The sequence below is a fragment of the Desmodus rotundus genome, chromosome 6 (genome assembly GCF_022682495.2).
Source record: "Desmodus rotundus isolate HL8 chromosome 6, HLdesRot8A.1, whole genome shotgun sequence".
Lineage (NCBI taxonomy): Eukaryota > Metazoa > Chordata > Mammalia > Chiroptera > Phyllostomidae > Desmodus > Desmodus rotundus.
In genome coordinates this window covers 86,281,692-86,352,880 of record NC_071392.1, presented here as the reverse complement: position 1 = coordinate 86,352,880, position 71,189 = coordinate 86,281,692, and the positions used below count along the sequence as shown (strand labels likewise).

Here is a 71,189-nt window from a genome sequence, read left to right as displayed (position 1 = left end):
CCCCAGTTACCCTGCTGACCGCCTTCAGCTGTTCCGATGGATTCTGAGCACCGACAGGGAACCGCTGGAGCATCATGCGGTTGGTTCTTTCTAAGGAGCCCTCCTGGCAGGTGCCTGGGTCTGTCCAGGAGCCGAGGAAGAAAGGGTCACAAAAGGACTGGAGAGCATCATCACGCCGAGGAACCACGTGACCTGGTGCTGTCCCTCTACACTTTTTTCATATGTTTTCAAGAAACAGCCTGAACTATCTTTAATTTTAAATTTCAAGGCTGAAGTTTCACATCCAGAAGAATATGTAAAAATAACTCCAATGCTTTCTTTAAGAAAAAATTTAGATCCTTAGATTCATATTTTAAAATTGAGATTATCCTATACAGACTATTTTTAACTACCATTTTAACTTAAAATAGTGAGCAATTTTTATGTATTAAAATAATATCTTACGGATGTTATTAACCATTAGTACAATATTCTATAATCACAAGTTATTTAATTTCTTGATGGAAGTTTTTTATTTCTCTTATGTTTAATAACATTGAGATTAACGTTCTTCCAAATCGAAGCTTTGTCTATACTCATGGTTATTTCCTTAGGACGTATTCCAAAAGTAAACCTGCAGATGCCAGAGATGCAGGCGCTCCAGAGCGTCTGGTGCCTGCTGCAGCTTCCCGGCAGGAGAGCTGCACCGCTTTCTCCCTCTGACCGCGTGGTGGCGCCGCCTCCTTCCCGCGCGGTTGTCAGCACTAAGTATTATCAGTTACAACCTCGGCGAATTTGATATGAAGTAATTTTACACAGTTTAAATTTACATTTCAATAATTCCTTGACAGTATTCCTCGAGTGAATCACCTGTTCCAACCTCTGTTCTCAGCTCCGGAGGGACAGCAGTGGGTAAAGTCGACATAGTCTGAAGGGGTGACAGGCAGTGAAGGGGTAAAGAGGTGGATCTGTCATCAGTGCCTCTCCGTTTGCGGGGAAACGTCCCTGCCCCGGAATGGAAACACCTTGGGGAATACCTGCCCTTGTTGGTCCTCTAATTTATGTGATTCATGAAACAGGGAAAAGGAGGTGGGATGCGCCTTTTCTGCCCTCGTTTTTGGTCCTGTACATTTCTGCTCCCTTGGGGTAAAGTCTACAGAACACGTTTTGTCCTGCAGGAGGGTGGGAATGAGCCGAAGGTTGCAATCTGAAGAGAAATTTTGTCAAGGACACAAACCATGTTTTTTCCCTAGTAAGCCTCACTATGACCTAATTTTCATTTCTACCTGATTCCTTGTATCTATTTCTGACTTTATTTCCTCAGACTTGGAACAAGGAGAGGGGTTAATTACCACCCCCCAAAACACCAGGAGTAAACAAATCAATAAAACACTTGTTGAGAGTAGAAAGCACTATGAAGGGAATAAACAGGCCGAAATGATAGAAAGTGACTTGCTTCAAGGGGGCTTCTGCAGGCGGGATTGACAGAAAAGGTCTCCCCAAAGAGGAGACGCATGGGCGGAATCTGAAGGACACAGGGGAGCCCACCCGACCCCAGCCCCAGGTGGGACATGCTCTGCCCACCGAGCAGCAGAGGCGGAGCAGCCCCCAGGCAGGGAGGACTTGGGGAGCCTGGAAACAGGAAGAAATCCAGTGGACCCGAACCATAGTGACCGAGGTTTACATATTTGTTGAAATGGATGTAAGAGTTTGTAAGTTGGAGATGTATTAAAATATTTGGCTACCATGCAGCCATTGAAAAGAACAAGAAGGATAATATAAGACTCCTTATACAGTGAGATAAAAAAATTTCCACAGAAAGTCAAAGCATGGGTGTACGATATGATCTGGCTTATATTCTATAATATGAACATATTTACCCCATGTCTTGTGTGCCTATTTACATACATCTGGGAAAATTTTATAAATTAAACATGAAACTGTTTATGCTGATTATCTCTAGAAAGAAGGATCATGTGGGGATTTACCTTTTATATAAATTATTTGCCTATTTGTTACTTTTTAATAAACCCTACGCATTAGCAGAGGAAAAACAAGACACTTACATTTGGGAAGAGCCCGCGATGTGACCTAGAACCGAAGCTGCACCTTACTGCTGCACATTTTGACAGTGACCCTCAATGGGCCGGCCCAGGAATGTCAGAATGGGGGCAGGTCTTCTCAGAGCTTCAGGTGGGAGAACTAAGTCACTGCATCATGAGACACGGTTAGCCTCTGACGGGAAAGGGGACACTCAATACCCAACCTTGTTGTTCTCTATAGAATTTCCCCCTGAACTGTACTGATAGAGAAGAAGATCAAATTCTTGTGTTGACTGAAATAGGTAAAGGAGGATCGCCCCGACCAGTGTGGCTCCGAGGACTGGGCGTTGTTTCACAAAGTGAAAGGTCAGCAGTTTGATTCCCAGTCAGGGCACATGCCTGGGTTGCTGGTTTGGTCTCCAGTTGGGGTCCCAGGTCAGGGCATGTAGGAGAGGCAGCCGATCAATGTTTCTCTCTCACATCGATGTTTCTCTCCCTCTCTTTCTCCCTCTCTTCCCCTCTCTCTAAAAATAAATAAATAAATTCTTGTAAAAAAGGATCTAAAGTCAGGTGGAAAATTACGGTCATACCCACCCAGACGTAAAAGAGAGCCCAAGTAAAGCTAAGTTCTGATGTTACACAGATCAGAGAAAGTGAGCTGTCACCCAGAGAAGCACATTTCCATGCATTTTGATTTTCTCACTGGGAACGCAGTTTCTGGGGATTTCAGTCGAAAACCAAAAGCATGACGAAATAAAGAAAACCAGTGCCTGTCAATGCAGAATCAGAAGTGACAGGACACTGAGTGGTCATCTAGTCCAGGACTCTTTCCGTCAGTTTCTTAGAAAAAGCCCCTTACAATCAGCCTGCCTGCCAGGGTATACTGTGTCTCCCAAGCGCATGACAGCTGCCGCTCACCCTTGACACTGCTTGGTCGACTCTGCTCTGTCCCAGACTCTGCTCTGTGATTCCTGTACTTACATCCCTGTGGTCGACCCACGTGCTTGCCAGGAGACACGTCTGATCGGAGTGCCTCGAAATTGCAAGTTTGAGAGACGTGCGCGCTCTCTCCTGTGGACTTCTGTGTCTATGCCTGCATGCACTTGGTGTTTCTCTTAAAAGGAAGTGGCCCTCTTAGGCTAACTTCCGGTGACACTTCACTGGAGCTCCCAGGGAATAGCGGCCAATATGGTCAGTAAAATGTCTTCCAACGTCGCTCAAATATTACTGAATTGATTCTATTGGAGCTGACAGATAGACTTTTGACTTCTTATAAATTGATTTATTTTTAAATTCATGCAAGCAGAGCACAGTTAAAGGATATATATTGAAATCCAATCAGCAGACATGTAAGATGGGAAACAGACTAATTTTCTGGACAACATAAAATTAATCGGGGGATGGAGCATGGCCCTTCATGGACACGCCAAGCACTGTGCTCAGGGGTGCCCCCGGATGAAGCTGAATCGGGCGCTCAGGGAGTTCATACTCCCCGAGACTTCCAGGAGCATGGACATGTTGTAAATTTTTAAGTCTCTTCTTGAATAAGCATGTCATCGGAGAAAGTAAGGAACAAAAGTATGGTAAAAAAAAAATTAGATAACGCCGTCAGAAAAAGTCCTGTCTGTGTGTCTTTAGAGCTAATAAGGACCCAGGAAGCTGAAAAGACTGACTCTCTTTCCAAGGATGGTGCTTGAATGAGTCACAGGAGACCTCCAGGGGATGAAGCGAGGGCAAGAGCTTGAAGGGGATGGGCAGGCCGGCTGAGACCAGGGCCTGGGATGGCCCCCTGGAGTGCAGCAAAGGCCAAGCCCGTGGGCTCCTCTGCGTTCCCACTGCACCCGGGCCAGCGACCTAGGCTAGCACATGGGTGCTTCAGCCATCAAATATGCAAGTCATTAGGTTCCTCTTCCCAAATGATTAGAATTGACTAATCAAAGTTCATAATTAAAACAATGTGGAATCATAGAGTTTTGCATATATTTTGGTAAGATATTTTTGAAAGACACAACCAATAACTTAGGAAAAAACTAGTTGTAAATGGCAGGAATAAATAAGGAGGCAAACAGAATTCTTAGTGAAACGACTCGGTTCGTCCGAGGTGAACCAAGGACAAACCACAGGTTCTGGGGCGGGGCCAAGTGCACTGTGTTACAGTTTTGTAGGAAGGTCAGAGGGAACACCTCTGTCGCAACGGCTACTGACACACCCAAGTTGTCCATCAGCTCCTCTGTGAGCACAAGGGAAGTAGAAAAAGACAGAATAAGGTGAAAGCAATTCGTTTTCCTTTTAAACACTGGCATGACTTTGCATCTTAAATTTCCCAGTTCGAGAAGCCAGGTGGAGTTTGTTTGTTTGTTTGTTTGTTTTATTGCTTTTGTTTTTTTATCTAAGAAAAAGCCTGGAGCAGATACAATAGACAGACAGGTACCTGAAATGAAGATATAAGTGACCACTGCAGCTACACATTGAGAAAGATCGACAGTGTACAGAATAAGGGGGAAAGTTTCATGAATCTATGTTTCTGTTCTTCCTTCGTGTGAAAATTAGCAGGGACTGCAAAGAGCAAGGTCCTTGAGTAAGGCTGACAGCAGCCTGCTTAACAGTGTCTGTCAGCCCAGCATTCAGATCGCGATCCTGCAAGGGGGATGCCAAGAGTGGGAGTCAGTCTAAGCCTCATTGTTTTCATCTCTAAAATAGTGACAACAGGCATCCAAAGGGCTGATATGAAGAACAAATACCATTCAACTGGTAGATATTAGATGTTAAATATTAGCTGTTATTAATAGTATCAAAGAGACCACAAAATTCAAGGGGGGGGGATCCAAGTCACTGGGATTAGAGAGCCAACGAAATCATGGTAAATTCTTTCAGATTTATCTTGCTTTTCTTTTTGGTTAATTTTTAGTTTAAGTAAAAAAGCACACCATTATAATTTCATTTCTATTAATGTTTTTATATGCTAATTTTTTAAATTAAGTTTTCAAAGGAATTTAAAGAAATGTAGGAATCTTTTAAAGAAACTTCACTCTTGGACTGGAGAAGAAAATAAAGGATTTAAAACTCAAAAGGCAGTAGGGCTACACAAACTATCCCAGTGGGAGAGAGAGACAGAGAGAGAGGAGAGGGAGAGGAACTACTGAATGAAAAGGGTGGGGCAGATTTGGGATACGCAACACTGACCCAAACAACAAGTTTCTCACTCAGAGTGAGCGCCCCGGGCCGTCATGTTGGGCGGTGCGGATCGGTCAAATTTTCACACTGAGAAATTATTTACCATCTCCAATAGCTACTTTGATGCTCAGCTTGACCCTAACAAGTACCATAGTTTAAAAACCAAACATGGAATCTGAGCACCAAAGCCTGGATTCAAATCCCAACTTCGCTACATACTACTCTCTGGGCCTCTCTGCTCCTCCCTTTCTCCACCTGCAAAAACGGGGTGAACAGCAGATCATACCTCGTAAGAGAGTAGAGAGAATAAAATGAGTTCACTGACTTAAGATGCTTAATAAGTGCTTAGAGATACGTTATTAGGGATTTTAAAAACCAACATTGGAGAGAAACTCCTGGATCCAATAACCATAAGGACACGAGTTACATGCTTAATATTCCTCCCCTAAAATAAAGACCAGCAAAGAATCTTAATGCCAACAGACAGTGGGTTTGACCTGTAAGAGAACGCCACCTCACTCCTGGACAAGTGAGAAGTGGGCCCTGCTTGGCGAGACAGGGTTCCCGTGAATCTGCAGGGACAAGCAGGAAACAGGGTGAGTGAGGGAGGGAAGATCGGCCTCAGGGCAAGCGAACCACCTCTCCGTGACTGCAGGGCTTTTTCATTATAGGACGGGGCACCTGGGCCACGTGGCCCCGAAGGCCTTTGTAGCCTGGTAGCCCGATCACATTCTGTGTGGGTGGCTGGCTGATTCCACCTCTCTGACACTGTCATAACCTAGTCAAGAGCTGCCACATAAGGACGACGAGGAGGGTCCTAGAGGGTCAGAGGCATCAGGGCCACACCACGGGCAGAGGGAGCAGTCCCTAGTGATCTCCTCAGGTCCCTAGTTACAGAGATAGGCTTAGGACCACACATGCCAAGCGCTTATCACCAATACTTAAAGCCGGTCATTTCATTCACCCCCCTTTCCCATTTCCCGCCTGCAAACCCCTCCTCAGGGCTAATGAGCGTTCATTACTTACAGTGGCATAATCTGTGTTCTGTTCTCCAAACATGGCCTTGGACTTATAGGAAACCTCACGGAGGGGGAAAAAAAAGGGATAGAGTCTCCTCTCTGAAGGGGACTCCTCGGGAGTGAAGCCCAGACGCACCTCTCATCAGAGAACCTTAGCATAGACTTGTTTTTGCCAGCGAAGGCCTTTTCTACCTTCACTTGAACCCATCTGCCTCCCCACAGACACAGAGTGTGAGTCAGACACAGACCCTGGGGAATCACAGCCACTCACGCGCTTGCCGGAGAGATTGAAAGGCTTGGCTACCCTCCTGTGGTGGCGAACCAGTGAATGCATTTCCCACGTTCGTGCATTTTGCTCTCTCAGTACCCCAGGGGAATTTGTGTGTGTTTATTCGGGAGTTGTGAGTGTGTATGTGTGCATGTTTGCGACTGGATGAGGCCAGGATGTCTCTGAGTATGCAAGCCCTGGCATAGAAAATAAAAATTCAGTCATAAATTATTTTTTCTCAATACTTATTTTATCAGTCTTCAAATTGCTCTATTCTGATTCCTCCTGTTTAATTGTGGAGGAGAGTGTGTGATTTCTTGATCTCTCGTGGTAGGGGCCCCAGGGGTCCTGTTAAGATGCTATCTTGGAGAAATTGTTACCTCTCGAAAGAGAAAACGTGACTGCCAAATAACCACTGTGCATTGCTCACACGCATTTTTGACCTGGGAGTTTAGGTGAACCTCTCCCTCAAGTTTCTATAGTTTGCCCTCCATTTCAAACATCTCCAGCTTTCTGAGCCACATTTTTCTTCCTTCATCTCGGGTTAAAGCCCACGGCCAAAATGAAAAATTAATCTCTTTCTCTCTCACTGATAATGTTTGGTGATTGCAAAGTCCTTCCCGTTCTAACTTCCTCAGTGTATCTTAATTGAGTTCTCCAGAGAATCTTAGTTCTGAAACTGTGGCGGAAGGAGCTCTACACAATAAGAGCGATAAGTTTCATCCACCGGAGAGCAGAAAACATACTGTGCTATGTAAGAGGAGGCAAACTGGGGTTTTTCCCCCTTAAAATAATCTGCGTCCAACGGAGCCTCATGCCACTCACCTCCCTATTCTCCAGCACACACTCGCTACCCCTGTCAAGTCCTCCTCCCCAGTACTGCCACACTTGAAATTCCCGTTCCTTCTGACAAGTCTGTCTCATCCCTTTATCGCCAACTTGAGTTCAGACGTAATCCCTGCCGGCCCGAGTGCTCGCGGAGCCTCCCTCAGTCGTCTCAGCTGCAGCCCGGCTCCTTTCGCCGGCAGACTGAATGCCCTTGTAACGCCCTTCACGGTTGTGCTGAAGTCACTTTTTTTTTTACGTTTAATATTCTTATATTGTTCATCTTTCCTATATTTTACAAGCAAAGCAAGATTATTATAGAAAAATAAATTTCACTCCTCAATACCCAGATAGTGCTAAGGGTAATGATTTGGTGCATGTTCATTCAGGTATGCGTAATTACCATTTTTAATTTCTTTAAAAAAATTTTTTTAAGTCCTCACCTGAGGATATGTTCATTGATTTTTGAGAGAGGAAGGGGGAGAGAGAGAAACATCCATCAGCTGCCTCACATACTCACACTGGCTGGGGATCGAACCCACAACCTTTTGGTGTCCAGGACGATGCTCTAACCCACGGAGCCGCCCAGCCAGGGCACCACGTTCATTGCTTGTGATGAGGACAATGTGAGGGCCTTTAACACAGCCTACGGTGGATACCAAGAGGGGCCATGGTTCATCATCTTTTTTTTTTTTAATTTTTGCTGCTAATCTTTGAAACACTAGAGCAAAAATATTTATTCTCAAAAATCTTAGATTTCTTGTGTGTTATTAATATTTATATTGATTAATATTTTATATTTCAGTAAGAATAAATATTACAAAGCATTAATGGCACCATCATTAGTGATGGACCTTTACTAAATGAAAGTCAATTTAGGAATAAAAATGTTTGCAGATCACAATTACACGCAAACCCACAGCTATACCTAAATATCGTTTTAATATTATTTCTGCCAAGACAGAAATTCCTCCTTTGTAGGGCTTCAGTCCTGTCTTAGGTTTTTCAAGATCACTTAGCACAGAGAATTTCAATGGGATAGCTAAAAAAAATAAAATAATATACGCATGATGAGAAATTAGAAGTGTTCATGATTGTTCCCACCATAACTTGCCATGGTACACCTTTTTAACTGTACAATGCTATTGTAGGATGTACTCCACCAAAACAAGGGAGTAAACCAAAAAAATGAAGACATGACATTAATGAACTAAGGAGTTTAACACAGGATAAAGGCAGATGGAATTGGTAGGAAGTAACCAGTCCAAATAAAGGAGAAAGAAAATCTCCTGGGAAATAGATAACTTATCCGGGATGACCAAGAGGGACTGAAAGGTACAGGAAACCTTAGTGATAGGCACAAAGAATCCAACCCAGAAAAAAGCCAGGCGATTAGTCAACATTACCTAATTTATTACTTGCAGCTATAAGCACTAAATCCTACACACTTCTAGCTTAAAATATCAGGTGAGAGAAAATATTGGCCTGTTAAAGAGTTTCCTTGTGAAATTTGCTGCCACTGCTGATCACAGTACTCTGCTATTACCGCTGTGATCAACGGCACAATATCCCAGAGATTTATGAATGAACACACACACACACACACACACACACAAGACTAATAGGACAGAAGGATGGATGATTTAATAAAAATGTAATCACGTGATAATTTAGGAAAGCATTCCGACATTTACTTTTTGTGCCAAAGCAATATTTTCCCAATATGAAAATAAGCAATTCAGAAAAATACAAGTATGTGACCCATACATTTGGTTTGTGGAATCCCTCATATCTCTGCTTACTTACGGAAAGATAATGAGAAAAGTATAAACAGATGATAAATATTTTATATGAATTGGTTCACACCCCTCATACTATTTTTATTTTATTTTATTTTTTTACATCGATTTAGTCAGACACCCGATCGACATGGTGCACTAGAGCCCAGAACTCCTGGGCTCAGGCGACCCTCCTGCCTCAGCCTCCTGGGTAGCTGGGATGACAGGCTCACACCACCGCACCTAGCTCCTCGTGCTATTTTTAAATATGTGTGTGTGTGTGTGTGTGTGTGTATATATATTTAATGTAGCAACAGGAAAAGTACCTACTATGTGACTAAAGTACTTATTCTACTTCTGAGTCCTTTTTTTTCACTGTATAAGATGAGGTTCTTAACACGATCCCCTGGCTAAAAGAATAACTTTTCATTATTTTAGAGGTGGTGGCCATTAGGTTTTTAAACATTATGCCTTGTCTTCAGAGAGAGTCCGCTGGATCCCTAACACTTAGGGAAGAGAAGATGAGCACACCTCAACGTCCAACTTCTCGGGGGTTCAGAAGGCTCGCTGCAGACCTTGCCCCGTTCAGCAGAGTCTGCCCGGGGCCGACGTGGCCTCTCCAGCTGACTGAGCATCGCTGAGTTTCTTCGGGGACAGGCAGGAAAACCATGGGAGGAAGGGGGCCTCGCTCCAAGCCACAGGGGGTTAAACCACGACTGATCTAAGCCACCTCTCCCTGTCGTCCTCTTTGTCGGGGACTGGTTTAGAGACGGTCGTAGGGCCGGATTTCGGCTAACAGAACAGAAGGGAAAATCTGCTGAGAGGGAGTGCATGTGGAAAAGACCGTCCTTCCTGACGAAAAGGAGGAGATGCACAAAAGAATGTCTCTTTGCTTCTTTTTAAAATCAGTTTTAAATATTTGTTATGTCAGAACATTTTCCCACAGAACATCTGAAAATGGCTCATCCATCTCATGGTTAGAAAGAAAAATCTCTATTCTGCTTTCATGCTTAAGTTTGTTTATTTTGTAGAGTGACTTGGGTAAAAATGTGAACTGGAGGGATGTGGTAGGAAGTCACTTAGTAAAGACAAATGGAGCTCGGGAATGCGCTGGTGTCTGAGGAGGGAATACGTGAGAGCTAACGAGTTGCAGGTCTGGTAGAAGAGGATTCTACGTCTTGTCTTTTCACCCTTTTTATCTTCTTTATTGAATAACAGGCCTTCTTAATTTCAATTTATTCAAGTTTACCAGTTTTTTCTTTTGTGACTAGTAATTCTGTACATTATTTTAAAAATCTTTCCCCTTCATATCTTCTGAAAGCTTTATAGTTTTGCCTCTGACACCTAGGTCTTGAAGACACCAGGAACTGGGTTTTCTGTGCGTGCGGGTCCATGCAGTTACTCGGTTGTGCCAGCACCATTTATGGCAAAGCCCCTCCTTTTCCCAGTGACCTGCCACAACACAGCTCTCGTCCAGCAGGTGCTCATCAGGGCGTGAGTCTGCTCTGTGTTTGACATTCTGTTCAGTGTGTTTGTTGGCCAGTCCCTGGATGAATACCACAACATTTTCTTTATTGACACCTTACAGTCCATTTTGTTATCTGGAGAGTCAAATTCTCCCACTTTGGATTTTACGAGGATGGACCAAAAAAAAAAAACCCCCCAAAAACCAACAACAACCTGGAATTATCTTCTGGAGGGCGGGCCCCTTGTAGAACAGGCTTCCCGCACTGGGCGAGTGTTCTAGGAGCCCATCTGTATCAGTGTGTATCAGCTGGCATTGTTGTGAGAGGCTGCGTTCGGGTTCACTGAATTTTTTTGGAGACTCTTTCAACACGTTTGCCCATTTTATGATGGGTGATTTACGAGCGTACCTGCCCACACTGCGCTGAGTGGTCAGCCGTTTCTGACCAGAAACAGCATGACCCCCGTGCCCCACCCTCCCTACTCACCTGATCTCACCTCGAGCGACTTTTCTTTTTGGTTTCCCCAGATGAATAAAGACCTCACAGGGAAACGTTTTACCAATGTGGAAGAGGTAAAACAAAAAAACGGCAGAAGCACTAAAAGGCATCAAAATCAACGAGTTCAAAAACTGTTTTGAGCGGTGGAAAAAACGTCTCGATAGGTGTGTCGCATCAAATGGAGACTACTTGGAAGGTGACTGAAGTTTAACCATGTAAGAATAAATAACAATTTAAAAAAAATTCCGTAGCTTTTTTGGGGGTCCCACCCTTGTATCTTTTTTAATAGTGTTTGGGCTAGACTTGCCCTTTGCATTTCAGAATCGGCATATCAAATTCTGCACATATCCATACAATCTGCAGGGATATTGTAGGATATTGATTAGGTTTACACTGAATATATTTATCAACTTGAAGAGATTCAATCTTTGTGATATTATGATTCCCAGTTCAAGAGTCTAACATCTCACACTTAGTACCTGTGTTATAATTACCATAGTGCCTCATAAATGTTTCTAATTGTCTCTTTATAGTTTTTTATATATCCTTTGTTAGATTTACTCATAAGTATTTAAAAATTAGGTCTTGCTGTTTATGGCTGCATTTTATAAAATTTTATTTGAATTTGTTAGTTACATAAAATACAATCAATACTCACATTGATTTTGTATTAAGCTACCTTGTTAAACTTTCTTATGTTACATTAATATATCAAAAGATTGCTTGGGATTTCCAACATATATAAGCATGTCCTTTGCATATAATCACAATTTGTTTCTTCCTTTGCAAATGTGTGTGTGTGTGTGTTTGTCTAACTGTACTAGTTACGATCTCTAGTAAAAAGCTGAGAACAAGGCCATGGTATACATCTTTATCTCATTCTTTACTTACAGGGGAAGATGTTAGCACCTCATCCTTAAGTACCATGTTTTCTGGGTGGGTTTTCTTTTCTTTTTCTCCATAAGTCCTCCTTAGAAATGTTTATTCTTTGTTCTTACAAGCATGTAAAGAATTTAATCATGAATTAATGTTAAATTTTGTCAAACACTTTACTAGATCTACTGACATGTATCTTTAATTTGTTAATGCAGCAAATTATTTTATTTGTTTTAACGTTAAACTATCCTAGCATTTGTGGAATAAAAACATTATCAAAATGTAAAATTATTTTATTTTATGGACTTGTTCTACTAATATTTTCTTTAAGACATTTGCATCTCTTTCATGAATAGGATTAGACTGATTTTCGGTTTCAAACTTTATCTCAGGTTTGGTATCAATGGCATAAATAGTAAGAGTATTTATTTTCTCATTTTACAACAAGTCCAAAGACAAACCGTCCTGGGTTGGTTAAAGTAAAAGATTCAGAAGGGCATTCAAGCTCCCAGTGTGACACACTCAAAATACTCCCAACCATCCCTCCCAGGGACCTCCTCTTCCCCAGAAACCTCCTCAGGGCACCCTTGACCTCTGCGTTCCTCAGGCTGTAGATCAATGGGTTCAGCATGGGGCTGAAAAGGCTGTAAAACAATGACAGGATCTTCCTCTGTTCTTGAAAGTGGAGGGATTTGGGGGTCACGTACATGACAATGGCGCAGCCAAAGCAGAGCCCGACTGCGCAGTCGTGGGAGGAGCAGGTGGAGAAGGCCTTCCGGCAGCCCTCCCGGACTGGATCCTCAGCACCGCAAAGAGGATGCTCGTGTATGAGACCAGCACCAAGCACAGGGGCCCCACTACAACAAACACAAAACAAAAGCAACAAAGGTGACAAGCTGGCTGAGCCCAGGGTCAGCGCAGGCCAGCCTGAAGACCTACGGATCTCACAGGAGAAGGGGTCAACTTCAGGAGGCCCGCAGAAGGGCAGCCTAAGGACAACCACCACGAGGGCAAGAGCGGGAGGAAGCTGAACACCCAGGACGTTTAGTAGCCAATCTCATTTTATTTGTCTCATATTTAAGTTATAGTCCTTGTTCTTTAAAAATGATAAGTGTATGTAGAGTATCATATTAATAATTACAATTTTGAGCTCTTACTATAATTCATGGATTCTGCTAGGCATTTTGCACATACTGTTTCCTCTCATTAACCTTAGTGAATTTATTTCACATATAATAAATCCAAACTTCAAAGAATTCAAGCATGCTGGGTAACAAAGAAATCCATACATTTCCCTCTTTGAAAACTTCCACACACACATAAAACATAATTTTAAAAGTAAATATTTCCCTTTGATGCAGATTAAGTACTCAGGTTTAATTTAGCTTATAATTTGAGGGAAGTTTTGAAAAAGTCTCTATATACCTATTCCCACTACTTCTTAACTGTGTTCTATCACTTCATAATTGTGTTGGAGTTTAATGTTTGGCTAAGTGGTTCTTTAACTCACCTCATATCTCTTAAAGAGCAACTTATTACTGATAATTTATAGCCCTCGTATCATTGGTCAAATAGTCATCACAACAATTATATAGTCTGTTCTTATTTGCAAGAATGTTCTAAGTTTTGGTCATTTCCCATAGGAGACAAGTGACTGAAACAATGACAGAAAATGTGTAATCTTCCCAGGACTCTCACCCACGTCCACTCTGCCTTCTCCTCTCATCTCCACCATCCCGGATCCCCACCTATGCTGCAAAGGCAGAGAGAGAAACACAGCGGCAGGGAAAACTCCCATGCATCTGTGTGTTTTAGCATGATGTCCTTCATTCCAGGGTTCTCTGCTTGTTGTCAGTTCTAGCAGAGTTACCCCTGAATCCCCTTCCCTTGAAGTCCTGGCGCATGCTCTTCCTAACTTATGTTGCTGATGCCTCAGGAAACATCACTGTCATAGACATACGCAGAAAAATAACCAAATATTTTAAATGTAGACCCAGTTTCTGAAGATGACAGTTGCTAAATTTAAAATATTTCAATAATTACTATGTATAGGTCTCAACTCTGGTATTTTAAATATTCTGCCAATACCTTGGTTTATTTAATAAAATTTTGTCTGCAAGTCCTGATTATGGAATATATGAATTTATTTTGTCTTATTCAGAATATCCTTCATGACCATATTACAAGTGTGTGCACCATGCAGAGACTGGAAGACAGGTTCATTTTCTTGTGCAGCATCCTCAGAGGGAGAGACCAGAATGGGCTTTCTCAGGAGGTAGTCACAGGAGAAGTTCAAGAACATGCAAAGGATGCCCTGGGACAAGAGCATGTCTATGTATCCCATGTACATATCAGGTGAGGTGACTCCTCGGGTCCCTGTAAGCTCGGTTACTTTTTCTCTGTGAGGCTCTCATGAAGGTCTCTCCTTTCCCAGCCTCCTTCTCAGAGCAGCGCTCACTTCTCTGTTCCTCAGACTATAGATCAGGGGATTCAGCATGGGATTGAAAAGGCTGTGAAACAGGAGGAGGTATTTCTTCTGCTCCTGGGGGTCCCCATGTTGGGGTCCAACATACATGATAATGGCTGTGCCATAAAAGAGCCCCACCACGCAGAGGTGGGCGGAGCAGGTGGAGAAAGCTTTCCGGCGCCCCTCCACAGACTGGATCTTCAGGACGGCACGTAGAATGTGACCATAGGAGACCACAATTGCAGACAGTGGTCCCACCAGACCCAATGCTGCTACAGACACTACCACAACCTCATTAAGGTGCGTATCTGCACAGGCAAGTTTGAGAATGGCAAGAATCTCACAGAAAAAGTGGTTCACTTTCTGGGGCCCACAGAAGGGCAACGGCAAGAGTAACACCATTTGTACTAGGGTCAGGAGGACCCCTGAAGTCCAGGAAGTCACTGCCAGGGTGACACAGACTCTCCAGTTCATGATGGTAGAATACCGAAGGGGGAAGCAGATGGCCACGTACCGATCAAAGGACATCACCACCAGGAGAAGACATTCAGTGAGAGCAAAAGTCAAGAAGAGAAAGGTCTGTGTCATGCAGCCAGCAAAGGAGATGGGCTGGGCTGGGCTCAGGAGGTTGACCAGCATCTGGGGCACAGTGTTGCAGGCATAGGCTATGTCCACAGTGGCCAGGTGGGAGAGGAAGAAGTACATGGGGCTGTGCAGCCGGGAGTCCAGGGAGATGAGCCCCAGGATGACCCCATTGCCCAGCAGGGTGAAGGTGTACAACAGGGAGAAGAGCCCAAACAGGAGCACCTTCATCCATGGGCTGAGCGGGAATCCCAGGAGGAAGAACTCTGTGATGGAAGTCTGGTTGCCCCCCATCTTCCTGGGAACGAGACAAGGGAGATAGCTCACCGCGTCTGAGGGCCGAGGGACGCATTTACCATGGTAGACCTGTGTGTGTCCCTGTTTCTGCCCTCAGAACACATCTTCAGTGACACGTCTGTCCTGGTAGTCAGCTACTAACTGAACACCATGCATGGCAATTGACACAGAAGGAATTTTTTCATCCTGATAAATTAAACGCCAGTGTTCTATTACAGTGTTCAGTAAATCTCAGCTTTATTTCCAAACTTCCACCACAGTTCAAAACACGTTAACACGCCTACTGCACCATAACAGTGGACACACCCCTCAGTCAGCACAACTGCTTCAGAGCCTCGCCTGGGAGGGGTCCGGACCCCAGGTCACACACAGCCACTATGGGGAGGGGCTGTGGGCCTGTGTCTGCACCCACTCGGGAGGGTGGGAAGGAGGACCAGGAGCCTCTGGGACATCCTCCTATCTGGGATCTCACAGATTTCTGCCTTCATTAGGTGACTTAATTGCTAGTCTTGTAATTTTTACTGGCTGCATCTTGAATTAAGTTGAGAGAATGGCAGGCAGACGGCCACTACTTTAGCTGGAGTTAAGGGAGAGAACTTTGTCTTTTGACTTTGTACCCACAGAAGTTCTTCTCTGATTGTGCTGTTTCACGACCGGATACTGCCCCTCACACACTGATCCCTGTATGAATATTCATACTCTATGTTTCTAAGTGCGGATAAAGTATATGGTATGTATATAGTTACACACACACACATGTATGCACACGCATGCACTTGTATCCTTATTACGTGGAAGACTAGTTGCTATTTTCTATATTATTTTCTACTCTATCTCACTAGTAAAATGCTGGTTGAGTGATTTCCTGATGGGTCAAGGCCTGGGATTTAAAATTAGTGATCAATATCCAAGGCTAGAGCTAACGCTCTAACTACATACTCATATCCTTAGAACCTTTAACACAGTTTGTTAACTCTAAGATGAAAATATTATTCATCCTGAATCTTTACTTTCTGTGGTTCATCACTCTTTAGGAAAGCACTTCTACCAGGGTGGGCATTCCGAGGTTGACTTGTAATTATTAAACCATTGCTTCTGTTTCCTTGTCTGTCTGTCTCGATACCCTTCTTGTGTCCAGCATCCATCTGAATTTCACTAAAATAAGAATGTCACAGAAATTCTTAATTGTGTTCCTATATCAAATGTCCATTGAAATTTCCTATAAGTTAATATTTGCAACTGGTTAAAAGCAAAAGTGTGAAGGTTTTAACCTGTTTCAAAGGAAGAATCATAGAATTCACAGCAGAAACACTGGGAGATGATGTTATCTCAGTCCAAGAAATAACGCCATTACACTTGCAATCACCCCGTGAAGAAAGCTGGTAGTTTCAGTAGGACCGAGCTTTCCTTCACTGAATGCTTTAACTTGGAGATTTGGATTCCCAGGCTATGGGAGAGGTCGAGCAAGAAAAGTGCTCAGGTCTCTTCCAGTTATGGGATTCATTGGCCCTAAATGTATACAAAGGTGTTAGTCACTTTCATTTCAGCTTTGTTGCCACATTTGGGGTGAAAGAGGACAGCAGTGCTATTTCTAAACTGTCCTATGATGAAGGACACAATAAACTAAACTAGAAGGACCAGTGAGTGTCACCTCATCTTCCTCCTATGTGCGGCTAGTAGCTAAGACACAAAACAAAAAATCCACAGACAGTTACTAAACACATTCGATGTTCAGCCACATGTCTTGGCTGAGGACATACGAGACAAATCCTATGTGCTGGTGTACGTAACCTACTTGGGGTGACAAGTCTGTTAAAAAACTCAAAATATGATAATACTCATATAACTCACCAAATGGAAGTTCAATTTCACAAATAAAACCTTCAGGACACTCTTCTGTAACAAAATCCTTTTTGGTCCATTTGTGAAAACATGACTTAAGTTCATGGGACAATGGACAGACTTTCAGGCAAATCTCTCAAACGGCTAATGTATCTTATCATTTAAACAAGTATTTTCCACTAAATATATCAATGTAAATGATCCACATTAGGTGTATCTGAACCAGAGGGTGACTAAATGACCCTATCAGCTCAGTCTATAATTAGTGACCCCTGGCACTGACAGACAATCACAATTCCACTCTGCACTGGGATTTCTCAGCACAGCCTGTCTGAAACTGAAGAGTGAACAAACACTGGACTACATAAGAAACTTACCACAGCCTCACAGCTAAAAACGAGAAGACCAGCGGAATGTGACTTGGGTCCAGCAAAAACACACTAATGAAGAGAACAGTATCTGTGACTTAGTGTGGAAACGGCCGTCTCATAGGGATCTCTCAGGAGAACAGGTGTCCGACCAAAAAGAGATGACTTATTCTCTGCTCAACTCCACCACCTCTCAGTATACTTGTGAGTGTTTGCTGTAGGGAGGGATAAAGTCCCGCCAGGCACAGTGCCATCAGCTCCCTTCCAGTGGAAAGGGGCTCTCCAGGGACTAATCTCTGGTGTTCTCCACAGGGACGCTTGTGACAAGACCGTGGTGTTGGGGATTCCCTCACTCCCTGCGGGGTGCATGTTCATCCATTTAGAAGTTCTAGAATGATTTATGGGACTCCTCCAACATGGCAATGACCCCACCTAGCATGCACTATGGTTCAAGAACTCAATTTCCCCACGGACTAACCCTCCAAATAAAGTAAGGGGTACACAGGGCAGCTGGGGACCATAGTGTTTTCCCGTCCTCTAGTCTAGGCTGAGTTTTATCTCACACTGGCTGGAACATGAATCCTCTGTATTCTTCTCTTTGAATCAGATGGGAACCAACAGGGAACAGAAGTGGTGCTGGTGTTGTATGTGAATAGAGAGACCTATACAACACAATGGTTACAAGGGTACTGGGGAAACACAACAGTAAACACACAGCTCTTGGATGAACACGCAGAACCAAATGAAGCTGCCATCCCTAAGGTTCAAGGGCACAGAGCAGTGGCTGGATGATTAGAATCCAGAAGGTCAGAGGAGTCGGGGTTCAGACTTAACCCTGTGAGGAGAAGGGGCTCCCCATGGCACCGTGGCCCCAGGGGGAGTGACGAGGCTGACTCTGGGACACTGAGTACCTAAGGCTGGACCAGGAACTTCTGCTGCCAGTGCCAAGGGCTGTTGGGGCAAGGCTGACAAGACCAGCAGGCAGACAGGAAGGGGCAAAATCCTCTTCCCCTGTTCCAGGCTCTCCATCTGCTTTAGAGCCCCCTACCTACACTACATAAGGAATTGGAAGCCACTGAAATCAATAGTCCCCCCTGACTGGTGTGGTTCAGTAGGTTGCAGTGTCGTCCTATAAATTGAAAGTTTAGGGGTTTGATTCCTGGTCAGGGCCCATATATACTTAGCTTGAGGGTTTGGTCCCACTCGGAACGCATACAGGAGGAAATCAATGTATGTTTCTCACATTTATGTTTCTCTGCCTCTCTCCCCCCGGTCCCCTCTCTGTAAAAATTCAATAGGCATGCCCTTGGGTGAGGATAAAAAAGAAAAATAAAGAGTCCAAATGTCCCAATTTGGTTAAAAAAAATGGAAGCTGGATACCAGATGCTGGGGTCTCAAGTTCATCAATAAAGCACAACCTCCACATCACTCATACTGAGAGTTCAGTAAGGGACACACACGGGAATTACTTTAAAAACACTAACTGGAAGAAGAGGTTAGATGTGATGCGCAAAGAGGTGTGCTGATGCCCTACCTGGCAGTGAACGTGCTCGCCAGTCACAGACAGCACTGTGAACCACAGGAAGCCCTCTAGCTCCAGTCCAGGTCACACTGCCAGCTCACAGAGAGGCGAGGGGAACTTGTGCTCCTTGCTAATGGCTGATGACCAGAGGCAATGAGGGCCTGACAGTGACAGCGACTCAGTAAAAGCAAACATTGACTACTTTCTGGTGTGAACACGCATAAAGCAGACTGACAATGGCACCTTCTCATGGTCTGGGTAAGACAACTGAGTGAGACGTCAGTGTTTAGTGCTGTCGATGTGTGTGCACAGCACTGGGTAAGGGGTCAACAAGCACATCAGCTGTTATTAGGAAAGCCCATCTGACCTGCATGTTCAGTGAGCTCTGCTGCCCACAGGAGGTAAGCAGGACTGGGTGGCTTTTAAAAGGATCTTTTATGCCATAGTATTTAAAATAAAGACTGAGATGAAATTCAAGAGTTTTTCTTACATCTTACAAACTTTAGTAGCTAAATTTATTTCCATTTTTTAGATTTCCATATATACATAAATTGCGGCATAGTTGGTGTAGAAGCTCGTACTGGTCAGATCATTTCAGGTGTAAACACAGTGAGCTGACATCTCCAGACCTCACTACAGCATGAAAGACAATTTTCAGAAGTTACAATCAGTCATCATGCTACCACCCTACCAGCAATACTATGGCATTGTATGTCGTAGACTTCTCTATTTAGTGCATATATGTGTCCATAATTGCAGCTACATAGCATTTGCCAATATTGGTTCACATTTTCCCTTTAAATGTTATAATAACTCTTTCCTATGTATCTGTAAAATCTATGCAATCATCATTTTAATGACTGTATAAACAGCTCATTGAGTTAATGTGGAATGATTTTATCAAGTTATCCTTTGTTAAAATTTTGTTTACAACTTTCTTATTAAAGATAATTTTAGTGGAAAAAGAGAGTTGCACTGTGTAATCAGTATTCCCCAAGTGAAGGGCCCACACTTACCCTTCTGATCAAGTCTCCTGGTCACTCTCAGTGTCAGACCCAGAAAGATTCTGGAAGCAAGTGGCCAGGCTCACCTCAAAGCGGGCTAGAAGGCACAGTTTATGGTAACATCCTCAGAGGCCACCTAAAGTCTGTGGGTCGCATCCTTGACCACTGTGTTTGCAAAGTAGAAGGAATCGGTAAAAGTCAACCTGCCACCAAGGCAGAAGAGCCAGTTACACTCTCCAGTCCCTTACAGCGTCTGGTAAAAGGTCCCGTGTCGGGATAAGACACTCTCAGGGGGGAAATGACTCAGATATGGACCCACCAGGATGACCGTGCTGGTGGAAAGACACTGGAGAACATGTCAACAGTCTTTACGTCCACAAAATTCACAGGTCAACACTCAACAGTTCCCCGGGCCCATGCACAGCCCGAGTTGTTTCTCTGAGACCCAATGCCCAGCTCTGCCCTTTGTTAGCTACTGGCCCAGCAGTTTGCCCCCAAGGTTGTAAACAGTGAGCTCGCCTCCCACAGTGTCTTCAGGTTTCTCCTCTCCCCTTCCCCCTACACACCCTGTATTAATTTTGTTCCTTCACTCAGCCTTCTCATTCACTCCCCAATTGGAGTCTCTAATTTTCATAGGAAATATCTCTACATCATGCAGCTAGAGCTCCCTGAGATGGTCTTTAATGGCAAGTACAATCTGGAAGAACAGACAAGCGGCCCTGGGGTTTGCAGGACCAGTTCCTTCCACTGCAGCTTTTTCTTTCTTCCCAAATCCTATGACATATGCAGGTACTGAGTTTACACAGTGAGGGTGCAGATGGAGAAAGACTGTATTCAACCTTTGAGACCCAGAACTGGAATCAATATAATTTTTTAGTATACGGATATTCAATACAATGAGAAATAAAAGAAAAAATTATATATGATTTTAAAAAATCAATGAGTGTAACCTATGGAAAGCTTCCTTCAGAGGACGAGGGAAGGCCCAATCTTGCATCATGAAGAATCACGGCAGAAGGCAGCAGTGAGCTTCTCTGGATTCAGGTGGTAGCTGAGCCCTCAGGCTGGTGATTCAAATGTCACTGCAATTAGAAATGACTCCCGTCTCACAGTGCTCTCTGCAGGGCACCCTTGACCTCTGCGTTCCTCAGGCTGTAGATCAGTGGGTTCAGCATGGGTTTGAAAAGGTGGTCCTTGGAGGAGTGATTTGGGGGCCGTGGACATGACGATGGCGCTGCCAAAGCAGATCCTCACAACACAGAGGTGGGAGGAGCAGGTGGAGAAGGCCTTCCTGGGGCCCTCCCCAGACTGGATCCTCAGGATGGCACAGGGGGTGCACATGGAGGACACCAGCTCCAGGCACAGGGCCCCAGAAGAATAAGCACAGGAAACTGGTCAATTCGCCCTAGGATTCTAGTCACCTGGATGTCTTCAGTCTAGCTGGGTGGCCGCAGTTACCAGTAACCAGAGCCCTGGTCAGGAAGGCCTCTGTTGAGATCCAGGAACACCAGTAAAAAAAAAAAAGGACTTCACATGACTGTAATTCATGTCAAAAAGGGAAACAAAGCTAAAAAGAATGAAAAATAAAAGTATAAGAATTACAAAGGAACAAGTATTCATTCTGAAACAGCAACACATAGTGACTTCAATAGAGAAAACATCCAATACAACAGACGGCCACGCCCAGCACAGAGCAGCACCAGTGAACTCAAGTGAAAATTAATAGAAAGGTATCAAATAAGGCATGAAATGAAAAGTTGGAGTTGAGTCAGAGAGACATCTTTCAAAGTGCTAAAAACTGTTCTAACATATACTCAAGAAGAAAGAAAAAGTAAATGGGGAAAAAGCAACTTTGGAAGATGTTATTTCTGAGAATTTCCCAACTGTGATGAAGGGTAAGCTCCCAGGAGCACAGAAATCTCAGCAAATCACAAGTAGGACACATTTACATAAAACACCACGATCCTGCAACATCATAGTGACATTTCTCAAAGCCAACAATAAACTAAAGATTCTCAAAACTCAGAAAACATATTTATTTATGACCCATTACCAACAGGAATCATTGCTTTAGCTGGAAAAGGATACATCCTTTAGTGTCTTTTGCATGCGGCTCTGCTGGCAATGAAGACTTGGGTTCGGTTCCATGGGTTTATTTCCTTGCTTTATTGTTGACTTCTGTTTCTGTTTGAAAACATGTTCATTTCATCTTAATTTTGCAAGCGTGTTTTCCTCCATATAAACTTTTGGATTGACACTTGTTTTTTCAACCCTTCGCAGGTACTGCTCATTGACCTCTGACCATTATAGTTCCCACTGAGCAGTCAGAAATTGTTATTACTGCCGTATCCCTCATGGTGCCCACAGGGAGGACCCAGTTCCAGGAAGGCACCTGCACTCTAATTCCCAGCCTTGCATAAGGGACGGCCTGGTCTCATAGGACATTGCCATCATTTCAACCTGGGACCTCATGGCCTCAAAGTCACTTTAAGCCAGGTGCTGGCTTCAGATCTCCCCATTCCGTTGCTGATTCTATCTCCTTGTCATTTCAGAGTTTTATGTACATTCTTTAAAGCTTAGTTATACATTTAAGAGTTATGTTTTTTAAAATATTCTATCCAGTAGGTTTTGGTGCTTAGTACTAACATGGTTTCCAGGACGGCTACTCTGCAGTATTGCTATTGTTTCTATCCTAGAAATCCCAGAAGTAACCTACCTGGGGAGGGAGTCAAATAAGGGCTTTTTCCCTTCACAAATAAGTACCGTGTTTTTCGGATATAGACACACTGGACAATGAGATGTACCTAGGTTTTACAGGAGGAAAATACGGAAAAACATCACGAGCCACCACTGTCCCCCCCCCCCCTCCGCCACCTAATGTGCAGGTAAGGTACATTCGAACTATATAACACTCACTCCCATATTCCTCCCAAATTTGGGGAAAAGAAGTGCATCTTATGGTCCGAAAATATGGTACTTGATGCAACGGAGCTGTGCTGTAGGGATGCAAGCTCACTTCTCAGTACCTGCCCCCCAAAGCGGGTTATTCCCTGACACGTGTTCCTCACCCTTGCCCCTACCTCCCGGTCCAGTTTTCGGCTCCTGTTAGTTCATGGGATGCTTATCACCTCCCTTTTGCAAACGTCTCGTGCTCATCCTTAATGCATATCTTGATTCCTATTTTCTCGTATTCTCCGTTATTACAGCCCATAGTCCTTTCTTGTCTGTACAAGCTCAGATTTATAAACCTCTACCTGTTTCACAGATTTTCCACTTGTAAAACTATGTTAAAAAATTTATATTTATTATATGACAATACATTATATATGTGCATTTGTTACATAGACAATTCATCGTAGCTGGATTGAACATTCAGATACGCACATAGAAGAAAAGCCTTTTCCTTATCGTCACTGTGAGTTTTCTCTCAACAATCACATGTTATACACATGGCGTCAGTAACCCTCCTGTTCTCACTTAATGTGAATTGTAAATACATTGCAAGCCAATGAACACACAACAAAACCTGACTCTGAAGAAGATACTGTTTAATATGCATGTTCCATGTAAAGGTGTATTTTACCTGTCTCCCCATATTGGAAATCTTGGATGCTTTCAATCTTAAACTACTACAAACAAACACTAGAAACAGGAATCTTTGCTCATATAATTATTTCCTTGGATAAATTATTTAAATGGGAATTACTGGATCAAAACCTACTGCTATCATGTACCAAATTGTCCTGGGCAAGATAAGCACTATGTGGTATTGCCTACTTTCTCAAAACTTTACATAAAGTAGAAACAAGACTCGTAGATAGAGACCAGACTGACAGGTGTCAGGGGAGAGGGGTTTGTGGTCTGGGTGAAAAAGTTGAAGGGATTAAGCAAAAATAAATAAATAGATCAAAGCCATAGACACAGACAACAGTATGGTGATTACCAGAGGGAGAGGGGAGTGGGGGAAGGTAGAGGAGGGTAAAGGGGGAATAAATGGTGATGGAAGGAGACTTGACCTGGTGTGGCGAACATACTGTACAATATGCAGATGACGTATTATAGAATTGTACACCTATATAATTTTATTTATTTATTTATAGATTTTATTTATTTATTTTTAGACAGAGGGAAGGGAGTGAGAAAGGGAGAAACATCAATGTGTTGTTCCCTCTCGTGTGTCCCCTACTGAGGACCTAACCTGCAACCCAAGCATGTGCCCTATCTGGGAATTGAACCTGTGATCCTTGGGTTCCCAGGCCAGCACTCAATCCACTTAGCCACATCCGCCAGGGCTGCAACCTTTATTATTTTATTAACCAATTGTACCTTCTTTTTATTCTAATATTTACTATTATATTTGTCCTGATAGTTTGGGGAATTATTTTTTAAATGTTCTGAGAATGCTTACAAAGAGACTTAAATTTTGTGTTCTGATCAACCTTGCTCTTTTTTTTTCTTTCAACTCTTCAAACACTTTGGGAAAGAAACTAAGTTGTTAAAGTACTTCACTCAGAGGAAACATCCTCCAGTTAGAAACTGGAGGCTTCATAAAGAATCCAGAAAGGGGACGGGGATAGCAGTCTTCTTCTGAGAAAGGTCTCTTCTCTGTCCACCCCTGTGCATACATCACCAGGGGGTCTTACAGAGCTGATTTGCTGCTGGGGCTGGTGCTGGCGGTCTCTGCGATTTTAAGGCACAACTACCTACAGTAACATGGAACAATAAGTGAAGTGCACCATTAAGTGAACGCCCTTGGTTGCATGACTATGAATACTGTGGCCCCCAAATCGCTGTGTTTACACCTTTCAGTGACCCCCTTCTCATGACTAGAGAACTGATTTGCAACTGATTTCAAAAATGACTATGAGTTCCTCTAAACATTTTTTAACACTTTTTTTATTGTTGTGCAAGTACAGTTTTCTACCTTTTCTCCCAACCCCTCCCCACAACCCCAGCCCTCCCCACCTCCTTCCTCTGTTTCTACCTGTCCTTGTTATTGTCCATGTGTCCTTTATAATTGTTCTTGTAAACCCTTCACCCTTTTCCCCCATTATCCCTCCCCTCTCCCCTCTGATCATTGTCAGCCTGTTCTCAATTTCAATGTTTCTGATTGTATTTTGCTTGCTTGTTCATTTTGTTGACTAGGTTCCAGTTAAAGGTGATTTCATATGGTATTTGTCCCTCACTGCCTGGCTTATCTCACTTAGCATAATGCACTCCAGTTCCATCCGTGCTGTCATGGATGGTAGGAGCTCCTTCTTTCTCTCTGCTGCGGAGAATTCCATTGTGTAGATGTACCACACTTTTTGATCCATTCATTTACTGATGGGCACTTGGGTTGCTTCCAGTACTGGGCTATTCTAAATTGTGCTGGAATCACTCAACAAAGTTCATATGGTGTCATTTTAATTTCGTATCTAAATATTAAAGCAGGTTCTATTAAAAACACTGCTTGCAACAAAATATAACCAAAGACATTGAAATTAAGAACATTGTAACAATAGCCACAGGGGAGTGGGGAGGGGATAGTGGGGAGAGGGGTCTATAGGAGTTACGATAAAGGACACAAGGACAAAATCAAGGGGGAGGGTAGAGGTGGGGGAGGGAGGTGGGACTGGCTGGGGTGGGGTGGAGGGAAGGGGAGAAAATGCAGATAATTGTAACTGAATAAAAATAAATAAATAAATTTTTTAAAAAAGAAGTAAAAAAAAAAAAAAAACACTGCTTGCAGCACACTCCCTCCATCACTCTATGTCTACTTCTCTCAACTAATGTGGAGTTTTTCGGGCCACACTGATACACAAGTAGCAACATCGAGGCTTTGTCTACAGAAAGATCTCTACATTCCTCATGTTTCGTGAAGGTATCGAGACCTATCTCTCTGGGCTTAACCCTTAGACCAGACACCATAAATGAATTTATTTTACATATAGTAAATGTAAATCCAAACAACTTAAGCATAATGTATAACTTTCCTGATCTAGCAACTAGCAGAACTTGGTAAAAATCCCAGCTTTACCTTAGTTCAAAATCATTGGTTTTAACCTTTTTTTTTTTTTAGGTAGTAATATTTATCTACATAGCAGACATCCTTACAAAACAGATGCTTTGTAATAAAGAAATCCATATTTTTTCTTCTTTAAACACTCTTCACAACCACACACAAAAACATTATTTTAAAAGTAAATATTTCCCTTTGATACAGCTTAATTATTCACATTTAATCTCAAATATAATTTGAGGAAAGTTTTGAAAAAGTCTCTTTATACATCCCTTCCCACTACCTCTAAAACTGTGCTCTATCACTTCCTAATAGTGTTGGAGTCCATGCTTCACTTATAGGGTTATTTAACTCACCTCATATCTCCTGCTTTAAAAAGCAAATTATTACTGACAATTTATAGCTCTCGTATCACTGGTCAAACAGTCATCACAGCAATTACACAGTCTGGTCTTATTAGCAAGAATGTGCTAAGTTTTGGTCATTTCCCATAGGAGACAATGGAACAAACCGATGACAGAAAATGTGTAATTCTTCCCAGGACTCTCACCCATGTCCATTCTGCCTTCCTCCTCTCGTCTGCACCATCCCGGATCCCCACCTACGCTGCAAAGGCAGAGAGAGACACACAGCGGCAGAGAAGCTCCAACGCCTCTGTGTGATTCACCACGGCGTCTTTCAGGGTCTCTTGTTAGTTCCAGCAGAGTTACCCCCTTAATCCCCTTTCCCTTGAAGTCCTGGCGCATGCTCTTCCTAATTTATGTTGCTGATGCCTCAAGAAACGTCACTGTCATAGACATACGCAGGAAAATAACCAAATATATTAAATGTAGATAGTTATTGAAGATGACAGTAGCCAAATTTAAAATATTTCAATAATTACTATGTATAGGTCTCAACTCCTATATTTTGAATATTCTGCCAATACATTGGCTTATTCAATAAAATTTTGTCGACAAATCCTGATTATGGAATATATAAATTTATTTCCTTTATTCAGAATATCCCTCATGACCATATCACAGAATTGTGCACCAAGCAGATACTGAAAGACGGGGACATTTTATTGTGCAGCATCCTTGGAAAGAGGGACCAGAATGGGCTTTCTCTGGAGGCAGTCACAGAAGTTGTTCAAGAACATGGGAAGGATGCCCTGGGACAAGAGCATGTCTTGTATGCCGTGTACATATCAGGTGAGGTGACCCCTCGGGTCCATCTACGCTCACTTACTTTTTCTCTGTGAGGCTCTCATGAAGGTCTCTCCTTTCCCAGCCTCCTTCTCAGAGCAGCGCTCACTTCTCTGTTCCTCAGACTATAGATCAGGGGATTCAGCATGGGATTGAAAAGGCTGTGAAACAGGAGGAGGTATTTCTTCTGCTCCTGGGGGTCTCCATGTTGGGGTCCAACATACATGATAATGGCTGTGCCATAAAAAAGCCCCACCACACAGAGGTGGGAGGAGCAGGTAGAGAAAGCTTTCCGGCGCCCCTCCATGGACTGGATCTTCAGGATGGCACGTAGAATGTGACCGTAGGAGACCACAATTGCGGACAGTGGTCCCACCAGCCCTAATGCTGCCTCACCCAAAACCACAACCTCGTTGAGATGCATATCTGCACAGGTGAGTTTGAGAAGGGCTAGAATCTCACAGAAAAAGTGATTCACTTTCTGGGGCCCACAGAAGGGCAACAGCAAGAGCAACACCATATCTACTAGGGCCAGGATGACCCCTGAAGTCCAGGTAGTCACTGCCAGAGTGATGCAGACTCTCCAGCTCATGATGGTGGAATACCGAAGGGGGAGACAGATGGCCACATACCGATCAAAGGACATCACCACCAGGAGAAGACATTCAGTGGGAGCAAAAGTCAAGAAGAAAAAGACCTGCATCATACAGCCAGCAAAAGAGATGGGCTGGGCTGGGCTCAGGAGGTTGACCAGCATCTGGGGTACCGTGTTACAGGCAAAGGCTATGTCGACAGTGGCCAGGTGGGAGAGGAAGAAGTACATGGGGCTGTGCAGCCGGGAGTCGAGGGAGATGAGTCCCAGGATGACCCCATTGCCCAGCAGGGTGAAGGCGTACAACAGGGAGAAGAGCCCAAACAGGAGCACCTTCATCCTTGGGCTGAGCGGGAATCCCAGGAGGAGGAACTCTGTGACAGAAGTCTGGTTGCCACCCATCTTCCTGGGAATGAGACAAGGGAGCGTGCTCACCATGGGAAGTGATTACCATGGTAGACCTGTGTGTGTCCCCGTTTCTGCCCTCAGAACACATCTTCAGTGACACGTCTGTCCTGTTAGTCAGCTACTAACTGAACACCATGCATGGCAATTGACACAGAAGGAATTTTTTCACCTTGATAAATTAAACACCAGTGTTCTATTACAGTGTTCAGTAAATCTTACCTTCATTTCCAAACTTCCACCACAGTACAAAACACGTTAACACGCCTACTGCACCCTAACAGTGGACACACCCCTCAGACAGCACAACTGCTTCAGAGTCTCGCCCGGGAGGGGTCACGGCCCCCTGGTCACACACACAGCCACTATGGGGAGGGGCTGTGGGCCTGTGTCTGCACCCACTCGGGAGGGTGGGAAGGAGGACCAGGAGCCTCTGGGACATCCTCCTATCTGGGATCTAACAGACTTGTGCCTTCATTAGGTGACTTAATTGCTAGTCTTGTAATTTTTACTGGCTGCAGCATCTTGAATTAAGTCGAGAGAAAGGCAGGCAGACTGCCACTACTTTAGCTGGAGTTAAGGGGGAGAACTTTGTCTTTTGACTTTGTACCCACAGAAGTTCTTCTCTGATTGTGCTGTTTCACGACCGGATACTGCCCCTCACACACTGATCCCTGTATGAATATTCATACTCTATGTTTCTATGTGCAGATAAAGTATATGGTATGTATATAGTTACACACACACACATGTATGCACACGCATGCACTTTTATCATTATTACATGGAAGACTAGTTGCTATTTTCTATATTATTTTCTACTCTATCTCACTAGTAAAATGCTGGTTGAGTGATTTCTTGATGGGTCAAGGCCTGGGATTTAAAATTAGTGATCAATATCCAAGGCTACAGCTAAAGCTCTAATTACATACTCATATCCTTAGAACCTTTAACACAGTTTGTTGTTTAACTCTAAGATGAAAATATTATTCATCCTGAATCTTTACTTTCTATGGTTTATCACTCTTTAGGAAAGCACTTCTACCAGGGTGGGCATTCCGAGGTTGACTTGTAATTATTAAACCATTGCTTCTCTTTCCTTGTCTGTCTGTCTCAATACTCTTCTTCTGTCCAGCATCCATCTCAATTTCACTAAAATAACAATGTCACAAAAATTCATAACTGTGTTCCTATATCAAATGTCCATTGAAATTTCCTATAAGTTAATATTTGCAACTGGTTAAAAGGAAAAGTGTGAAGGTTTTACCCTGTTTCAAAGGAAGAATCATAGAGTTCACAGCAGAAACACTGGGAGATGATGTTATCTTAGTCCAAGAAATAATGCCATAACACGTGGAATCACCCCACGTGAAGGAAACTGGTTCTGTTAGTAAGACTGAGCTTTCCTTCACTGAATGCTTTAACTCGGAGATTTGGATTCCCAGGCTATGGGAGAAGTCGAGCAAGAAAAGTGCTCAGGTCTCTTCCAGTTATGGGATTCATAGGCCCTATATGTATACAAAGGTGTTAGTCATTTTCATTTCAGCTTTGTTGCCACATTTGCGGTGAAATAAGACAGCAGTGCTATTTCTGAACTGTCCTATGATGATGGACACAATAAACTAAACTAGAAGGACCAGTGAGTGTCACCTCATCTTCCTCCTATCTGCGGCTAGTAGCTAAGACACAAAACAAAATATCCACAGACTGTTACTAAACACATTCGATGTTCGGCCACATGTCTTGGCTGAGGACATATGAGACAACTCCTATCTGCTGGTTACATAACCTACTTGGGCTGACAAGTCTGTTAAAAAACTCAAAATATGATAATTCTCATATAACTCACCAAATGGAAGTTCACTTTCATAAATAAAACTTTCAGGACACTCTTCTGTAACAAACTCGTTTTTGGTCCATTCATGAAAACATGATTGAACTTCATGGACAATGGACAGACTTTCAGGCAAATCTCTCAAACAGTTAATGTATCTTATCATTTGAACAACTATTTTCCACTAAATATATCAATGTACATGATCCACATCAGCTGTATCTGAACAAGATGGTCACTTAAATGATCCTATCAGCTCAGTCTATAATTAGTGACCCCTGGCACTGACAGACTATCACAGTTCCACTCTGCACTGGGATTTCTCAGCACAGCCTGTCTGAAACTGAAGAGTGAACAAACACTGGACTACATAAGAAACTTACCACAGCCTCACAGCTAAAAACGAGAAGACCAGCTGAATGTGACTTGGGTCCAGCAAAAACACACTAATGAAGAGAACAGTATCTGTGACTTAGTGTGGAAACGGCCGTCTCATAAGGATCTCTCAGGAGAACAGGTGCTCGACCAAGAAGAGATGACTTATTCTCTGCTCAACTCCACCACCTCTCAGTATACTTGTGAGTGTTTGCTGTAGGGAGGGATAAAGTCCCGCCAGGCACAGTGCCATCAGCTCCCTTCCAGGGGAAAGGGGCTCTCCAGGGACGAATCTCTGGTGTTCTCCACAGAGACGTTTATGGCAAGACCGTGGTGTTGGGGATTCCCTCACTCCCTGCGGGGTGCATGTTCATCCATTTAGAAGTTCTAGAATGATTTCTGGGACTCCTCGAACATGACAGTGAACCCACCTAGCATGCACTCTGGCTCAAGAACTCAATTTCCCCACCAACTAACCATCCAAATAGAGTAAGGGGTACACAGGGCAGCTGGGGACCATAGTGTTTTCCCATCCTCTAGTCTAGACTGAGTTTTATCTCACACTGGCTGGAACATGAATCCTCTGTATTTCTTCTCTTTGAATCAGATGGGAACCAACAGGGAACAGAAATGGTGCTGGTGTTGGATGTGAATAGAGAGACATTCAGACAACACAACGGTTACAAGGGCACTGGGGAACCACAACAGTAAACACACAGCTCTTGGATGAACACGCAGAACCAAATGAAGCTGCCATCCCTAAGGTCAAGGGCACAGAGCAGTGGCTGGATGATTAGAATCCAAAAGGTCAGAGGAGTCGGGGTTCAGACTTAACCCTGTGAGGAGTGGGGCTCCCCATTGGCACTGTGGCCCCAGGGGGAATGACGAGGCTGGCTCTGGGACACTGAGTACCTAAGGCTGGACCGGGAACTTCTGCTGCCAGTGCCAAGAGCTGTCCGGGCAAGGCTGACAAGACCAGCAGGCAGACAGGAAGGGGCAAAATCCTCTTCCCCTGTTCCAGTCTCCCCATCTGCTTTAGAGCCCCCTACCTACACAACATAAGGAATTGGAAGCCACTGAAATCAATAATGCGCCCTGGCTGGTGTGGCTCTGTAGGTTGCAGTTTCATACTCTAAATCCAATGTTTGGGGATTTGATTCCTGGTCAGGATGCCATATATATGTAGCTTGAGTGTTTGGTCCCAGTCAGCACGCATACAGGCAGCAACCAATGGATGTTTCTCACATTTATATTTCTTTCGCTCTCTCTCTCCCGTCCCCTCACTCTAAATATTCAATAGGGATGCCCTTGGGTGAGGATAAAAAAGAAAATAAATAGTCCAAATGTCCCAATTTGGTTAAGAAAAATTGTAAGCTGGATACCAGATACTGGGGTCTCAAGTTCATCAATAAAGAACAGGCTCCACATCACTCATACTGACAGTTCAGTAAGGGACACACACGGGAATTACTTTAAACACACTAGCTGGAAGAACAGGTTAGATGTGATGGGCATAGAGGTGTGCCGATGCCCTACCTGGCAGCGAACGTGCTTGCTAGTCACAGGCTGCACTGTGTTCCACAGGCGTCCCTCTAGGTTCAGTCCAGGTCACACTGCCAGTGCACAGAGAGGCGAGGGGAACTTGTGCTCCTTGCTAATGGCCAATGACCAGAGGCAAGGAGGGCCTGACAGTGACAGCGACTCAGTAAAAGAGGACATTGGCTACCTTCTGGTGTGAGCACACATAAAACAGACTGACAATGGGACCTTCTCATGGACTGGGCAAGACGGCTGAGTGAGACGTTCCGTGTTTAGTGCTGCTGATGTGTGTGCACAGCACTGGGTACGGGGTCAATAAGCACGTCAGCTGTTATTAGGAAAGCCCATCTGACCTGTATGTTCAGTGAGCTCTGCTGCCCACAGGAGGTAAGCAGGACTGGGTGGCTTTTAAAAGGATCTTTTATGCCATAGTATTTAAAATAAAGACAGAGATGAAATTGAAGAGGTTTCTTACCTCTTAAAAACCGTACTAGCTAAATTTATTTCCATTTTTTAAATTGTCATGTATATCGCCATTGAAGCATAGCTGATGTAGAAGCTCATACTGGTTCGATTATTTCAGGTGCAAACACAGTGAGCTGACATCTCCAAACCTCCCTACAGCATGAGAGACAATTTTCAGAAGTTACAATCAGTCATCATGCTACCACCCTACCAGCAATACTATGGCATTGTATGTCGTAGACTTCTCTATTTAGTGCATATATGTGTCCATAATTGCAGCTACATAGCATTTGCAACTATTGGTTCACATTTTCCCTTTAAATGTTATAATAACTCTTTCCTATTTATCTGTAAAATCTATGCAGTCATCATTTTAATGACTGTTTGAACACGTCAATCAGTTCATGTGGAATGATTTCATCAACTTATCCTTTCCTAAAATTTTGTCTACAACTTTCATATTAAAGATAATATCAGTGAGGAAAAAGAGAGTTGCACTGAGTAATCAGTACTCCCCAGTGAAGGGCCCACACTTACCCTTCTGATCAAGTCTCCTGGTCACTCTCAGTGTGAGACCCAGAAAGACTCTGGAAGCAAGTGGCCAGCCTCCCCTCAAAGCCGGCTGGAAGGCACAGTTTATGGTAACATCCTCAGAGGCCACCTAAAGTCTGTAGGTCACATCCCCGACCACTGTGTTTGAAAAGTAGAAGGAATCGGTAAAAGTCAACCTGCCACCAAGGCAGAAGAGCCAGCTACACTCTCCAGTCCCTTACAGCGTCTGGTAAAAGGTCCCGTGTCAGGATAAGACACTCCCAGGGGGGAAATGACTCAGATCTGGTCCCACCAGGATGACCGTGCTGGTGGAAAGACACTGGAGAACATGTCAACAGTCTTTACGTCCGCAAAATTCACAGCTCAACACTCACCAGTTCCCGGGGCCCATGCACAGCCCAAGTTGTTTCTCTGAGGCCCAATGCCCAGCTCTGCCCTTTGTTAGCTACTGGCTCAGCAGTTTGCCCCCAAGGTTGTAAACAGTGAGCTCGCCTCCCACAGTGTCTTCAGGTTTCTCCTCTCCCCTTCCCCCTACACACCCTGTATTAATTTTGTTCCTTCACTCAGCCTGCTCATTCACTCCCCAATAGGAGTCTGTAATTTTCACAGGAAATTTCTCTACATCCTGCACCTAGCTCCCTGAGATGGTCTTTAATGACAAATACAATCTGGAAGAACAGACAAGCAGCCCTGGGGTTTGCAGGACCAGTTCCTTCCACTGCAGCTTTTTCTTTCTTCCCAAATCCTATGACATGTGCAGGTACTGAGTTTACACAGTGAGGGTGCAGATGGAGAAAGACTGCATTCAACCTTTGGGACCCAGAACAGGAATCAATATAATTTTTTAGTATATGGATATTTAATACAATGAGAAATAAAAAAAAATTATATCTGATTAAAAAAAATCAATGAGTGTAACCTATGGAAAGCTTCCTTCAGAGGAAGAGTGAATGTCCAATCTCGCATCATGAACAATCACGGCAGAAGGCAGCAGTGAGCTTCTCTGGATTCAGGTGATAGCTGAGCCCTCAGGCTGGTGATTCAAATGTCACTGCAATTAGAAATGACTCCCCTCGCACAGTGCTCTCTGCAGGGCACCCTTGACCTCTGCGTTCCTCAGGCTGTAGATCAGTGGGTGCAGCACGGGTTTGAAAAGGCAGTAAAACTGGGAAAGGATCTCCTGCTGGTCCTTGGAGGATTGATTTGGGGGCCGTGGACATGACGATGGCGCTGCCAAAGCAGAGCCTGACAACACAGAGGTGGGAGGAGCAGGTGGAGAAGGCCTTCCTGGGGTCCTCCCCAGACTGGATCCTCAGGATGGCAAATGGGTGCACATGGAGGACACCAGCACCAGGCACAGGGCCCCAGAAGAATAAGCACAGGAAACTGGTCAATTCGCCCTAGGATTCTAGTCACCTGGATGTCTTCAGTCTAGCTGGGTGGCCGCAGTGACCAGTAACCCAGAGCCCTGGTCAGGAAGGACTCTGTTGAGATCCAGGAACACCAGTAAAAAAAAAAAAGGACTTCACATGACTGTAATTCATGTCAAAAAGGGAAACAAAGCTAAAAAGAATGAAAAATAAAAGTATAAGAATTACAAAGGAACAAGTATTCATTCTGAAACAGCAACACATAGTGACTTCAACAGAGAAAACATCCAATACAACAGACGGCCACGCCGAGCACAGAGAGGCACCAATGAACTCAAGAGAAAATTAATAGAAAAGTATCAAATAAAGGCATGAAATGAAAAGCTGGAGTTGAGTCAGAGAGACATCTTTCAAAGTCCTAAAAACTGTTCTAACATATACTCAAGAAGAAAGAAAAAGTAAATGGGGAAAAAGCAACTTTGGAAGATGTTATTTCTGAGAATTTCCCAACTGTGATGAAGGGTAAGCTCCCAGGAGCACAGAAATCTCAGCAAATCACAAGTAGGATACATTTACATAAAACACCACGATCCTGCAACATCATAGTGACATTTCTGAAAGCCAACAATAAACTAAAGATTCTCAAAACTCAGAAAACATATTTATTTATGACCCATTACCAACAGGAATCATTGCTTTAGCTGGAAAAGGATACATCCTTTAGTGTCTTTTGCATGCGGCTCTGCTGGCAATGAAGACTTGGGTTCGGTTCCATGGGTTTATTTCCTTGCTTTATTGTTGACTTCTGTTTCTATTTGAGAAATGTTCATTTCATCTTAATTTTGCAAGCATGTTTTCCTCCATATAAACTTTTGGATTGACAGTTGTTTTTTCAACCCTTCGCAGATACTGCTCATTGACCTCTGACCATTACAGTTCCCACTGAGCAGTCAGAAATTGTTATTACTGCCGTATCCCTCATGGTGCCCACAGGGAGGACCCAGTTCCAGGAAGGCACCTACACTCTAATTCCCAGCCTTGCATAAGGGACGGCCTGGTCTCGTAGGCCATGGCCATCATTTCAACCTGGGACCTCATGGCCTGAAAGTCACTTTAAGCCAGGTGCTGGCTTCAGATCTCCCCATTCCGTTGCTGATACTATCTCCTTGTCTTTTCAGAGTTTTATGTACATTCTTTAAAGCCTAGTTATACATTTAAGAGTTATGTTTTTTAAAATGTTCTATCCAGTAGGTTTTTGTGCTTAGTACTAACATGGTTTTCAGGACGGCTACTCTGCAGTATTGCTGTTGTTTCTATCCTAGAAATCCCAGAAGTAACCCACCTGGGGAGGGAGTCAAATAAGGGCTATCTCCCTTCACAAATAAGTACCGTGCTTTTCGGATATAGACACACTGGACAATGAGATGTACCTAGGTTTTACAGGAGGAAAATAGGGAAAAACATCCCGAGCCACCACTGCCCCCCCGTCCCTGCCACCTAATGTGCAGGTAAGGTACATTCGGAGTATATAACACTCACTCCCATATTCCTCCCAAATTTGGGGAAAAGAAGTGCATCTTATGGTCTGAAAATATGGTACTTGATGCAACGGAGCTGCACTGTGGGGATGCAAGCTCACTTCTCAGTACCTGCCCCAAAAACGTGTTATTCCCCGACACGTGTTCCTCACCCTTGCCCCTACCTCCCGGTGCAGTTTCCAGCTCCTGTTAGTTCATGGGATGCTTATCACCTCCCTTTTGCAAACGTCTCGTGCTCATCTTTAATGCATATCTTGATTCCTATTTTCTCGTATTCTCCGTTATTACAGCCCATAGTCTTCTTTTATCTGTACAAGCTCAGATTTATAAACCTCTATTAGTTTCATAGGTTTTCCACTATTAAAACTATAATGTTAAAAATTTTTATATTTATTATATGACAATACATTATATATGTGCATTTGTTACAGAGACAATTCATCGTAGTTGGATTGAACATCCAGATAAGCACGTAGAAGAAAAGCCTTTTCCTTATCGTCACTGTCAGTTTTCTCTCAACAATCGCATGTTATATACATGGCGTCAGTAACCCTCCTGTTCTCACTAAATGTGAATTGTAAATACATTGCAAGCCAATGAACACACAAGAAAACCTGACTTTCAAGAAAATATTGTTTAATATGCACGTTCCATATAAACGTGTATTTTACCTGTCTCCTAATATTCGAAATCTTGGATGCTTTCAATCTTTAGCTACTCCGAACAAACACTAGAAACAGGAATCTTTGCTCACATAATTATTTCCTTGGATAAGTTCTTTAAATGGGAATTATTGTATCAAAACTTGCTTGCGGTTTCATCACTGCTATCATGTACTAAATATGTCCTGGGCAAGATAAGCACTGTGTGGTATTACCTACTTTCTCAAAGCTTTACCATAAAGTAGAAACAAGACTCCTAGATAGAGACCAGACTGACAGGTATCAGGGGAGAGGGGTTTGGGGTATGGGTGAGAAAGTTGAAGGAATTAAGCAAAAATAAATAGATCAAAGCCACAGACACAGACAACAGTATGGTGATTACCAGAGGCAGAGGGGAGTTGGAGAAGGTAGAGGAGGGTAAAGGGGGAATAAATGGTGATGGAAGGAGACTTGACCTGGCGTGGCGAACATACTGTACAATATGCAGATGACGTATTATAGAATTGTACACCTATATAATATTATTTATTTTTTTAAAGATGTTATTTATTTCTTTTTAGACAGAGGGAAGGGAGTGAGAAAAGGAGGGAGATAAACATCAATGTGTTGTTCCCTCTCGTGTGCCCCCTACTGGGGACCTAACCTGCAACCCAAGCATGTGCCCTGTCTGGGAATTGAACCTGTGACCCTTGGGATCCCAGGCCAGCACCCAATCCACGTAGCCACATCAGCCAGGGCTGAAACCTTTATAATTTTATTAATCAATTGTATCTTCTTTTTATTACTATTATATTTGTCCTGAAAATTCAGGGAATTATTTTTAAAGTGAGAATGCTTACAAGGAGACTTAGATTTTGTGTTCTGATCAACCTTGCTCTTTCTTTTCCTTTCAACTCTTCAAACACTTTGGGAAAGAAACTAAGTTGTTAAAATACTTTACTCAGAGGAAACATCCTCCAGTGAGATACTGGAGGCTTCATAAAGAATCCAGAAAGGGGACTGGGCTAGCAGTCTTCTTCTGAGAAAGGTCTCTTCTCTGTCCACCCCTGTGCATACATCACCAGGGGGTCTTACACAGCTGATTTGCTGCTGGGGCTGGTGCTGGCGGTCTCTGCGATTTTAAGGCACAACTACCTACAGTAACATGGAATAAGCACAGTGCACCATTAAGTGAACGCCCTCGGTTGCATAACTATGAATACTGTGGCCCCCAAATCACCGTATTTACACCTTAGAGTGTCCCCCTTCTGACTAGAGAACTGATTTGCAACTGATTTGGAAAATGACTATGAGTTCCTCTAAACAATTTTAACACTTTTTTTATTATTGTGCAAGTACAGTTTTTTGCCTTTTCTCCCGACCCCACCACACTACCCCAGCCCTCCCCACCTCCTTCCTCTGTTTCCACCTCTCCTTGTTATTGTCCATGTGTCCTTTATAATTGTTCATGTAAACCCTTCACCCTTTTCCCCCATTATCCCTCCCCTATCCCTTATGGTCATTGTCAGCCTGCTCCCAATTTCACTGTCTCTGGTTGTATTTTGCTTGCTTGTTGTTTTGTTGATTAGGTTCCAGTCACAGGTGAGATCACATGGTATATGTCCCTCACTACCTGGCTTAGTTCACTTAGCATAACCTTCTCCTGTTCCATCCATGCTGTCACAGATAGTAGGAGCTCCTTCCTTCTTTCTGCTGTATAGAATTCCACTGTGTAGATGTACCATACTTTTTGATCCATTCATTTACTGATGGGCACTTGGGTTGCTTCCAGCACTGGGCTATTCTAAATTGTGCTGGAATCGCTCAACAAAGTTCATATGGTGTCATTTTAATTTCATATCTATATACTAAAGCACGTCTATTAAAAACACTGCCTGCAGCACACTCCCTCCATCACTCTATGTCTGCTTCTCACAACTATGTGGAGTTTTTCGGGCCACACTGATACACAAGTAGCAACATTGAGGCTTTGTCTAAAGAAAGATCTCTATATTCCTCATGTTTCATGAAGGCATCGAGACCTATCTCTCTGGGCTTAACCCTTAGGGCAGACACCATAAATGAATTTATTTTACATATAGTAAATTAAATTCTAAACAACTTAAGTATAATGTATAAGTTTGCTCATCTAGCAACTAGCAGAACTTGGTAAAAATCCAACTTTACCTAAGTTCAAAATCATTGATTTTACTTTATTTTTTTAGGTAGTAATATTTATCTACATAGCAGACATCCTTACAAACCGGACGCTGTGTAAGAAAGAAATCCATATTCTTCCTTCTTTAAAAACTCTTCACAAACACACACATAAATATTACTTTACAAGTAAATATTTCCCTTTGATACAGCTTAATTATTCAGGTTTAATCTCAAGTATAATTTGAGGAAAGTTTTGAATAAATCTCTTTATACATCCTTCCCACTACCTCTAAAACTGTGCTCTATCTGTTCCTAATTGTGTTGGATTCCATGCTTGACTAATAGGGATTATTTAACTCACCTCATATCTCCTACTTTAAAAAGCAAATTATTAATGACAATTTATAGCTTTCGTATCACTGGTCAAACAGTCATCACAGCAATTACACAGTTTGCTCTTATTAGCAACAATGTTCTAAGTTTTGGTCATTTCCCATGGGAGACAAGTGACTGAAACAATGACAGAGAACATGTAATTCTTCCCAGGACTCTCACCCATGTCCATTCTGGCTTCTTCCTCTTGTCTCCACCATCCCAGATCCCCACCTATGCTGCAAAGGCAGAGAGAAGAACACAGCGGCAGAGAAAGCTCCCATGCGTCTTTCTGATTCAGCACGGCATCCTTCAGGGTCTCTTCTTGTTGTCAGTTCCAGCACAATTACCCCCTTAATCCCCTTTCTCTTGAAGTCCTGGCACATGTTCTTCCTAATTTATGTTGCTGATGCCTCAGGAAACATCACTGTCATAGACATATGCAGGAAAATAACCAAATATTTTAAATGTAGACCCAGTTTCTGAAGATGACAGTTGCTAAATTTAAAACATTTCAAAATTACTATGTATAGGTCTCAACTCCAATATTTTAAATATTCTGTCAATACCTTGTTTTCTACAATAAAATTTTGTCTGCAAGTCCTGATTATGGAATATATAAATTCATTTTGTCTTATTCAGAAAATCCCTCATGACCATATCACAAGTGCGTGCACCACGCAGAGACTGGAAGACGGGTTCATTTTCTTGTGCAGCATCCTTGGAGGGAGGGACCAGAATGGGCTTTCTCAGGAGGTAGTCACAGGAGAAGTTCAAGAACATGTAAAGGGTGCCTTGGGACAAGAGCATGTCTTGTATGCCGTGTACATATCAGGTGAGGTGACTCCTCGGGTCCATCTACGCTCACTTACTTTTTCTCTGTGAGGCTCTCATGAAGGTCTCTCCTTTCCCAGCCTCCTTCTCAGAGCAGCGCTCACTTCTCTGTTCCTCAGACTATAGATCAGGGGATTCAGCATGGGATTGAAAAGGCTGTGAAACAGGAGGAGGTATTTCTTCTGCTCCTGGGGGTTCCCATGTTGGGGTCCAACATACATGATAATGGCTGTGCCATAAAAGAGCCCCACCACACAGAGGTGGGAGGAGCAGGTGGAGAAAGCTTTCCGGCGCCCCTCCATGGACTGGATCTTCAGGACGGCACGTAGAATGTGACCATAGGAGAGCGAAATTGCGGACAGTGGTCCCACCAGCACCGACACTGCCCCAGCCAAAATAATAACCTTGTTAAGGTGCGTTTCTGCACAGGTGAGTTTGAGAAGGGCTAGAATCTCACAGAAAAAGTGATTCACTTTCTGGGGCCCACAGAAGGGCAACGGCAAGAGTAACACCATATCTACTAGGGTTATGAGGACCCCTGAAGTCCAGGAAGTCACTACCAGTGTGACACACACTCTCCAGCTCATGATGGTGGAATACCGAAGGGGGAGGCAGATGGCCACGTACCGATCAAAGGACATCACCACCAGGAGAAGACATTCAGTGAGAGCAAAAGTCAAGAAGAGAAAGGTCTGTGTCATGCAGCCAGCAAAGGAGATGGGCTGGGCTGGGCTCAGGAGGTTCACCAGCATCTGGGGCACCGTGTTGCAGGCATAGGCTATGTCCACAGTGGCCAGGTGAGAGAGGAAGAAGTACATGGGGGTGTGCAGCCGGGAGTCGAGGGAGATGAGCCCCAGGATGACCCCGTTGCCCAGCAGGGTGAAGGCGTACAACAGGGAGAAGAGCCCAAACAGGAGCACCTTCATCCTTGGGCTGAGCGGGAATCCCAGGAGGAGGAACTCTGTGACAGAAGTCTGGTTGGCCCCCATCTTCCTGGGAACGAGACAAGGGAGCAAGCTCACTATGTCTGAGTGCCTGAAGGACACGTTTAACATGGTAGACCTGTGTGTGGCACCGTTTCTGCCCTCAGAACACATCTTCAGTGACACTTCTGTCCTGTTAGTCAGTTACTAACTGAACACCATGCATGTCAAATGACACAGAAGGAAATTATTCTCATGCATGGAATACATGACAAGTGAAAGAAACCAAGTGGGTGATTAGGCCAAAAGCACAAGAAGGGAAAAAAGTAGAAATAAAGAAGGAACTATGTTTTCCCATAATCAGACAACACAAAAAAGCTGGTACTGATAAATCTATGTATATTGAATACCACACTAATGTCAGGCACTACAACACAGAGATAATCACAATAGGAGAATAAAACTAACGTACAAAATCTTTACAAAAAAGATACCTAAATTCCCCCATCCTGACCCTCCTTCTCCCTCAAACACACATGCACACACACACCCAAAAGTTAAAGATGAAATTTAAAAAAAGCCTAGTCATAGAGAAACTGGGAGAAGCATAACTGATACCACTTCAAAGCATTTATAGGCATATGAGAGCTACTATAGAATAATAATAAAAGGAATAATCCACCAAAAAGATAATTCAGGATCTAGTCCCTACAAATCTTAATTATAAAGTGACTCTTTTAATTTGAAACACGGTGTCTCCTGATACTTCAGAAACATTGTTTTTAATGGAGAAATATTAAAAGCTTTTTCTCTGAGTTAGAAAATGTACTCCACTAACACAATTTCTATTGAATGTTGACTCAATAACTAGCCAGCAAGAAGAAGTAAAGGCCATAAGAATTGAAATGGAGAATATAAAAATCTCATTATTCACAAAACACAATTGCCTACATAGAAAAACCTTCTACAGTGAACTACTGAAATTCATAAGCAAATTTATCAAAACTGAAGTCAAGGTCAAAGTGCAAAATGAAAAGAATACATATGTCAAAGGATTGGGAAATATGTAAACATATAAAATCTCTCCAAATTGGCCTATAATCTCAATGAAATTCAAGTCAGACACTAGGAGGTGTTTTTATCGTGTGGAAATTAATCATCTTTTCCTGAATAGCACATATGGAAATGTAAAAGATCAAGGACAGCCAACAGACCTTGAGAAAAAAGAATGGAGAGGACCTAACCCACTGACTGGTAACATTTCTCATAAACACAGAAATACTCAATCCCTGGGGGCCTGGGGCAGAGATAAACCAAGGAAGCCCTGCAGCAGCTTGGGTGACTCAGGAGCTCAGAAACACTAGGGCGGTGCCAGTGTTTTCAGTGAGGTGCGGGCGGTCCTTCGGCTATCCAGGGGGAAAACTCAAACCTGGACCCCGCACACGAGGCCCAAGATGAGTGTCAGGTGGGCTTCCATTCTGATATGAAAGATAAACACACCTTCCAGGATGCAGACTAGAGGGCCACAGAGTAGCAGCATTTCCCAAACAGATCCAAAGAACAGAGTGTCTCATGACAAGGCTGCACCCACGGGCTGGCTTCACTCACATTGGCTTCTCCACTTTTCAAGTTTAAGAACAACACATTTGCACATCAGCATCATTAGCTTTAAGCACCACTTCTCGAAGGGACTTAAAAGTAAACAGAGTAAGAATGCATTTACACTGAAAACTTTGTGTAGAGCACGGGTTTTCACGCATTACTGTGCGAGGAAGAGAAGAGCAGCAGAGAAGTTGTTTTACTAGCAGAATCGTTCTGCTGTATTTCCGCCAGCTATACTTTCCCCTAAACTTGGACGAGTGGCAATGGCAGCCACATAGTCCCATTCTAGGATCTGACGATGGGTCTCCCTGGCATCAGGATAGCCATCCATGGAGAGTAAGCCTGAAACAACGAATCAGGAAAAGCGAACTGGGCACCTCTACCACCTTCACTGACACAAGAAAAATACGATGGGAGTTTCATCGAATTCCCATAGGATGTTCTGGTGCCACGTGTTAACACCTCTGTATGGGGCAACAAAGCAAAGAAGGCTTTTTCTAGGACGTGGTAGAAGCAGATGGTTGTCAGCATAGGAAGACACGACAAGAAACTGTGTAACAGCTCCGGCTCCACCTTCCACTTAAAAGGAGGCAACAGTATTAGAGGGCTTTCATGCTCCTCTCGGGTTGCTACCATGACACAGGGACACACAGTGGAACCAGGCCCTCCCCATAAATGTGACCAGGAGGGGTTTTAACTAAGAGGAGTGAGAAACCTAGGCTTTGACAGCAGGCTGGCAGATGTTATTCTGAGCACGTCCACCCCAGCATAGTGCAAGGACAGGGTCTTCAGAAAGGTGTCTTTCTCTTCATCCAAACCCTGAGGACTTTAGCCAACCCTTTGTCCTGCTCTTCTGTTAGTTGTTAACCATGTTACATATACTGATTTGTATGCAGGAGGGCACTATGTACAGTATTTTCCTTGTGCTGAGTTTGAAGCCACAGGAAGAGGAGAGGTTGGAGCTGAAGCACCTACTGCCTGAGGCGGGTTCCCTGGGTGATGAGTCACAGAAGCCCTTCCTGTCCTGACCATGAGGACAGGACACAGGGGGGCTCAGGAGGCTTCTAGATGAGAGGGCTTTCCACTCTGACCACCTGAAGCCCACCCATTCCCCAGACACATACCTGTGGAGTCCAGGGAACAAATTACAAAGCATCTTCCCACCATTCCATGTCTTCCCCACTGAACAGAACAAACCTGCCCTTCTGCTCTTGACTCCAGCTTTGTTATCTGAGGGTGGGAGTGTGTGGGAGTGTGTGCGTGACTGTGTGTGTGGTGCTAGTAGAGAAGAGAGAACTCAGGAGGAATGGCAGGGGTGATCCTACTCAGCAGGATCCTGGCATGAAAATGCACCAGGCACATAAGTCAGATGTTACAGTATGTGTCACAGCACAATGTCCACAGTCCCCAAGTGCCTGGACTCTGAGCACTGATCTGAGCTGGATCCCACCTCCACACCCCCATGGAGAATGGCTTAGGCTTCATGATGTAGTGTGTGTGGCCCCTGTGGAGCTTGTTAAGGTGAGCACCTCAAAGGACTGGTTCCTCCCGAGGGAGTGAACCATCTTTCTCCACTGAAAAGTGTTATTTTCACTTGGAAACTCACAGAGATTGAAGCCTATTTCCTTATATTTAGGGCCCTTTAAGTGACTCCAAGCACCCCAAATGTGCTATCCTGAGGTTGGGTTCAGCAGGCACTGCTGTTCACATTGACGTGCAGGAGTAAACACCGATCTCGAACATTGCGGGTTGGGAACAGGCCTGGTGTGATACATTGATTCATGTTCTGTGAGCCTACAAAATATATTAAGTCACTGGGAGCGATGAGGGCCCACAGAAAGTGCTTGCTCAGGGGAGAAGCACAAAACCTCAATAATCTTAGGGGAGTATAACATAATAGACAATAGCGGGAGTCCAGATGTAACACAGGCAATAAAAGGAACAAATAAAGACTTCAACATAAAAAAATGAAAGATAAAAATCAATGATGATATCCACAGATGCTGAAAAAGCATTCAATAAAGTACAGTACCCATTTATGATGAAAGCACACAGCCAAGTGGGAGTAGAGGGAGCATACCTCAACACAATAAAGGCCATATATGAGAAATGTACAGCCTACACCATACTCAATGGGCAAAATCTAAAAGCTTTCTTCCTAAGACCAAGAACGAGACAAAGGTGTCCACTTTCACCACTTTTATTCAACATAGTATCGGAAGTTGAAGACACAGCAATGAGACAAGAAAAAGAAATAAAAGGCATCCAAATTGGAAAGGAGGAAGTAAAACTGTCATTCTTTGCAGATGACATGATAGTGTACATAGAAAATCCTACAGACTCCACCAAAAACTACTCAACCTAATAAGTGAATTTGCAAAATAGCGGGATGGAAAGTCAATATTCAGATTGGAAGCATTTTTGTACTCCAATAATAAAATATCAGAAACACAAATTAGGAAAAAAAAATCCCCTTTACTACAGCAGCAAGAAAAACAAAGTACCTAGGAATAAACTGAACCAAGGAGGTAAAGAACCTATACTGAGAAAACTAGACAACACTGAAGAAAGAAATTAAGGAATATACAAACAAATAGAAGCATATATGGTGTTCATGGATTGGAAGAATTAACATCATTAAAATGTCCACACTACCTGAAGCAAGCCATAGATTCAATGCAATTACTATTAACATACCAATGATATGTTTCACAGATTTAGAATATTTCATAAATATGTATGGAACCAAAACCAACCACAAATAGTCTCAGCAATCTTGACAAAGAAGAACAAAGTAGGAGGGATAACAATACCTGATATCAAACTGTATTACAAGGCCACTGTAATCAAAACAGTCTGGCATTGGCATAAGAACTGATACATAGATCAATGAAACAGAATAGAGAGAGCCCACAAATAAACCCATGTCTCTATGGTCAACAATATTCAACAAAGGGGGCAAGAGCATACAATGGAGTAAAACAGCCTCTTCAACAAATAGTGTTGGGAGAACTGGAATGTTACATGGAAAAAAAAAAAAAGAAAGAAAGAAATTAGACCACCAACGTAAACCATACACAGAATTAACTCAAAATGGACAAAAGACTTAAACATAAGCTGTGACATCATAAAAGTCCTAGAGGAAATCAAAGGCAGTAAAATTTCAGATATCCAATGCAGCAATATTTCTGCTGATATATCCTTCTAGCCAAGGGAAATAAAGGAAAGAGTAAACAAATGGGACTACATCATATTAAAAAGCTTCTGCATGGCTAAAGAAAACATCAGCAGTGTGAAAAGGGAACCACCCATATGGGAAAACATATTTGCCAATGATACCTGAGACAAGGGTTTGATCTCCAAAATATAAAAAGAACTCACAGGACTCACCACCAGGGAGGCAAACAATCAATTAAAAAATGGGCAGAGGACCTGAATAGACCCTTCTCCTAGGAGAACAAACACAGGGCCTATAGGCATTGAAAGGATGCTCAGCATCACTAGCCATCAGAGAGATGCAAATTAAAAATGCAAGTAGATACCACCTCACACCATTCAGAATGGCCATCACTAACAAGTCAACAAGTAGAAAGTGCTGGCCAGGATGTGGTGAGAACAGAACCCAGTGCGCTGTTGGGGGGAATGCAAACTTGTGCAGCTCCTGTGGAAAACAGTTTAAAATGTCTTCAAAAATTAAAAATGGAACTGTCTTTTGATCCAGTGATTCCACTGCTGGGATTACACCCCGAGAAGCATAAAACACCTATTCAAAAGTACCTATGCACCCCAATGTTCATAGCAGCATTATTTGCAATAGCCAAGTGCTGGAAACAGCCCACTGCCCATCAGTAAATGGGTGGATAAAAAAACTGTGCATCATTTACACAATGGAATACTATGCAGCAGAAAGATATAACAAACTGCTACATTTCATTTTAACATGGATGGACCCGGAGAAGATTATGCTAAGTGAAGTAAGCCAGGCAGTGAAAGGCATATACCATATGATCTCACCTACAAGGGGAACGTAAACAACAAAACAAATGAAGAAGCAAATAGAACCAGGGGCATGGAAACAAGGAACAGACTGACAGCGACCAGAGGGGAAGTGAGAGGGTGATAAGGAGAGAAGGAGGAGAAAGGACTAGTCAAGGAACAGGTATAAATGACCCATGGACATGGAAAACAGGGCGGGGATGACTGTGGGAGCAATGGGGAAAACTGAGACAAGTGAAATAGAACACCATAAAAAAAAGACTTCAAATAACTGTGATTTATGTCAAAAAGGGAAACAAAGTTACAAAGAATGAGAAATAAAATATTTCAGTGAAGTATGAGAATTACAAAGGAACAAGTATTCATTCTGAAACAGCAACACATAGTGACTTCAATAGAAAAACATCCAATACAACAGACGGCCATGCCCAGCACAGAGCAGCGCCAATTGACTCAAGTGAAAATTAATAGAAAAGTATCAAATAAAGGCATGAAATGCAAAGCTGGAGTTGAGTCAGGGAGACATCTTTGAAAGTGCTAAAAACTGTTCTACATATACTGAAGAAGAAAGAAAAATTGAATGGGGAAAAAGCAACTTTGGAAGATGTTATTTCTGAGAATTTCCCAACTGTGATGAAGTATAAGCTCCCAGGAGCACAGAAATCTCATCAAATCACAAGTAGGATACATTTACATAAAACACCACGATCCTGCAACATCATAGTGACATTTCTCAAAGCCAACAATAAACTAAAGATTCTCAAAACTCAGAAAACATATTTATTTATGACCCATTACCAACAGGAATCATTGCTTTCGCTGGAAAAGGATACATCCTTTAGTGTCTTTTGCATGTGGCCCTGCTGGCAATGAAGACTTGGGTTCGGTTCCTTGGGTTTATTTGCTTGTTTTATTTTTGACTTGAGCTTCTCTTTGAAAACATGTTCATGTCATCTTCATTTTGGAAGCATGTTTTCCTCTATATAAACTTTTGGATTGACACTTGTTTTTTCAACCCTTCGCAGACACTGCTCATTGACCTCTGGCCATTGTATCTCCCGCTGACCAGTCAGAAATTGTTATTACTGCCGTATCCCTCATGGTGCCCACAGGGAGGACCCAGTTCCAGGAAGGCACCTGCACTCTAATTCCCAGCCTTGCATAAGGGACGGCCTGGTCTCATAGGACATTGCCATCATTTCAACCTGGGACCTCATGGCCTGAAAGTCACTTTAAGCCAGGTGCTGGCTTCAGATCTCCCCATTCACTTGCTGATTTTGCCTCCTTATTGTCCTGTGAGTTTTACTTACTCACTTTAAAGCCTAGTTATACATTTAAGAGTCATGGTTTTTAAAATGTTCTACCCAGTAGTTTAGGTGCTTTGTCCTAACATGGTTTTCAGGACGGCTACTCTGCGGTATTGCCATTGTTTCTATCCTGGAAATCCCAGAAGTAACCCACCTGGGGAGGGAGTCAAATAAGGGCTGTTTCCCTTCACAAGTGAGTGAGTACTTGATGCAAATGGAGCTGCACTGTAGGGATGCAAGCTCTCTTCCCAGTACCTGCCCCCCAAAACGGGTCATTCCCCGATGCGTGTGCTCACCCTTGCCCCTACCTCCTGGTCCAGTTTCCGGCTCCTGTTAGTTCATGGGACGCTAATTACCTCCTTTTTCCAAACATCTTGTGTTCATTCTTAATGCATATCTTGATTTCTATATTCTTGTATTCTCCACTATTCTAGTTCATAATCTTTTCTTCTCTATACATGCTCAAATTTATAAACTTCTATTAGTTTCCTAGATTTTCCACTTTTAAAACTATAATTTTCAAAATTTGTATACTTGCTAAATAGACAATACATTATATGTGTGTGTTTGTTATAGAGACAATACATCATAGTTGGGTTTGAAAATTCAGATTAGCACATAGAAGAAAAACCTTTTCTTTATTATCACTGTGAGTTTTCTCTCAACAATTGCATATTATACATATAGTCAGTAGTCTCCCTTTTTTGTATTTTATGACCTGTAAATACATTGCAAGCCAATGAACACACAACAAAACCTGACTTTAAAGAAGATATTGTTTAATATGAACGTTCCATATAAGTGTGTATTTTACCTGTCTCCTAATATTGGAAATCTTGAATGCTTTCAATCTTTAGCTACTACAAACAACACTAGAAACAGGAATCTTTGCTCACATAATTATTTCCTTGGATAAGTTCTTTAAATGGGAATTATTGTATCAAAACTTGCTTGCGGTTTCATTGCTGCTATCATGTACCAAATTGTCCTGGGCAAGATAAGCACTGTGTGGTATTATCTACTTTCTCAAAGCTTTACCATAAAGTAGAAACAAGACTCGTAGGTAGAGACCAGACTGACAGGTGTCAGAGGACAGGGGTTTGGGGTCTGGGTGAAAAAGTTGAAGGGATTAAGCAAAAATAAATAAATAGATCAAAGCCATAGACACAGACAACAGTATGGTGATTACCAGAGGGAGAGGGGAGTGGGGGAAGGTAGAGGAGGGTAAGGGGGGAATAAATGGTGATGGAAGGAGACTTGACCTGGCGTGGCGAACATACTGTACAATATGCAGATGATGTATTATAGAATTGTACACCTATATAATTTTATTTATTTATTTATAGATTTTAATTATTTATTTTTAGACAGAGGGAAAGGGAGTGAGAAAGGGAGAAACATCAATGTGTTGTTCCCTCTCGTGTGTCCCCTACTGAGGACCTAACCTGCAACCCAAGCATGTGCCCTGTCTGGGAATTGAACCTGTGATCCTTGGGTTCCCAGGCCAGCACTCAATCCACTTAGCCACATCAGCCAGGGCTGAAACCTTTATAATTTTATTAACCAATTGTATCTTCTTTTTATTCTAATATTTACTATTATATTTGTCCTGATAGTTTGGGGAATTATTTTTTAAAATTCTGAGAATGCTTACAAAGAGACTTAAATTTTGTGTTCTGATCAACCTTGCTCTTTTTTTTTCTTTCAACTCTTCAAACACTTTGGGAAAGAAACTAAGTTGTTAAAGTACTTCACTCAGAGGAAACATCCTCCAGTTAGAAACTGGAGGCTTCATAAAGAATCCAGAAAGGGGACGGGGATAGCAGTCTTCTTCTGAGAAAGGTCTCTTCTCTGTCCACCCCTGTGCATACATCACCAGGGGGTCTTACACAGCTGATTTGCTGCTGGGGCTGGTGCTGGTGGTCTCTGCGATTTTAAGGCACAACTACCTACAGTAACATGGAACAATAAGCACAGTGCACCATTAAGTGAACGCCCTTGGTTGCATAACTATGACTACTGTGGCCCCCAAATCACCGTATTTACACATTTCTGTGGACCCCTTTGACTAGAGAACTGATCTGCAACTGATTTGGAAAATGACTATGAATTCCTCTAAACATTTTTACACTTTTTTTATTTGTTGTGCAAGTACAGTTTTTTGCCTTTTCTCACGACTCCCCACCACCACCCCAGCCCACCCCACCTCCTTCCTCTGTTTCCACCTCTCCTTGTTATTGTCCATGTGTCCTTTATAATTGTTCATGTAACGTTTCACCCTTTCCCCCCATTATCCCTCCTTTCTCCCCTTTGATCATTGTCAGCCTGCTCCCAATTTCACTGTCTCTGGTGGCATTTTGCTTGCTTGTTTGTTTTGTTGATTAGTTTCCACTTAAAGGTGAGATCACATGGTATATGTCCCTCACTACCTGGCTTATTTCACTTAGCATAATGCTCTCCAGTTCCATCCATGCAGTCACAGATGGTAAGAGCTCCTTCTTTCTTTCTGCTGTATAGAATTCCACTGTGTAGATGTACCATACTTTTTGATCCATTCATTTACTGATGGGCACTTGGGTTGCTTCCAGCACTGGGCTATTCTAAATTGTGCTGGAATCGCTCAACAAAGTTCATATGGTGTCATTTTAATTTCATATCTATATACTAAAGCACGTCTATTAAAAACACTGCCTGCAGCACACTCCCTCCATCACTCTATGTCTGCTTCTCACAACTATGTGGAGTTTTTCGGGCCACACCGATACACAAGTAGCAACATCGAGGCTTTGTCTACAGAAAGATCTCTACATCCCTCATGTTTTGTGAAGGCATCAAGACCCATCTCTCTGGGCTTAACCCTTAGGGCAGACACCATAAATGAATTTATTTTACATATACTAAATGTAAATTCCAAACAACTTAAGTATAATATATGTTTGCTCATCTAGCAACTAGCAGAACTTGGTACAAATCCCAGCTTTACCTCAGTTCAAAATCATTGATTTTATCCTTTTTTTTTTTAGATAGTAATGTTTATCTACATAGCAGACATCCTTACAAACCAGACGCTGTGTAAAAAAGAAGTCCATATTCTTTCTTCTTTAAACACTCTTCACAACCACACACAAAAACATTATTTTAAAAGTAAATATTTCCCTTTGATACGGCTTAAATGTAATTTGAGGAAAGTTTTCAAAAAGTCTCTTTATACATCCTTTCCACTACCTCCAGAACTGTGCTCTATCACTTCCTAATAGTGTTGGATTCCATGCTTGACTAGTAGGGTTATTTAACTCACCTCATATCTCCTGCTTTAAATAGCAAATTATTACTGATAATTTATAGCTCTCGTATCACTGGTCAAACAGTCATTACAGCAATTACACAGTCTGCTCTTATTAGCAAGAATGTTCTAAGTTTTGGTCATTTCCCATGGGAGACAAGTGACTGAAACAATGACAGAAAATGTGTAATTCTTCCCAGGACTCTCACCCATGTCCATTCTGCCTTCCTCCTCTCGTCTCCACCATCCCCGATCCCCACCTACGCTGCAAAGGCAGAGAGAAGAACACAGCGCCATAGAAAGCTCCAACACGTCTGTGTGTTTTAAATGATACCCTTCATTCCAGGGTTCTCTGCTTGTTGTCAGTTGCATCAGAGTTACCCCCTTAATCCCCTTTCCCTTGAAGTCCTGGCGCATGCTCTTCCTAATTTAAGTTGTTGATGCCTCAGGAAACATCATTGTCATAGACATACGCAGGAAAATAACCAAATATATTAAATGTAGGCCCAGTTTTTGAAGATGATAGTTGCTAAATTTTAAATATTTCAATAATTGCTATGTAATCAGTCTCAACTCCTATATTTCAAATATTCTGCAAATACCTTGTTTTCTACAATAAAATTTTGTCTGCAAGTCCTGATTATGGAATATATAAATTCATTTTGTCTTATTCAGAATATCCCTCATGACCATATCACAAGTGCGTGCACCATGCAGACTGGAAGAGGGGTCCTTTTCTTGTGCAGCATCCTTGGAGGGAGGGACCAGAATGGGCTTTCTCAGGAGGTAGTCACAGGAGAAGTTCAAGAACATGCAAAGGATGCCCTGAGACAAGAGCATATCTATGTATCCCGTGAACATATAGGGTGAGGTGAATCCTCAGGTCCATCTACGCTCACTTACTTTTTCTCTGTGAGGCTCTCATGAAGGTCTCTCCTTTCCCAGCCTCCTTCTCAGAGCAGCGCTCACTTCTCTGTTCCTCAGACTATAGATCAGGGGATTCAGCATGGGATTGAAAAGGCTGTGAAATAGGAGGAGGTATTTCTTCTGTTCCTGGGGGTCCCCACGTTGAGGTCCAACATACATGATAATGGCTGTGCCATAAAAGAGCCCCACCACACAGAGGTGGGAGGAGCAGGTGGAGAAAGCTTTCCGGCGCCCCTCCATGGACTGGATATTCAGGGCCGCCCCCAGAATCTGACTGTAGGAGACCACAATTGCGGAGAGTGGTCCCACCAGTACTGAAACTGCCCCAACCAAAACCATAACCTCATTAAAGTGTGTATCTGTACAGGCGAGTTTGAGAAGGGCTAGAATCTCACAGAAAAAGTGATTCACTTTCTGGGGCCCACAGAAGGGCAATGGTAAGAGTAACACCAGATGTACTAGGGCCAGGAGGATCCCCAATGTCCAGGAAGTCACTGCCAGGGTGATGCAGACTCTCCAGCTCATGATGGTGGAATACCGAAGGGGGAGGCAGATGGCCACGTACCGATCAAAGGACATCACCACCAGGAGAAGACATTCAGTGAGAGCAAAAGTCAAGAAGAGAAAGGTCTGTGTCATGCAGCCAGCAAAGGAGATGGGCTGGGCTGGGCTCAGGAGGTTGACCAGCATCTGGGGCACAGTGTTGCAGGCATAGGCTATGTCCACAGTGGCCAGGTGGGAGAGGAAGAAGTACATGGGGGTGTGCAGCCGGGAGTCCAGGGAGATGAGCCCCAGGATGACCCCGTTGCCCAGCAGGGTGAAGGCGTACAACAGGGAGAAGAGCCCAAACAGGAGCACCTTCATCCTTGGGCTGAGCGGGAATCCCAGGAGGAGGAACTCTGTGACAGAAGTCTGGTTGGCCCCCATCTTCCTGGGAACGAGACAAGGGAGCTAGCTCACCATGTTTGAGTGCCGAGGGACGCGTTTACCATGGTAAACCTGTGTGTGTCCCTGTTTCTGCCCTCAGAACACATCTTCAGTGACATGTCTGTCCTGTTACTCAGCTCCTAACTGAACACCATGCATGGCAAATGACACAGAAGGGATTTTTTCATCCTGATAAATTAAATGCCAGTGTTCTATTACGGTGTTCAGTAAATCTCAGCTTTATTTCCAAACTTCCACCACAGTTCAAAACTCGTTAACACACCTACTGAATCCCTTACTTGTATCCTTATTATGTGGAAGAGTAGTTGCTATTTTCTATATTATTTTCTACTCTACTTCACTAGTAAAAGTCTGCTTCAATGATTCCTTGATGGGTCAAGGCCTGGGAATTAAAACTACTGGTCAATATCCAACGCTCGATCTAAAGCTCTAACCACATACTCATATCCTTAGAGAATTTAACATATTTTATTGTTTAACTCTAACATGAAAATATCATTCATCCTGAATATTTATTTTCTGGGGTTTATCAATCTTTAGGAAAGCACTTCTACCAGGGTGGGCATTCCGAGCTTTATCTTGTAATTATTAAACCATTGCTTCTCTTTCCTTGTCTGTCTGTCTCCATACCCTTCTTCTGTCCAGCATCCATCTGATTTTACTGAAATAGGAATTTCACAAAATTCCTAATTGTGTTCCAGTCAAATCTCCATTCAAATTTCCTCATAAGTTAATATTTGCAAGTGGATAAAAGCAAAAGTGTAAGGTTTCCCCTGTTTCAACGGAAGAATCATAGAATTCACAGCAGAAACACTGGGAGATGATGTTACCTTAGTCCAAGAAATAACGCCATAACACTTGCAATCACCCCCGTGAAGAAAGCTGGTTGTTTTAATAGGACAGAACTTTCTGTCACTGAATGCTTTAACTTGGAGATTTGGATTCCCATGCTATGGGAGAAGTCGAGCAAGAAAAATGCTCAGGTCTCTTGCAATTATGGGATTCATTGGTCCTAAATGTATAGAAAAGTGATAGTCATTTTCATTTCAGCTTTGTTGCCGCATTTGGGGTGAAAGAACACAGCAGTGCTATTTCTAAACTGTCCTATGATGGACACAATAAACTAAACTAGAAGGACCAGTGAGTGTCATCTCATCTTCCTCCTATCTGCGGCTACTAGCTAAGACACAAAACAAAAAATCCACAGATTATTACTAAACATATTAGATATTCGTCCACATGTCTTGGCTGAGACATATGAGAGAATTCTTATCTGCTAGTGTACATAACCTACTTGGAATGATAAACCTCTTTTAAAAAACTCAAAAGATGATAATTCTCATAAAACTCACCAAATGGAAGTTCTCTTTCACAAATAAAACCTTCAGGACACTCTTCTGTAACAAACTCCTTTTGTGGTCAAATAGTCCATTAGTTCGTGGAAACATGACTTAACTTCATGGGTCAATGGAAACACTTTAAAACAAATCTCTCAAATAACTAATATATCTTATCATTTAAACAAGGCATTTCACACTAAATATATCAACGTAAATGATCCACCTCAGCTGTATCTGAAGGAGATGGTCACTTAAATGATCCTATCAGCTCAGTCTATAATTAGTGACCCCTGGCACTGACAGACTATCACAGTTCCACTCTGCACTGGGATTTCTCAGCACAGCCTGTCTGAAACTGAAGAGTGAACAAACACTGGACTACATAAGAAACTTACCACAGCCTCACAGCTAAAAACGAGAAGACCAGCTGAATGTGACTTGGGTCCAGCAAAAACACACTAATGAAGAGAACAGTATCTGTGACTAGGTGTGGAAACGGCCGTCTCATAAGGATCTCTCAGGAGAACAGGTGCTCCACCAAGAAGAGATGACTTATTCTCTGCTCAACTCCACCCCCTCTCAGTGTACTTGTGAGTGTTTGCTGTAGGGAGGGATAAAGTCCCGCCAGGCACACTGCCATCAGCTCCCTTCGAGGGGAAAGGGGCTCTCCAGGGACTAATCTCTCATGTTCTCCACAGGGATGCTTATGACAAGACTGTGGTGTTGGGGATTCCCTCACTCCCGGCGGGGTGCATGTTCATCCATTTAGAGTTCTAGAATGATTTCTGGGACTCCTCCAATATGGCAATGACCACACCTAGCATGCACTCTGGATCAAGAACTCAATTTCCCCACCGACTAAACCTCCAAATAGAGTAAGGGGTACACAGGGCAGCTGGGGCCCACAGGTTTTTCCCATCCTCTAGTCCAGACTGAGTTTTATCTCACACTGGCTGGAACATAAATCCTCTGTATTTCTTCTCTTTGAATCAGTTGGGAACCAACAGGGAACAGAAACCGTGTTGGTGTTGTATGTGAATAGAGAGACTTCATACAACATAATGGTTACAAGGGTACTGGGGAACCACAACAGTAAACACACAGCTCTTGGATGAACACACACAACCAAAAGAAGCTGCCATCCCTAGGGTTCAAAGGCACAGACCAGAGGCTGGTTGATTAGAAGCCACAAGGTCAGAGGAGTTGGGGTTCAGACTTAACACTGTGAGGAGATGGGGCTCCCCAGTGGCGCTGTGGCCCCAGGGGGAATAATGAGGCTGGCTCTGGGACACTGAGCACCTAAGGCTGGTCGGGAGCCTCTGCTGCCACTGCCAAGAGCTGTTGGGGCAAGGCTGACAAGAGCAGAGGGCACACAGGAAGGGTCAAGGTCCTCTACCCTTTGCCAGGCTCCTGGTCTGCTTTAAAGCCCCTTACCTAGACAACATAAGGAATTGCAAGCCACTGAAATCAACAGTCCCCCCTGACTGGTATGGCTCAGTAGGTTGCAGTGTTGTCCTATAAATTGAAAGTTTGGGGGTTCGATTCCTGGTCAGGGACCATACATACCTACCTATCTTGAGGGTTTGGACCCTGTTGGCACGCACACAGGAGGCAATCAATGGATGTTTCTCAATTTATGTTACTTTGTGTCTCTCCCTCCTGTCCCCTCTCTCTAAAAATTCAATAGGCATGCCCTTGGGTGAGGATAAAAAAAGAAAAATCAATAGTCCAAATGTCCCAATTTGGTTAAGAAAAATTGTAAGCTGGATACCAGATGCTGGGGTCTCACGTTCATCAATAAAGAACAGGCTCCACATCACTCATACTGACAGTTCAGTAAGGGACACACACAGGAATTACTTTAAACACACTAGGTGGAAGAACAGGTTAGATGTGATGGGCATAGAGGTGTGCCAATGCCCTATCTGGTAGCGATCATGCTCGCTAGTCACAGACAGCACTGTGTTCCACTGGCGTCCCTCTAGGTCCAGTCCAGGTCATACTGCCAGAGCACAGAGAGGCGAGGGCAACGTGTGCTCCTTGCTAATGGCTGACGACCAGAGGCAAGGAGGGCCTGGCAGTGACAGCGACTCAGTAAAAGCAAACATTGACTACCTTCTGGTGTGAGCACACATAAAGCAGACTGACAATGGCACCTTCTCATGGACTGGGTAAGACGGCTGAATGAGACGTTCCGTGTTTAGTGCTGTCGATGTGTGTGCACAGCACTGGGTAAGGGGTCAACAAGCACGTCAGCTGTTATTAGGAAAGCCCATGTGACCTGTATGTTCAGTGAGCTCTGCTGCCCACAGGAGGTAAGCAGGAGTGGGTGGCTTTGAAAAAGATCTTTTATGCTATAGAATTTAAAATAAAGACAGAGATGAAATTGAAGAGGTTTCTTACATCTTACAAACTTTTGTAGCTAAATTTATTTCCATTTTTAAAATTTTCTTGTATATCGTAATTGAAGCATAGTTGGTGTACAAGCTCGTACTGGTTCAATTATTACAGGTGTAAACACAGTGAGCTGACATCTCCAAACCTCCCTACAGCATGAGAAACAATTTTCAGAAGTTACAGTCAGTCATGGTACCACCCTATAAGCAATACTATGCTATTGTATATCATAGACTTCTCTATTTAGTGCATATATGTGTCCATAATTGCAGCTACATAGCATTTGCAACTATTGGTTCATGTTTTCCCTTTAAATGTTATAATAACTCTTTCCTATGTATCTGTAAAATCTATGCAGTCATCATTTTAGTAACTGCATAAACAGCTCATTGAGTTAAAGTGCAATAATTGATCAATTTATCATATTGTTAAATATGAGTTTAATGTTTCATACTAAAGATAATTTTAGTGGAAAAAGAGAGTTGCACTGAGCAATCAGTACTCCCCCAGTGAAGGGCACACACTTACCCTTCTGATCAAGTCTCCTGTCACTCTCAGTGTGAGATCCAGAAAGACTCTGGAAGCAAGTGGCCAGCCTCACCTCAAAGCCGGCTGGAAGGCACAGTTTATGGTAACATCCTCAGAGGCACGTAAAGTCTGTAGGACGCATCCCTGACCACTGTGTTTGAAAAGTAGAAGGAATCGGTAAAAGTCAACCTGCCACCAAGGCAAGGGCTAGAAAGCTCTGCCCTTTGCTAGCTACTGGCCCAGCAGTTTGCCCCAAAGGTTGTAAACAGTGAGCTCGCCTCCCACACTGCCTGCAGGTTTCTCTTTCTCCCCTTCCCCTACACACCCTGTATTAATTTTGTTCCTTCACTCAGCCTGCTCATTTACTCCCCAATAGCAGTCTGTAATTCTCATAGTAAATTTCTCTACATCATGCACCTAGAGCTCCCTGAGATGGTCTTTAATGACAAATACAATCTGGAAGAACAGACAAGTGGCCCTGGGGTTTGCAGGACCAGTTCCTTCCACTGCAGCTTTTTCTTTCTTCCCAAATCCTATGAATATGCAGTATTGAGTTTACACAGTTAGGGTGCAGATGGAGAAAGACTGTATTCAACCTTTGGGACCCAGAACAGGAATCAATATAATATTTTAGTATGCGGATATTCAATGCAATGAGAAATTAAAAAAAAATTATATCTGATTAAAAAAAATCAATGAGTGTAACCTATGGAAAGCTTCCTTCAGAGGAAGAGGGATGGCCCAATCTCGCATCATGAAGAATCACGGCAGAAGGCAGCAGTGAGCTTCTCTGGATTCAGGTGGTAGCTGAGCACTCAGGCTGGTGATTCAAATGTCACTGCAATTAGAAATGACTCTCCTCATACAGTGCTCTCTGCAGGGCACCCTTGACCTCTGCATTCCTCAGGCTGTAGATCGGTGGGTTCAAAGACCTTGGGGTTATAAAGGCTGTAACCAGGAAAAGGATGTCCTGATGCTCCTCAGGATGGTGTGATTTGGGGGCTCTGGACATGAGGTAGGTGCTGCCAAAGCAGAGCTTGACCTTGCTAAGGTGGGAGGAGCAGGTGGAGAAGGCCTTCCTGGGGCCCTCCCCAGACTGGATCCTGAGGATGTCAAAGGGGTTACATGTGGAGGAGACTAGCACCAAGCAAAGGGGTCCCACGAAGATAAAAGTTCAGGGGAAGCTGACGAGTTGGCGCAAGGATGCTAGTCACCTGGATGTCTACAGGATGGATGGTCGCATGACCAGTAATCCAGAGCCCTGGTCAGGAGGGCCTCTGATGAGCCCCTCTGGCTCTGACTCCAGGTTCACTGCTCAAGCATTAGGTGAAACATTATCTTCCAGTGTAGGTACTTCTACAGCAAAGTTCAGCACACTTCCTTGCTCATTCTGCAGTTGCATTTCCAATTTTAAATAAATGAACATTTATGTATTTTGGCTTATGCATCATTCCATGGTGCTTTGGAGAACAAGATGCAGTCCCTGAAGAAAACTCCCAAAATGGATCTAAACTGTGAAAACCAGACCCACAACCAAGTTAACCTCATTGAAGCAAGACTCGGGAATATAAACAAACCCCTTCCCAACACCAACAGATGAGTTGCCTTTAAAAAAAAAAGTATTATTGATAAACTGACAAATCACCTGGACAAAAAAGAAATCTAAAGCATGGATGAGAAATTCCTCAGACATGACCAGAAGCACCCAAGCAGGTTGAAGGTGATGAGATCCGAGAACACTTTACTGTGAAAACGTGCTTCGGGAGAAAGGGCAGGATAAATAAAAAGGTGCACACTAAACATAAAATGCTATAAAGAGAAAATTAAACTCTTATCAACAATCTCAGCCTTCCTCCACTTCACTCCGCCAGCACCTACATCTTGGTTTCTTGTCTGTACTCCTTCCATCCCCACCACAAAGACATAGCCTCTGAGCCACAGGACTAAAACACATTCAGTGAGCACATGCTGGCAGCCTGACCCTGTCCTTAATGCTACGCTCAGTGAGACTCACAGGTAGGACATAGAGTAGTACTCACCTGGCTTCACATTCTGTTCAGTAAACATGCTGTCACTCTCACTAGGAACTCTGACTGCACTGACAATAAGTAAATGCATATTTCACACAATAACCAACATGTCCATTGTCCTGAAAAGAAACCTCACTCCATAATATACTCCACTACAGTTTCCTTTGGCTGGGGAAATTATTCCATATGTTCCATCTAAGTCGCAACAAAGAAATTTCTTCTTTTCTAAGTTTTATCTTTTCCAAGTAAATTTCTATCACATGGATCAGTCTTCACCAATAAAAATTAACCAAATCTTGAATATCTTTAAATAATTGGTCTATAAAATATACATCTAGTTAGAATCTCTAGTAAAAAGCTGAAAACAAGGCCATGGTGTACATCTTTCTCTCATTCTTTACTTACAGGGGAAGATGTTAGCATCTCATCCTTAAGTACCATGTTTACTGGGTGGGTTTTCTTTTCTCTTTCTCTGTAGGTCCTCTTTAGAAATGCTTATTGTCTGTTATTAGTAGCATGTCAAGAATTTTTGCCATGAATTAGTGTTAAATTTTGTCAAACACTTTACTAGATCTACTGACATGTATCTTTAATTTGTTAATGTGGTAAATTATTTTCATTGTTTTAACATTAAACAATTCTAGCATTCAGGGAATAAACACTTTCAAAAGGTAAAATTATTTTATTTTATGGATTTGTCCTACTAATATTTTCTTTAAGACATTTGCATCTCTTTCATGAATAGGATTAGACTGATTTTCGGTTTTACACTTTATCTCAGGTTTGGTATTGATGGCATAAACAGTAAGGCTATTTATTTTCTCATTTTACAACAAGTCCAAAGACAAAGTGTCCTGGGTTGGTTAAAGTAAAGGACTCAAAAGGGCATTCAAGCTCCTGGCTTGAGTGTGTGATGAGGACCAGCTCACACACTCAAAATACTCCCAACCATCCCTCCCAGGGACCTCCTCTTCCCCAGAAACCTCTGCAGGGCACCCTTGACCTCTGCGTTCCTCAGGCTGTAGATTAGCGGGTTCAGCATGGGGCTGAAAAGGCTGTAAAACAATGACAGGATCTTCCTCTGTTCTTGAAAGTGGTGGCATTTGGGGGCCACGTACATGACAATGGCGCAGCCAAAGAAAAGCCCCACCACGCAGAGGTGGGAGGAGCAGGTGGAGAAGGCCTTCCTGTGGCCCTCCCCGGACTGGATCCTCAGCATGGCAAAGAGGATGCTCGTGCAGGAGACCAGCACCAAGCACAGGGGCCCCACTAAAACAAACACGGAGCCCACAAAGAGGACGAGTTCATTGAGCTGAGTGTCAGCACAGGCCAATTTGAACACTGACATGATTTGACAGAAGAAGTAGTTGATTTTCTGAGGCCCACAGAAGGGCAGCCTCAGGATGAGAGTAGTGTGCACCAGAGCCCAGAGGAAGCTAAACACCCAGGACGTGGCGGCCAGCACCGTGCACACACTCCAGCTCATGATGACAGTGTACTGCAGCGGGTGGCAGATGGCCACGTACCGATCATAGGACATCACCACCAAACACGTGCACTCTGTGACAGCAAATGCCAAATACAGGAAAGTCTGAAGGATGCATGGACCAAAGGCGATGGCTTTCTTGTGCGTCACCAGATTTGCCAGCATCTTAGGAACAGTGCTCGAGGCATACGACATGTCAACGATGGCCAGGTTTGAGAGGAAGAAGTACATGGGGGTGTGCAGTCGGGAGTCCAGGCAGATGAGCCCCAGGATGACCCCGTTGCCCAGCAGGGTGACACTGTAGAATAGCAAGAAGAACCCAAAGAGGAGAACTTCAAGTTCTGGGTCAACCTGGAAGCCCAGCAGGATTACTTCTGTGATCCATGTCTGATTGTTTCCCATTTTCTTTGGACTGGTGAATACTGGGCTGCCGTTAGGACAGAAACTTCAGAGCTGAGAAGTAGAAAAGGAAAAAAAGAAATGGTATGCTCACACAGAGTGAGAATTTACGCCAAGAGCCACACATCAGTAAGTCATGGATTCACTCCAGCCCGCAGTCCTGTGATGCTGATCTGCAAATTTGGCTTTAGAGATATTTAAAAACTTTAGATGTTAGCCAATATTAAAAATTGAGAGATTTCACATAAAAATTAGGGTCTCTGGCTTCTGTTAAATAAATAGAAGATCTGATACCCCTTGGAATGGACTGTCAGCAATAATCAGCTGAAGCTAAAGAAGAGACAGATTCCTTTTCACTTACCACAACTACGAATCTCTATTTTCTCCCAGAAACTGAAGGTGAGTGACACTTGATGTTATCATTGCCCTTACACTATCGGTTGTATTCCACAGTTTTAAGAAAAGATTGGTGCTCAAGGGGAGGGTTTTTTTTTAATTTTTATTGTTGTTCAATTACAGTTGTATGCCTTTTCTCCCCATCCCTCCACCCCACCCCAGTCGAAACCCCCTCCCTCCCCCACCTCCACCCTCCCCCTTGATTTTGTCCATGTGTCCTTTATAGTAGTTCTGTAATCCCCTCTCCTCACTGAAGAAAAAAACAAACAAAATATAACCAGAGACATGGAAGGGGAGTTCTTTAGTTCTCCTCTACTTGGAACCTGTGAACATGACAGACCACAATATCAAATGCAAGCCCCCAAAGAGACAGCCAGAGATTCAAATGGGACAATTCTTTCTTATACCAGGAATGAATCGGAAACACAGCACGCTCCATCATGAAAGCAGAGAGTAATACCTGGAACTCAGCTTGTGTGGAGACCAGGAGAGTTTTGGGAGTTGGGGCACCAACAGGGTTTTTCGAAACCAAGCACCTGGGCTGGGGCCATGGAAGGAGGTATAAAGCAGCCACTGGGCTGCTGGATACGACTGTGACTGTGACTGTGACCAGGTCGATGCACTTGCTGGCTCTCCTGTTACATCACCAGAGCCCAAGGCACTCTCGTAGCACCCGACTCTCCACAAGGGGCCACCATCCTGGTGAATGACTATAAAAGCTCAAAACCACACAACAGGGAGAAAGAGAAGGTGGAAAAACCAACGTAAAATCAAAGAATAATAAAAACAAAAAGTCTTTCACTCAAAATGTGTGCCCAAAAACACATTCGAAGACACACAGATTTCATGTTAAAGAGGAAAAATTAAGTAAAAAATCACTTTGTTTTTCCTTTCATTACATCTTGATTAATTACATTCAAGATGTCATTAATTCATTCAAGATATTATTCATCTGGATAAAATTCATTCAAGTTGTAATTAAGTGCATAGAAAATCTTCCAAAGACTCTAACATAGGATGGTGAGAATGTCCCAATGGATTAAAAAAGGTGTAATATTTACTAAAAGGCTCATTAAATTAAGAAAAATGAATGCGGGAGCCACGAAAACACTATCGGTGTATAAAAACAAATCAGTCACATACCTCTGAAATGAGAATATAGCCACACGAGTTTTAAAAAGTCTGTAAAGAGAATAATTTCTAGACCTAATGTTAAAAAGGGAAGCAGTATACTGGAAAATCACATTTAAGAATCCATCCAGGTTTTAATACACACAGACAAAAGGATACACTTTTGAACGAGCAGTTTAGAGACACAAATACTGGATTGAGACACTAAACTTAGGATAAAGAGAATGATAAAGAAACATTATTTGAAGAGACTTAACCAAAAACGTTACAAAACTGAAAGTAGACTGAAGTCCTTAATTTGCAAAAAATCTTTCTATTTAATGAGTGCAATAAAGAAAGTTAAATGTATACTCACAACTTTTTATAACTGAAGGTGACATAAATCTTTAAATAAAAAACGTACTCTGAGGATGAAATAGCACAAATAAATAAATTCTCAGTGAATGGAATGTCTTAACAATGACCTCTTTGACTATTGGCTTTCTTCATTCGCTCCATTTCACTATGTCTGCACCTTCTGGGATGCCTATTCAATAGTGATGTAGTCAATGAACCTACCCTGTGTCTCTTAATTAATGACCCTTTCAGATTCTTTCCTCTTTTGCTCTCTTCACGCTGCTCTAGACATTTCATAACTATATTCTAATTGCACCCTTTTTCTACGACTGACACCTGGTTGACATTTATCTCATCTGCCTAGCTTAAAAAACATTTTTAAATAACTTTATTTTTGCTTTCTAAGATTTTTAAGTGGATTCTTTCTATGTCTATCACTTTGTTTGATTCCTCAGAATCCCTTCACTGCTTTGTCAGTGTTGTGGTGTTTCATAGAAGCTGTAATTCAATTTGCCTCTTCAGCAGTCTTTGTTCGACTGTTTTGCACAATGTATATGCTGCAGGATTAGGAGGAAAATTAAAAGTTACCAAGGGTAAAGTACAATTACATTCACAAGAGCAACAACCCAGCTGACGGTGACTTCTCCCCAATAGGAAAGGGGCTGAAGGCAATCAGCTACTATCTTCAGTGTTCCAAGAAGGGGTAAGCTGCTCTTCTACGCTTTGATATTGTCAAGAATACTCTTGAATGCATAAGAGCAAAGTGAGGCATCATTAAATATGCAAATAAGGAGGTATGAGGACCTGCAGATCCTCCGTGTACAAATAAAATGTATTACTCAATAGAAATCCCAGTGAATCACAGGTAAAGCAATATATGAAAACAATGTAGAAACATAATTTGAAAACTATGTTGGCAAACTTTATACCTATTGACTTAAAATAATTACTGTGGTATTTTAAAAGGATACAGTGAAACCTTTGGAACTAGTAAGTAAACAGAGGAAGAGACTTTTGGTGAGTAAAGACTGCTAAGAGTCTTGATGAGAACTGGAACCCTGAGTAACTTTAAATTTGTTACTATAATTTCTAAGCTGGGATGTTACCACTTAATATACATCACCAAAAATAGACATAGAAACTATGGTTTTCAAAATTACATGACAAGTGAAAGAAACTGAAAGCATGATTAAGCCAAAAGTAGGCACAAAGCAACAAAAGAGAAATGAAGAGGCAACTAAATTTTCCAACAGACAACACGAAAGAGCTGGTATTAATAAATCTATGTATATTGATTACCACATTAATGTAAGACACTAAAATACAGAGATAATTGCAATAGGAGAAAAAAATCAAGGTACCAAATCTTTACAAGAAGGATACCTGAAATACCTAAATTCCCCCTCTTTCATCCTCTCTCTCTCCTCTCTTTCTCTCTCTCTCACACACATACACACACACCAAAAAGATAAAGATGAAATTACAAAAAAAAATGTCTAGCCATGAATAAACTGGTACTGATATCACTTCAAAGCATTTATAGCCATATGGGAGCTACTATACAATAATAATAAAAAGAACATTCCATCAAAAGAAAATTCAGGATCTAGTCCCTACAAATATTAATTACAAAGTGATTCATTTAAGCCCTTTGTCACTCGAAACCTTCAGAACCATTATATTTAATGGCGACATATTAAAAGTTTTCTCTCTGAGTTAGAAAATTCCCTCCACTAACACAATTTCTATTGAATGTTGACTCAATAACTAGCCAAGAAAAAAAGACAAAAAGAAGAAGTAAAGGCCATAAGAATTGAAATGCAAAATAAAAATGTCATTATTCACAAAACACAATTGCCTACATTGAAAAACCTTCTACAGTGAACTACTGAAATTCATAAGCAAATTTATCAAAACTGAAGTCAAGGTCAAAGTGCAAAATGAAAAGAGTTTATATGTCAATGGATTGGGAAATATGTAAACATATAAAATCTCTCCAAATTGGCCTATAATCTCAATGAAATTCAAGTCAGACACTAGGAGGTGTTTTTATCGTGTGGAAATTAATCATCTTTTCCTGAATGGCACATATGGAAATGCAAAAGATCAAGGACAGCCAACAGACCTTGAGAAAAAAGAATGGAGAGGACCTAACCCACTGACTGGTAACATTTCTCATAAACACAGAAATACTCAATCCCTGGGGGCCTGGGGCAGAGATAAACCAAGGAAGCCCTGCAGCAGCTTGGGTGACTCAGGAGCTCAGAAACACTAGGGCGGTGCCAGTGTTTTCAGTGAGGTGCGCGCGGTCCTTCGGCTATCCAGGGGGGAAACTCAAACCTGGACCACCACACACAAGGCCCAAGATGAGTGTCAGGTGGGCTTCCATTCTGATATGAAAGATAAACACACCTTCCAGGATGCAGACTAGAGGGCCACAGAGCAGCAGCATTTCCCAAACAGATCCAAAGAACAGAGTGTCTCATGACAAGGCTGCACGCACGGGCTGGCTTCACTCACATTGGCTTCTCCACTTTTCAAGTTTAAGAACAACACATTTGCACTTCACCATCATTAGCTTTAAACACCACTTCTCGAAGGGACTTAAAAGTAAACAGAGTAAGAATGCATTTACACTGAAAACTTTGTGTAGAGCACGGGTTTTCACGCATTACTGTGCGAGGAAGAGAAGAGCAGCAGAGAAGTTGTTTTACTAGCAGAATCGTTCTGCTGTATTTCCGCCAGCTATACATTCCCCTAAACTCGGACGTGTGGCAATGGCAGCCACATAGTCCCATTCTAGGATCTGACGATGGGTCTCCCTAGCATCAGGACAGCCATCCATGGAGAGTAAGCCTGAAACACCGAATCAGGAAAAGTGAACCGGGCACCTCTACCACCTTCACTGACACAAGAAAAATACGATGGGAGTTTCATCGAATTCCCATAGGATGCTCTGATGGCCACGTGTTAACACCTCTGTATGGGGCAACAAAGCAAAGAAGGCTTTTTCTAGGATGTGGTAGAAGCAGATGGTTGATAGTATAGGAAGACATGAACGAGAAACTGTGTAACAGCTCCGGCTCCACCTTCCACTTAAAAGGAGGCAACAGTATTAGAGGGCTTTCATGCCCCTCTCGGGTTGCTACCATGACACAGGGACACACAGTGGAACCAGGCCCTCCCCATAAATGTGACCAGGAGGGGTTTTAACTAAGAAGAGTGAGAAACCTAGGCTTTGACAGCAGGCTGGCAGATGTTATTCTGAGCACGTCCACCCCAGCATAGTGCAAGGACAGGGTCTTCAGAAAGGTGTCTTTCTCTTCATCCGAACCCTGAGGACTTTGGCCAACCCTTTGTCCTGCTCTTCTGTTAGTCATTAACCACGTTACATATACTGATTTGTATGCAGGAGGGCACTATGTACAGTATTTTCCTTGTGCTGAATTTGAAGGCACAGGAAGAGGAGAGGTTGGAGCTGAAGCACCTACTGCCTGAGGCGGGTTCCCTGGGTGATGAGTCACAGAAGCCCTTCCTGTCCTGACCATGAGGACAGGACACAGGGGGGCTCAGGAGGCTTCTAGATGAGAGGGCTTTCCACTCTGACCACCTGAAGCCCACCCATTCCCCAGACACATACCTGTGGAGTCCAGGGAACAAATTACAAAGCACCTTCCCACCATTCCATGTCTTCCCCACTGAACAGAACAAACCTGCCCTTCTGCTCTTGACTCCAGCTTTGTTATCTGAGGGTGGGAGTGTGTGGGAGTGTGTGCGTGACTGTGTGTGTGGTGCTAGTAGAGAAGAGAGAACTCAGGAGGAACGGCAAGGGTGATCCTACTCAGCAGGATCCTGGCATGAAAATGCACCAGGCACATAAGTCAGATGTTACAGTATATGGTCACAGCACAATGTCCACAGTCCCCAAGTGCCTGGACTCTGAGCACTGATCTGAGCTGGAGCCCGCCTCCACACCCCCATGGAGAATGGTTTAAGCTTCATGATGTAGTGTGTGTGGCCCCTGTGGAGCTTGTTAAGGTGAGCACCTCAAAGGACTGGTTCCCCCCGAGGGAGTGAACCATCTTTCTCCACTGAAAAGCGTTATTTTTACTTGGAAACTCACAGAGATTGAAGCCCATTTCTTTATATTTAGGGCACTTTAAGTGACTCCAAGGACACCAAATTTGCTATCCCGAGGTTGGGTTCAGCAGGCACTGCTGTTCACATTGACGTGCAGGAGTAAACACCGATCTCGAACATTGCGGGTTGGGAAGAGGCCTGGTGTGATACATTGATTCATGTTCTGTGAGCCTACAAAATATATTAAGTCACTGGGAGCGATGAGGGCCCACAGAAAGTGCTTGCTCAGGGGAGAAGCACAAAACCTCAATAATCTTTAGGGGAGTATAACATAATAGGCAATAGCGGGAGTCCAGATGTAACACAGGCAATAAAAGGAACAAATAAAGACTTCAACATAAAAAAATGAAAGATAAAAATCAATGATGATATCAACAGATGCTGAAAAAGCATTCAATAAAGTACAGTACCCATTTATGATGAAAGCACACAGCCAAGTGGGAATAGAGGGAGCATACCTCATTACAATAAAGGCCATATATGAGAAATGTACAGCCTACACCATACTCAATGGGCAAAATCTAAAAGCTTTCTTCCTAAGACCAAGAACGAGACAAAGGTGTCCACTTTCACCACTTTTATTCAACATAGTATCGGAAGTTGAAGACACAGCAATGAGACAAGAAATAGAAATAAAAGGCATCCAAATTGGAAAGAAGGAAGTAAAACTGTCATTCTTTGCAGATGACATGATAGTGTACATAGGAAATCCTACAGGCTCCACCAAAAACTACTCAACCTAATAAGTGAATTTGCAAAATAGCGGGATGCAAAGTCAATATCCAGATTGGAAGCATTTTTGTACTCCAATAATAAAATATCAGAAACACAAATTAGGAAAAAAAAATCCCCTTTACTACAGCAGCAAGAAAAACAAAGTACCTAGGAATAAACTGAACCAAGGAGGTAAAGGATCTATACTGAGAAAACTAGACAACACTGAAGAAAGAAATTAAGGAATACAGAAACAAATAGAAGCATATATGGTGCTCATGGATTGGAAGAATTAACATCATTAAAATGTCCACACTACCTGAAGCAAGCCATAGATTCAATGCAATTACTATTAACATACCAATGATATGTTTCACAGATTTAGAATATTTCATAAATATGAATGGAACCAAAACCAACCACAAATAGTCTCAGCAATCTTGACAAAGAAGAACAAAGTAGGAGGGATCACAATACCTGATATCAAACTGTATTACAAGGCCACTGTAATCAAAACAGTCTGGCATTGGCATAAGAACTGATACATAGATCAATGAAACAGTAGAGAGAGCCCACAAATAAACCCATGTCTCTATGGTCAACAATATTCAACAAAGGGGGCAAGAGCATAAAATGGAGTAAAATGGCCTCTTCAACAAATACTGCTGAGAGAACTGGAATGTTACATGGAAAAAAAAAAAAAGAAGCTAGACCACCAACGTAAACCACACACAGAATTAACTCAAAATGGACAAGACTTAAACATAAGCTGTGACATAATAAAAGTCCTAGAGGAAAACAAAGGCAGTAAAATTTCAGATATCCATGCAGCAATATTTTTGCTGATATATCATTCTAGCCAAGGGAAATAAAGGAAAGAGTAAACAAATGGGACTACATCATATTAAAAAGCTTCTGCATGGCTAAAGAAAACATCAGCAGCGTGAAAAGGGAACCACCCATATGGGAAAACATATTTGCCAATGATACCTGAGACAAGGGATTGATCTCCAAAATATAAAAGAACTCACAGGACTCACCACCAGGAAGGCAAACAATCAATTAAAAAATGGGCAGAGGACCTGAATAGACCCTTCTCCAAGGAGAACAAACACAGGGCCTATAGGCATTGAAAGGATGCTCAGCATCACTAGCCATCAGAGAGATGGAAATTGAAAACGCAAGTAGAAATGACCTCACACCATTCAGAATGGCCATAATTAACAAATCAACGAGTAGAAAGTGCTGGCCAGGATGTGGTGAGAACAGAACCCAGTGCGCTGTTGAGGGGAATGCAAACTTGTGCAGCTCCTGTGGAAAACAGTTTAAAATGTCTTCAAAAATTAAAAATGGAACTGTCTTTTGATCCAGTGATTCCACTGCTGGGATTACACCCCGAGAAGCATAAAACACCTATTCAAAAGTACCTATGTACCCCAATGTTCATAGCAGCATTATTTGCAATAGCCAAGTGCTGGAAACAGCCCACTGCCGATCAGTAAATGGGTGGATAAAAAAACTGTGCATCATTTACACAATGGAATACTATGCAGCAGATAGAAAGAACAAACTGCTACATTTCATTTCAACATGGATGGAACTGAAGAGTATTATGCTAAGTGAAGTAAGCCAGGCAGTGAAAGGCATATGTCATATGATCTCCCCTACAAGGGGAACCTAAGGAACAAAACAAACAAACAAGCACATAGAATCAGAGGCATGGAAACAAGGAACAGACTGACAGTGACCAGAGGGGAAGTGAGAGGATGATAAGGAGGGAAGGAGGAGAAAGGACTAGTCAAGGAACAGGTATAAATGACCCATGGACATGGACAACAGGGCAGGGATGACTGTGGGAGCAACGGGGAAAACTGGGACAAGTGAAATAGAACACCATAAAAAAAAAGACTTCAAATAACTGTGATTTATGTCAAAAAGGGAAACAAAGTTATAAAGAATGAAAAATAAAATATTTCAGTGAAGTATGAGAATTACAAAGGAACAAGTATTCATTCTGAAACAGCAACACATAGTGACTTCAATAGAGAAAACATCCAATACAACAGACGGCCACGCCCAGCACAGAGCAGCACCAGTGAACTCAAGTGAAAATTAATAGAAAAGTATCAAATAAAGGCATGACATGAAACGCTGGAATTGAGTCAGAAAATCATCTTTGAAAGGGCTAAAAAGTGTTCTAACATATACTCAAGAAGAAAGAGAAATTAAATGGGGAAAAAGCAACTTTTGAAGATGTTATTTCTGAGAATTTCCCAACTGTGATGAAGGGTAACCTCTCAGGAGCACAGAAATCTCAGCAAATCACAAGTAGGATACATTTACATAAAACACCACGATCCTGCAACATTATAGTGACACTTCTGAAAGCCAACAATAAACTAAAGATTCTGAAAAACTCAGAAACATATTTACTTATGACCCATTACCAACAGGAATCATTGCTTTAGCTGGAAAAGGATACATCCTTCAGTGTCTTTCACAAGCGGCCCTGCTGGCAATGAAGACCTGGGCTTGGTTGCTTGGGTTTGATTGCTTTTTATTTTTGATGGTGTTTCTATTTGAAAAATGTCCATTTCTACTTAATTGTGGAAGCATGTTTTCCTCTATATAAACTTTTGGATTGACAGATGTTTTTTCAACCCTTCACAGATAGTGCTCTTTGACCTCTAACCATTATACCCCCCGCTGAGCAGTCAGAAATTGTTATTACTGCCATATCCCTCATGGTGCCACAGGGAGGACCCAGTTCCAGGAAGGCACCTGCACTCTAATTCCCAGCCTTGCATAAGGGACGGCCTGGTCTCATAGGCCATTGCCATCATTTCAACCTGGGACCTCATGGCCTCAAAGTGACTTTAAGCCAGGTGCTGGCTTCAGATCTCCCCATTCAGTTGCTGATTTTGCCTCCTTTTTGTCCTGTCAGAGTTTTACTTACCCTCTTTCAAACCCAGTTATACATTTAAGAGTATGTTTTTTAAAATGTTCTATCCAAGGGGGAGAATCAAGATGGCGACGTAGGTAGACACACTGCGCCTCCTCGCACAACCAGAACTGACAGAAAATCGAACGGCAAGGAAGTCCGACACCAAGGAAATAAAAAATAAACATTCACCCAGACCGGTAGCAGGGGCTGAGACAGGCAGCCTGGGCGGAGAGGACTCATGTGGCCGTGGTGGACTGAGACTGGCCGAGTGTGGGACGAATGGGGCAGGCAGTCCGACCACTAGCAGACCCTGTGGCCCCACATTCGTGCACAGATAAACCGGACAAATGGCGGGGAGCGAAGCAGAACTCGCAACCCAGGGATCCAGCTCAGGAAATAAAGCCTCAAACCTCTGATTGAAAACACCCCTGAGGGTTGGGGCGGCAACAGGAGAGGCTCCAGCCTCACAGGAGAGGTCCTTGGAGAGACC

General features: G+C 42.9%; 6 protein-coding genes across 12 annotated transcripts in view; all 6 read right to left on the bottom strand.

The window, feature by feature from the left end:
* Nucleotides 1-6,299, bottom strand: part of LOC112308375 (olfactory receptor 2A14) — a 10,014-nt gene extending 3,715 nt beyond the window's left edge. The window contains exon 1 of one of the 3 annotated variants that reach the window (XM_045198788.2): nt 6,222-6,299. The gene's annotated coding sequence lies outside the window, so the exon portion shown is untranslated. Of the gene's footprint in view, nt 1-2,045; nt 2,812-4,452; nt 4,649-6,221 lie in introns of those variants that run through there. The other 2 variants (XM_053926338.1, XM_045198791.2) reach the window with 2 other exon arrangements.
* A 5,952-nt stretch (nt 6,300-12,251) lies between these two features.
* Nucleotides 12,252-17,618, bottom strand: LOC112308374 (olfactory receptor 2A7-like). Of its 2 annotated transcripts, XM_071221710.1 has the most exons (3): nt 17,491-17,618; nt 14,512-15,272; nt 12,252-12,645 (listed from the first exon to the last, which is right to left on the bottom strand). In XM_071221710.1, the coding sequence occupies exons 2-3, from the start codon at nt 15,266-15,268 to the stop codon at nt 12,359-12,361; spliced, it is 1,044 nt and encodes a 347-aa protein (XP_071077811.1). In that variant the 5' UTR covers nt 15,269-15,272; nt 17,491-17,618; the 3' UTR covers nt 12,252-12,358. The 2 variants fall into 2 exon arrangements, with proteins under 2 accessions (XP_071077811.1, XP_024420338.2); XM_024564570.4 differs by lacking the exon at nt 12,252-12,645 and having other exon boundaries at nt 12,783-15,272.
* A 9,362-nt stretch (nt 17,619-26,980) lies between these two features.
* LOC128781180 (olfactory receptor 2A7-like) lies at nt 26,981-30,576 on the bottom strand. Its single transcript, XM_053926337.1, has 2 exons — nt 30,410-30,576; nt 26,981-28,193 (listed from the first exon to the last, which is right to left on the bottom strand). Exon 2 carries the CDS (start codon nt 28,187-28,189, stop codon nt 27,257-27,259), a length of 933 nt encoding a protein of 310 aa, XP_053782312.1. The 5' UTR covers nt 28,190-28,193; nt 30,410-30,576; the 3' UTR covers nt 26,981-27,256.
* A 5,996-nt stretch (nt 30,577-36,572) lies between these two features.
* Nucleotides 36,573-43,845, bottom strand: LOC112308382 (olfactory receptor 2A7). 3 transcript variants are annotated; one of them, XR_008427076.1, is made up of 2 exons: nt 39,222-41,037; nt 36,573-37,661 (listed from the first exon to the last, which is right to left on the bottom strand). XR_008427076.1 is itself a non-coding variant. In XM_053926336.1 (2 exons), exons 1-2 carry the CDS (start codon nt 43,551-43,553, stop codon nt 39,929-39,931), a joined length of 969 nt encoding a protein of 322 aa, XP_053782311.1. In that variant the 5' UTR covers nt 43,554-43,845; the 3' UTR covers nt 38,772-39,928. The 3 variants fall into 3 exon arrangements, 2 of the variants coding, with proteins under 2 accessions (XP_053782311.1, XP_053782310.1); XM_053926336.1 differs by lacking the exon at nt 36,573-37,661 and adding an exon at nt 43,522-43,845 and having other exon boundaries at nt 38,772-40,865; XM_053926335.1 differs by lacking the exon at nt 36,573-37,661 and having other exon boundaries at nt 38,772-39,465; nt 39,911-41,037.
* A 6,114-nt stretch (nt 43,846-49,959) lies between these two features.
* On the bottom strand, nt 49,960-66,560 carry LOC112308373 (olfactory receptor 2A7). Of its 2 annotated transcripts, none has more exons than XM_053926334.1 (2): nt 66,542-66,560; nt 49,960-52,841 (listed from the first exon to the last, which is right to left on the bottom strand). In XM_053926334.1, exon 2 carries the CDS (start codon nt 52,835-52,837, stop codon nt 51,905-51,907), a length of 933 nt encoding a protein of 310 aa, XP_053782309.1. In that variant the 5' UTR covers nt 52,838-52,841; nt 66,542-66,560; the 3' UTR covers nt 49,960-51,904. The 2 variants fall into 2 exon arrangements, with proteins under 2 accessions (XP_053782309.1, XP_024420337.2); XM_024564569.3 differs by lacking the exon at nt 66,542-66,560 and adding an exon at nt 54,594-54,669.
* Nucleotides 59,697-66,718, bottom strand: LOC112308383 (olfactory receptor 2A12). Its single transcript, XM_053926333.2, has 2 exons — nt 66,542-66,718; nt 59,697-61,092 (listed from the first exon to the last, which is right to left on the bottom strand). The coding sequence occupies exon 2, from the start codon at nt 61,039-61,041 to the stop codon at nt 60,079-60,081; it is 963 nt and encodes a 320-aa protein (XP_053782308.1). The 5' UTR covers nt 61,042-61,092; nt 66,542-66,718; the 3' UTR covers nt 59,697-60,078.
* Nucleotides 66,719-71,189: the final 4,471 nt, after the last annotated feature.

What these genes read in the sequence shown, in the direction of transcription:
- LOC112308374 (XM_071221710.1), bottom strand. Translation starts at nt 15,268, where the DNA reads ATGGGGGGCAACCAGACTTCCATCACAGAGTTCTTCCTCCTGGGATTC. An exon ending in GGTGGGGCTCTTTTATGGCA is followed by an intron (nt 12,646 to 14,511) that starts CAGCCATTATCA and finishes TCTGCTTTGGCT; the next exon opens with GCGCCATTGTCATGTACGTG.
- LOC128781180 (XM_053926337.1), bottom strand. Translation starts at nt 28,189, where the DNA reads ATGGGTGGCAACCAGACTTCTGTCACAGAGTTCCTCCTCCTGGGATTC.
- LOC112308382 (XM_053926335.1), bottom strand. Translation starts at nt 40,969, where the DNA reads ATGTGTTCTGAGGGCAGAAACGGTGCCACACACAGGTCTACCATGTTA.
- LOC112308373 (XM_053926334.1), bottom strand. Translation starts at nt 52,837, where the DNA reads ATGGGGGCCAACCAGACTTCTGTCACAGAGTTCCTCCTCCTGGGATTC.
- LOC112308383 (XM_053926333.2), bottom strand. Translation starts at nt 61,041, where the DNA reads ATGGGAAACAATCAGACATGGATCACAGAAGTAATCCTGCTGGGCTTC.